The sequence below is a fragment of the Homarus americanus genome, unplaced genomic scaffold, assembly GCF_018991925.1.
Source record: "Homarus americanus isolate GMGI-L3 unplaced genomic scaffold, GMGI_Hamer_2.0 scaffold25483, whole genome shotgun sequence".
NCBI lineage: Eukaryota > Metazoa > Arthropoda > Malacostraca > Decapoda > Nephropidae > Homarus > Homarus americanus.
This window is the reverse complement of record NW_024726235.1, coordinates 391304-463392: the sequence shown is the minus strand read 5'-3', so window position 1 is coordinate 463392 and position 72089 is coordinate 391304. Positions and strand designations below refer to the sequence as shown.

At 42.1% G+C, this 72089-nt stretch overlaps 2 protein-coding genes across 6 annotated transcripts; both read left to right on the top strand.

Annotated features, from left to right (window-relative positions):
- Window positions 1-22244: 22244 nt before the first annotated feature.
- On the top strand, window positions 22245-31787 carry LOC121865518 (protein peste-like). Its single transcript, XM_042365036.1, has 12 exons — window positions 22245-22563; window positions 25297-25460; window positions 26355-26512; window positions 27671-27815; window positions 28418-28542; window positions 28894-29035; window positions 29524-29593; window positions 29884-30025; window positions 30176-30324; window positions 30820-30971; window positions 31278-31369; window positions 31547-31787. Exons 1-12 carry the CDS (start codon window positions 22521-22523, stop codon window positions 31740-31742), a joined length of 1578 nt encoding a protein of 525 aa, XP_042220970.1. The 5' UTR covers window positions 22245-22520; the 3' UTR covers window positions 31743-31787.
- Window positions 31788-34637: 2850 nt separating this feature from the next.
- Window positions 34638-61867, top strand: LOC121865393 (protein croquemort-like). Of its 5 annotated transcripts, none has more exons than XM_042364738.1 (12): window positions 34638-35310; window positions 39743-40034; window positions 43872-44029; window positions 46312-46456; window positions 46856-46981; window positions 47442-47567; window positions 49913-49982; window positions 50590-50731; window positions 52744-52892; window positions 53441-53589; window positions 57410-57507; window positions 61250-61867. In XM_042364738.1, the coding sequence occupies exons 2-12, from the start codon at window positions 39825-39827 to the stop codon at window positions 61488-61490; spliced, it is 1614 nt and encodes a 537-aa protein (XP_042220672.1). In that variant the 5' UTR covers window positions 34638-35310; window positions 39743-39824; the 3' UTR covers window positions 61491-61867. The 5 variants fall into 5 exon arrangements, with proteins under 5 accessions (XP_042220672.1, XP_042220673.1, XP_042220675.1 ...); XM_042364739.1 differs by having other exon boundaries at window positions 39736-40034; XM_042364741.1 differs by lacking the exon at window positions 34638-35310 and adding an exon at window positions 36731-36753.
- The last annotated feature ends 10222 nt before the right edge of the window (window positions 61868-72089 follow it).

The following is a 72089-nucleotide window of genomic DNA, read 5'->3' as shown; positions in this document are numbered from 1 at the left end:
TTGGAGAGAGGGGGGAGCACTGTTGAAGAGAGAGGGGAACAGTGTTGGAGAGAGGAAGCAGCACTGCAGAGAGGAACGTGAGTGTTGGAGGGTGGAGCACTGCGGAGAGAACAGTGTTGGGGAGGGAGAGCACTGCTGGAGAGAGGAAACAGTGTTGGAGGAGCACTGCTGGAGAACAGTGTTGGAGAGGGAGTAGCAGTGCAGGACGGGGAACAGTGTTGCTTGGAAGAGGGAGGAGCACTGCTGGAGAGACAGTGTTGGAGAGGAAGGAGCACTGCTGGAGAGGAGAAGAACAGTGTTAGAGGTAGTGAAAGAAAAGAGACGGAAAAATAATAAAGAAAAGAAAAGACGTAAAAGAAAGAAGATAGTGAAGGATGATAAGTGAAGAGAGATAATAAAGCTGAAAGAAAAGGGCAAAGAATAACTAAACAATAGTATGAGTAAAAGAAAGAACACAGATTAATTGCATACTGTCGAACCTCCAACTCCTCAGTCTATCTCTCTCTCTCTCTCTCTCTCTCTCTCTCTCTCTCTCTCTCTCTCTCTCTCTCTCTCTCTCCTTCCACCATCCCCACCACCCTCCTCCTTCCACTATTCCACCCACATCTTTCCTTTCTTTACTCCTCTCCACTCTACTTTTGCCTATTCCTCCATTCTCACTCCCTGACTCACTTCCTCACTCACCCTCCCTCCTTCCTCATTCACTCCTCCCCCTCCTCCCCCCCCTTCCACCCTCCTCTAACCAGCCTCCCCCTCCCTCCATCTCTGGCAATCTGGTGAGGGCGGCGGTTGAATCCTTCTTTAGGAAAGGTATTGTATCGTTCTCCCCAGAGCTCGACGTTTGCTTCTTTTGTTCCCCTTGCCGATCCGATCAAGTGGAGGGGGGGGGGTGGAGGAGAGCGAGGGGGGGAGGGGGGTATTGAAGTGATGGTGGAGTGGAGTAAGGTGGAGGAGGGAGAGAAGAAGGGAAATAGGGTAGTAGTGGATGATGGAGCAAGTGGAGAAGAGAAAGATAAAGTGAAGGAATCGGATATAAGGATGAAAGAGAGAAAGAGAGAGAGAGAGAGAGAGAGGGGCGTTGGGGGGTTGAGGGGAGGTGGGTGGTAGAAGGAGTAAGACGAGGAGAGGAATAAGGGGAGTGGGCGGTCAAGGTGAAGGTAGAAAGTGGGTGGAGGAGAGGATAGTGGGTGGGCTGGTAGAGTGGGGAGACGAGGGTGGGGTGAGTGAGGTGAGTGATGAGAGTTGGTGGAGATGAAGAAATTGAGGAGAAAGAGGTAAGGTGAGGAGGAGAGTAAAGTGAGGAGGGTGAAGTGAAGAGAGACAAGAACTACCCAAATCCTCGTTTCATTTCTGTCTGTCTGTCTGGAGTGTGAGCGAATGTGAAGCTGGATGAGAAATATAGACATTAGAAGACTGAGTAAATTCCTGGAAGGCTGGACAGGAAATTTGGAAACTGGAAGGCTGAATAAGTTCCTGAAATCTGGAAGGCTGGACAGGAAATCTGGAAACTGGAAGGCTGAATAAGTTCCTGAAGGCTGGGAGGGAAATCTGGAAAGTGGAAGGTTGGATAAATTCCTGGAAGGCTGGAAGAGAAATCTGGAAACTGGAAGGCTGGGTAAATTCCTGGAAGTCTGGATGAGTGTAATGATAATGAGACGTGAGGAAGCAAGTGGAGTCTACCGGCTGGCTTATGCAACACCCTCAGGCCTTACCAGCAGAGGTAACTCGGGAGACAAACATGTGTGTGTGTGTGTGTGTGTGTGTGTGTGTGTGTGTGTGTGTGTGTGTGTGTGTGTGTGTGTGTGTGTGTGTGTGTGTGTGTGTGTGTGTGTGTGTGTGTGTGTGTGTGGGTGTGTGTGTGTGTGTGTGTGTGTGTGTGTGTGTGTGTGTGTGTGTGTGTGTGTGGGTGTGTGTGTGTGTGTGTGTGTGTGTGTGTGTGTGTGTGTGTGTGTGTGTGTGTGTGTGTGTGTGTGTGTGTGGTGTGTGGGTGTGTGGGTGTGTGTGTGTGTGTGTGTGTGTGTGTGTTTCCTGTTATTGTTTTGTTTGTTTCTCTTTTTTGTTTTAGAATTTACTCGATTTTTATCTTGTTTTCATGTCTTTTTTTAACTTATGTTGGGTTAAGTTGGAGTGCTTAGGATAGGTTAAATTACGTTAAGTTAATTTAGATGTTCATAGGTTACGTTAAAAAATGGGTTAGGAGGGGCGACGTCAAGGATTGATTAGGTTAGGCTAAGCTAGGTCAAGATTACGATTAAGGTTGGTTAGCCTTCCCTCTTCCCTCACTCTCCCCCCTCTTCCGTCCTCCTTCCCTTTCCCCATCCCCTCCTTCCTCCCTCCTTCCCCTCCCCTTCCCTCTTCCTCCTCCCCCCTCTTTCATCCTCCTTCCTTTTCCCCTCCCCCTTCCTCCCTCCTCACCCCTACCCTGCCCTCCTCTCTTCACCCCCCTGTGCTCGATGACCACGCTGATGCAACAATGAATAACAATAAGAAATACAATAATCAATATATAGAGAAATTGGTTAAGTCATATAGAAAAGAATGATCCATTGACAATAGTTAAAAGTCTTCGTGTTTCAAGTGCGTCGCGTCGTGTTGCTGCTAGACGCGTCGGAGAGAACTTTCGTCGTATTGTATTTTCTTTCCATAATGTATCGTGTTTCTTATATTATCGTTCTTGGGTTTAATTACGTTTGGTTTACGTCTATCGAGTTATGTTGATGAGTAATGTCCGTCGGAGGATGAGGCTATGCGGTGGTCTATGAGGTTACGTCAGCAGCTTATGGTTGACACGTCTTCTTTACACACACACACACACACACACACACACACACACACACACACACACACCTGTCAAGTTACCCAAATGTTGATATTCAAAGTATTCTTATAGTCATATTATATATAATTATTGGTTACGCTGCATATGTCTCAGTGTTACAGAGGAGAGCGAGAGAGGTGCAACATCGTTCCTGGGGACGGGGAGGCCCTGACGAGTGGTGGGGGAGGGTGGAAGGAGGCGGAGGGAAGGAGGGGTGAGGAACAACGCCAGGAGCAGAGGTCGTCTCCCTCATCACATTACTAGATAAAATAAAGTCAGAGAGTAACGCCGGAGAAAGCGACGGCCGGGAGATGAAAGGGGCGGGTGTTTTTAGTGTGCCATAATAATGCTTCTATAAAAGCATTTTACATGTGGCGCTGCTGGCTGCCGGGTCATCATTGACAGCGGCCCGCCCTCCACCGCTCCTCACCCCTCCTCTCCAAAATTGAAGCCTGCTCCAAGCTTCTTCTTTGTCTAGAGGACCTGCGTAAGTATACTTGTATTTTTTGCCCAAATTGGAAGAGAGGGGGAAGATACGCCCGCTGAAGCACGTCATTTTCACTCTTATGCGTTTTGGACGGAAATGCGATCATGTGGGAGGTGTTTGTGTTTCTCGCTCTTGACTAAGGGAGGTCGTCTTTCAAAAGTTTGGTTCAAACTAAGGGTGTGCTTCTTTTACGTTTCATTGTCACGGACGAATACCCTTGATGACGGATTTGGGGAGGGATTTTTGTCATCAAATATTCCACTTTTATCAGCAGCTTTACGCAACTAAAAGCTCCCGCGTTTTTGTTTAAGTTTATTAACGCTGTGATTCTTGATTTATCTCATTCCTTCTGTCTGTCTGTTGTCTCAGCGTCGTATATATTTCTCAGAAGCGGACGATAAATTTTATATGTGAATGATACTTTTTGGGAAAATACAGTAATTCTCTCAACGTCGGGAGTTACATAGCGAGTAAAAGAGGAAAGATTCTCACAATATCTTAGACGTGAGAGTCGTTATAGGCTCAACAAGGAAGACAAAACAAGTCCTGAAGATTCTGTAGTTTCTCACACTTTAAATTCTTATAAGATTTAGAATAAGTGTGTTGAAGAACTGGGATTAAGCAACGTTGGTCAGGCCGGGCGTCGAGGGGCCAAGGAAGAAAATCATTTGGTGAGTGAGTGAGTGAGTGAGGATCAGCATTCTTAGAGCTGTTGACGCAATTGGAAGTGAGATTGCATTGGAGGGTTTAATCGACTAGACGTGTGTGTTAACATTACAGATAAGAAGTCAAAAAGGAGAATGTTGCATGAACCTCCCTTCCTTCCCTCCTCCCTCCTTTCCTCCTCCTTCACCCCTCCTACCTTCTTTCCTTCTCCATCCCTCCTTCCTTCTTCCCTACTCCTCCCTTCCTCCCTCCTTCCCTCCCTTTCCTCACCTCTCCCTATCCCTTTCTTACGACGATTTCCTCCCTTTCCTCTTCTCCCTCCTCACCCCTCTCACCTTCCTCTTCCCTCTCCTCCTCCTACTCTTCCAATTCTCCCTTCCGTTACTCTTACACTACTACCTCACCCTCGCTCCCCTCTTCTCCCCCCCCCCCCGTTATCATCTGTGTCGTGGCGGCGTTCAAGACTCCTTAAAAAAATTGGTGCGAAAATTTGTTGGGATCCGGAAAACAAATGAACAGCGATTATAGTTTGGTAACAGAGTAGGGAGTCTCTCTCTCTCTCTCTCTCTCTCTCTCAGTCAGTCAGTCAGTAAGCGAATAAGTGAGTGCGTGAGTGAATGAATCAGTGAGTCAAGTAAGTGATTGAGTGACCGACTGAATCAGAATCAAGTCAATGAGTGAATCAATGAATCAGTCAAGTAGGTGAGTGGTCCTAGACACCCCATCACCACACACACTTAGCATACATATCGAGACACACATTAACATACATATTACACAACAAGTCCCTTCCTCCCTCTGTTGAATCTGTAGAGTAAGGAGGATATGAAGTAATATACGCACCTCATATACGCATCTGTTATACGCACTTCTTATGCGCACCTTCTCGGTAACATCTTGTATATCAGTGAACGATAGAAATAATTCGAAGACGTGGTTGTTGAAATTACCTTCGTGTGTACAGTACGTTAAGAAGAAGAAGAAGAAGAATCCACCAACACGAACCACAAACAAGAAACACTTTCCCTCCCTCCCAACATGACGTAACACCCTAGTGGCCACCACAACACCTACACACCAACACCCCTTCCTATAACTCTCTCATTAATTCCCATATTATCTCGAACTCAAAAAAATAAAAAAAAACTTTAAGCGAATATCTCCTTCTAAAACGCACCGCTAAATAGGATGTAGTGGTTAGATAATCAGTAAATCAGCTTGGCAAGAGAGAGAGAGGGGGAGGGGAGGGGAGGGGAGCGGTACAGCCATTCATGTTCCAGGAGTCACCATCATCACCCCTGAATACATGTCCACGAGGAAAATCTTTTATACAGCGTTCTAAAAAAAAGCAAAAGAGAAGTAGGATTATACTTCGTTAATCTGATGTAAAGCTATTTAGGAACAAGAAGGTTAGTTTGTGTGTGGGTGTGGAGGGTAAAGGTGGGTGTGGGGGTGTGTATGTGTTGGAGGTGCTTCAAGGTGTTGCGTGTGGGGTAGGCAGGTGGCAGGGGTAGGGGGCAGGGGTAGGGGGATATGTTAGGTCGAGTCATTAATTTCTCTTCTTTCTCTCTATTTGTCTTCTTTTTCCTCCTCTCTACTTACCCTCTTCTTCTTCTCTACTCATCCTCCTCCTCTTTACTCTTCCTCTTCCTGCCCTCAAATCACCCTTTTCTTCCTCCTCTCTACTCCTAAAAATTAACTAGTTATTATTTAAATGAATCACGATATCATGTAGTGTTCAAATAATAGCAAAAACCTTTAGATTAAACATTAGAAAAAAATAGGAAAAAATTGCATTGAATTTGTCTATATGGCGAGGCGACTTACCCGACCCTGCCTGACGGTCAATCTTGGTGTGTGTTGTGGGTGGGTAGGTGAGCCACTATCGACTGGTCCCTCCTGGTTTCCCCGAACACTCAACCTATGTCTAGAGTCGTGAGAGAGGGGCCCCCCAGGTCTTCCCTCTCTCTTTATGGGAAGGATGACATAAAGAGTCGATGTTTCAGAGTTGTATCAGATGGTCTATTAATGAGTTTGTCAATAAATACAACAAACGAGACCCTTTTTATAACGATATCTTAAAGAACTTGTAAAAAAAAAAACTTGTATTATAGTTAGATATATCGAGACACATATTAACATACACATATTATAAGAATTCTTCCCATCTGCTGAATTTATAGAGTAATAAGGAGGATAGGAAGTAATATACGCATCTCTTATTCGCACCTGTTCAGCACACCTGTTTTACGCCCCTATGATAATGTAGCGTAATTAACTAAACCATAACAATCCATTTATTGCTTCTCTTGTGATCGAAAAATCTTAAATTATCCATCCGTGTGCGTGTGTGTGTGTGTGTGTGTGTGTGTGTGTGTGTGTGTGTGTGTGTGTGTGTGTGTGTGTGTGTGTGTGTGTGTGTGTGTGTGTGTGTGTGTCATCACCCTATCACTTCACTTCGTCTTTCCACTTCACCTATAACATCCTGTCGTTCCATTTATTCCTCCCACTTCACCTATCTCACCTTATCTCTCCTCCTCACCCTACCACTCCACCCTAACACTTCACTTTAATCTACCACTTCACCTCACTCTACACTTACACTTCACCCTAACACTTCACCTCACCCTAAACGCTTCACCTTAACCTAACACTTCACCTTAACCTACCACTTCACCTCACCCTACTACTCCACTTCACCTCTCTTCCTCACCCTACCATTTCATCTATACTTCACCCTACTACTCCGCTAATCTCATCCTAGCACTCCAACTCACCCTACCATTCTACCTACCTTGCGCTCTCACTCCACCTCTCTCATCTTACCACTCCCCCTCACCCTGGCACTCCACCTCACCCTAACACTGACTCTGCCTCACCCTGGCTCACCCTCAGGTAGGCGGTACAGTGCCCTCCCCCCCATGGTAAACTTTGACAATACCATCATTCTGTGTAAAACGCATATGAGGACACAAAATGCCTTCACTTCAGTTCACTTCTTTTTATCGTCATCTATTTTGCTTTTAATTGCCTTTCTGATTCCCCATTTGTAAGAAGGTACTCGAGCCCGGGTCTCCATAGCAACCAGGCTTGCGGACTCTGCGGTGCCAGCCCTAGACTCCCATTGGTCGATATCCAACATAAATTCACCCTCCGACCAATCACGGGAGGGAGGGCCTCCACGGCGCGGACCATCTTGCCTTCTGATTGGGCGAGGGTGATGACGTAGTGGTAGCGAGGGTGACGGGGTGTGCAAGGCGCGCCTGAGTGACCGGGGATGGTGGAGTGTGCTTGACTCAGAAGTGGGCCAGGAGACGCCCGGGAAGCTTCTGATTCTACAACTTCATTATTCCACCTCCTCAGCGCAGGTTTATTTAAAATCGAAAACGTCCTCTCTCCTCTTCAGCGCTGAGACGCCCCACTCCAACTAACAAGGTTTTCTGAAAGATTATTAATGGAATATGTCAAATGATAAGTGACCCTTATCCCCGGGTCCATTTGCTGATAATAGACCGCGTAATGCCGGGAATCCTGTTATCAAATGACTACTTTAGACATTGGCTTTTTGGCGCATCTATCTGTCGTCTCATAATGCCTGGCCAGACGTTTATTCCGCCAGCCGTTCCCTCCTCGGTTATTTTATCTCTCGGGCAATTTTCTCCGTTGAAACCAGACATTTTTTTCATTCTTTTTTTTATTCTTTTTTTTTTTTTTTACCCTTCTCTTATTTGTCTCTTTTTCTCAGGGTCCGCGTGAGGGAGGTTGTTGGAGCAGGTTGTTAGTGGCCTGGCCTCGGTGAGTCCTATACGAGGCGTCATTAGAGCTCAAGATCCACGGCCAGCTGCCTCTCCCGTCCTTTCCTCTCCTTCCTCTTCCTCCCCTCTCCTTCCTCCCTCTTCCTGTCCTCCTCCTCTCCTTCCTTGTCTCTCCCCGTCCTCTAACTCCTTCCTCTCCCTCTCCTTCCCCTCCTCTTCCTGTCCTCTCCTCTCTTCCTTGTCTCTCCCGTCCTCTTCAACTCCTTCCTCTCCCTCTCCTTCCTCCTCTTCCTGTCCTCCTCCTCTCCTTCCTTGTCCTCTCCCCGTCCTCCAACTCCTTCCTCCTCCTCCTCCTCCTCCTCCTCCTCCTCTCCTCCCCTGCTGTTGTGGGTCCCTACAGACTCAGTTGTCGCGACCAGAGGAACCTTGGGGGCAGCTGTAGGGTGTTGTGGGGGCGGTTGTTAGGGGTTGTGGGGAGGGGGTATGATATGGGGGTTGTAAGGCAATAGTGGGGGTTGTATGGTGTAGTGTAGTAGGGTTGTAGGATGTTGTAAGGGCTAATTCATCCTTAATATCTGTAAACACACGACTTTTGAAGCAATGTTTATCTCTTTGTTTACCTTAATTATTTACATTTGTTTACATAGACGAGTATAAGTAACAAGACCATTAAGGGTGCTTGTTACACGTAGTCCAACTTAACCTAGCCATACCATTGCCTAACCATAACCTAACCAAGCCAAACCAAACTAAACCAAATCCAACCAACCTAACTAACCTAACCTAACCTAACCTTGGTAATATTCACACACCGCATAATGCTATATATTTCTCTCCCTCTCCCCACCGTCAAGTGCCTTATTAAAAGAGTATATTAATTTTTCCCCTTTATTCCTTCTCTCAAGACGAAAAACGCAAACAGGTTGAGAGAAGGAAACCAACAGAAAGGGTGGGGGTCCTAACCTAACCTAACCTAACCTAACCAAAATTCCACTGAAATCCACTAACAGACAGAATACACTCACATACGGACAGGAAGTATACACGTATAAAATGACAGATACAGAGGGACGCGCAGACAGAGGTGTGCGGGGGGAGAGGAGGAAGAAGAGGAAGAAGGAAGAGAGTGAAGGAAGGAGAGGAAGAAGGAAGAGAGTGGAGGAAGGAGATGGAGGAAGGAGAGGGGAGTGGGGAGTAGGGGGTGTGTGTGTGTGTGTGCTTTTATGTATGTATATGTGGGCTTCTATGTATATGTGTCTGCGTGTGTGTGTGTGTGTGTGTGTGTGTGTGTGTGGTGTGTGTTGTGTGTGTTTGTGTGTGTGTGTGTTTGTGTGTGTGTGTGTGTGTGTGTACAATCGATGTGTACGTCAATAAATGTACACTAAACGAACACACATAAACATTCAAATCTCAAAAAAACAAATTTATCAGTAATAAACACAAACTCTCTCATGTAAACATTCTAAAACACTGAAGATAAACATAAAACAAAATCACTCCGAGGCGCATTGTTTTGGTACATCTGTCATAGGCAATGAAGCCCTCTGAGCGGTGTTTGGTAAGACTGGTCACTGAAGCACTTAAAACTAATAAGACTTAACTAACCTAACCTACCTCTAACGTAACCTAACCTAACCTAAACTAAACGCTAATCAAACGTATTTTATCTAAGGTAGAATCCCAATCTCGTTACCTTACGTTATCTTTGTACGTTTCCCTTATCTGAACATTTTCACTTACGACAGCAGATTTCCCCACATCGTAAGAACCTCTGTGAGTTTCTACAGACATGGCGTTCTAAGTATTATATATATATATATTTTTTTTTTCTTTTACCGCAATTCAAACACTTTATAATCTTGTACTGCAATATATTTGATCCCTGACATCAAAGTTTAGTTAATTAGTTGATTTGAAAGGGTCTCTCTCTCTTTTTCTCTCTCTCTCTCTCTCTCTCTGCGTCTTAAGGAGAGGTCTAGGAGTAGCAGTACCTCGAGCAGACACACACACACACACACACACATAGATGGCAAGATCTTTAATGAGAGAAGTAGCACTGGTAGACCAAGGGGAACACAAGGTAAAGTATCGCCAAGGGAAGTAACAGTAGGAATAGCAACCTTAATAGCGTATAATACCTTAATAGCAGTGTTAATAGCAGTGTTAATAGCAGTGTTAATAGCAGTGTTAATAGCAGTGTTAACGGCAATAAACAACAGGTTTATTACCATTTATTAACAGCGACATTAACAACCCTTACATCAGCACCATTAACAGTACCGTTAACAGTGCCGTTAACAGCAACTATAACAGCAATATTAACAGTAGTATTAAGAAGGGAAACATTAACAGTGACGCAGCATTAACATCAATGGCAGCATTAACAGTGGCAGCATTAACGACAGTAGCAGCATTAACAACATTATTATCACCATCATTAACACCAGTGGCAGCATTAACAACAGCTTTAACAACAGCATTAACAACAGCATTAACAACAGTGGCAGCAGCATTAACAGTCAACAGCAGCGGTTATAAGCAGGTGATTTTCGCAAGCCATTGAAAAGCGGTTCAGGTGAAGAGAGAGGCGATCAAAAATTCATATATCAGATGAGAGGCTTCAGAGTCTTAGCGCCAGCCTAGGTCCTCCACCCCACTTCATCATGAGGCTCAACAAACACATGTGCAACACCCCTCTCAACATGTGCAATACAGGTGTTCTGGGGGGAGACGTAAACATAGCAAGGGTAACGCTGCAGGTGTTTACGTGTTCTGTAGTAGGGGGGTGTCTCAATGCGTGTGGTGGATAGTGATTGTTTGGGTGATGTAAATTTGTATACAACATTGTCGGGCAGGTGGTTAGGAATCGTGTATTTACCTATTCACCGAGAGTCAATTAATCAGTTACTCACTCACTTACTAGTAAAGGCCTGTTCCTTCCTGCACCAACTGGTAAGGGAGGGCGGGTAGAAAGGAGTTGGAGGTAGGGCTTGTTGGGAGGGAGGTGTGGGGGTGGGGTGGGGGTGGGGGTCGGGGGTGGGGGTGGGGGTGGGTTGGTTGGAGTGTGTGGAGATAGATAATTGGAAAGGATTGGAGATGGAGAAGAGGAGGAGGGAAGAAGGAAAGTAAGGGAGGAAGGAGTCAGAGGGTTGGGTGGTGAGGCAACACTGAGGAGAGAGGGAGGGGTCGAACGGTGCAGCCTGGGGAGCTGTCAGGCCGAGGAAATGAGAGAAACTGAGAGGAGGAAGCGAAAGTGAGAGGAGAAGGAAGGAGGGAACAAAAAAATGAGAGGACAGTGAGCAGGAGGGGGATAGTGTAGGGTGAGATCTAGCGAGAATCTGGTAAAGGAGAGGAAGAGGAGGAGGAAGAAGAAGAACAGGACGAGGAAGAGGAATACTTGAAGGTCGTAAAAGATAGGTAAAGGAGAGGGTAGAAATGGGGAAGACCTGATGATTGAAAGGCTGGGAAGGTGGGAGGCGGGAAATCCTAGACCACCATAGAGTCAGAAAAGGCTGGTGAAGGAAGGGTGAATTAGGACCTCGTCTCCCTGGCAACACACAGATAGAAGTCGATCATGAGGAACAAACGAGGAGGTGGTGTAAGCTCAAAAGTAAAGGAGGAGAGTGAGAGAGATGGAGAGAAGAAGGGAAGGGAAGAGCTTGAAGGCCGTCAACCTGTGGCAGAAGGAGAGAGGGAGAGTAGAAAGAGAGGGGAAAGAGAGAGATGACTTCCAGAGCAAGAGATGAGGGACTGGGGAGGGAACGAGGGGAGAGTTGGGGAGAAGCTGGGCGGTGATGGGGTGAGGGAGAGGAGGGAGAGGGGAAGGAGGGAGGGAGGGGAGAGAGGAAGGAGGGGAGGGAGGAGGAGAGAGAGGGGAGGGAGAAAAAATATTCAGTGATCAGATAGGGCAAGAGCGCCTGAGGAACTAAGACTGAAGAACTCTTGTGCTCTTCATCACGCTGTTGAGATCCCCGACCCGACAAGCTGGATGGATACTCGGCATCCACCTCACTACTGGGGCCTAAACTTACTTATGGCGCCATGTTTGACTTTGTAACAGTACTACCACGGCAAGTTTTGGGCTCACCAGTGCTACTGGAAACAAAACACACTTACCGGTGATGTTTGACACCCTAAAAGTGCTGGTAATAAGAGATGTGTGGAATTACTGGACCAAGGATGTGAGTTTGGGGATGTGTTTGACATTGTTATAGTGTTTGTACTGGAGGTTTACTTCGTGGAATGTTTAGGTTTTCAACATTACTTTAGCTGGAGATTAATACTTTGTCTGAGGTTTACTAGAGATCAATGTTTACTGAAGATTTACTTAGCGGGATGTTTAGGTTTTCAATATTATTTTGACTAGAAATTGACTTTATAATCACACTACGATGAGAAACACTGGAATACCTGCATAGAAAACTTCACGAATATACAGGAAATCAATTTATCGTGTATGGTGGAGTTGATAATATACCCTATACCTGTAAACTTTCTCACTGGGGCTGTTTCTTAATCAGTAACATCAGTAAGTGAATACATTAAAAATCGTGAATTCGTATACTTAGCGATATTCTAAAGAGAGATAGTAACTTACCAGCGATAAACACGACACAACGATAAGATTTAACTAGATAATTATAGAATGGATAGTAATATATTTTTTAGAACACTTGAAAAACCTTATCAAGACATTTTGTAAGACACTTCAAATTCATTATTAAGACATATTGAAAGACATCTGTAAGACATCTTGATATACACCTGTAAGACACTTGTAAGACACTTGTACTCTTTTTGTAACAAGTTAATAGTGAGCATTAAATATACAGGTTGTGATTTCTGTTTGTGGAGGAGGAAGGTGATGATTTAAAGGGGTGGTGGTGAGAATCTTAGCAAGACCTACCACTCTCTATGGCAGGTTTAGAGAGTCAATATTTACCTCTCTCTCTCTCTCTCTCTCTCTCTCTCTCTCTCTCTCTCTCTTTCTCTCTCTCTCTCTCTCTCTCTCTCTCACCTCCCCTCCTCCCCAGGCCCACCTCCTCCTGCCTCCCCAGGCCTCCCCCTCAGCCTCCCCAAACCCCCTCCTCCCCAGCCGGTCCCCTCCTCCCCAGTCCCTCCTCCTCCCAGTCCCCCCTCCTCCCAGTCCTCCTCCTCCCAGTCCCTCCTCCTCCCCAGTCCCTCCTCCTCCCCAGTCCCTCCTCCTCCCCAGCCCCCTATGCCTATTTAAGAACCAAATCCTCACTAACTTTAGGGATCATCGCTGGAACAAATATTATGACACAGTGGTAAAATACAGTACACCTGGAGGGGGGTGTGTGTGTGTGTGTGTATCCCGCAGGTGTAGTCTGTATCGGGTCATGGGTTAATTAACATGTTGATATCACCTGTTGGGTTTAATTCAGTTGATATTTGGTTAGGTTAGGTTGGTTAGGTTTGGTTAGGTTGAATTACATTAAGTCAAGTTAAGTTTGTATGGATTGATTTAATTTATTTCAGGGTTAAATTAGGTTAAGTTTGGTTAATGTTAATTTAAGTTGTGTTAGATTATGTTGATTTACGTTGGGTTAGGTTAAGTTAAGTCAGGATTATTCAAAGTGAGAATATTTCTAACCTAATCATTCACACACCACGTACCCACAACCTCTACACACACGTCAACAAAGATCTCTCACAACAATAACAACTAAACAAATGACAATCGGGGATAAAGCATTCGAGTATCATGATAAAAAAAATCGTAAAAATAAATAAATAGATACTTTATATAATTACAATAAAAATAAGATTAATATAAATAAATAAGAAGAAAATTATATAAATGAAGAGATAGATACAGTAAGAGTAATATATAATAAATGACAATAAATTTATGTAGTGTTTGTTTTTCTCCCCGTCTGTGCTCTAACCTAACCTAACCTAACCTAACCTAACCTAACCTAACCTAACCTAACCTAACCTAACCTAACCTAACCTAACCAAATATCAGAACAGTAGGACAGGGAGGATTAAATTTTTACCATGCAATTCCGGCTCCCATGATTGGTCATGAAATATGTAGACAAGAGGAGGAGAAGTCGAAACAACCGGTACCGCCCACCACAAATACTGAGACGAATTCCACCACATCTGCCACCACTACCACCACACCTGCCGCCACTACCACACGCTAGTCACACCACCAAACTGCCACATTAACCCTCCCACAGTAGCAGTTCACAGCCCCACCACAGAGCCCCACCACCAGCCCCCACAGCCCCCACCACAGAGCCGAGCCACACAGTGTTGACTTATGATCTGCCTACAACCACAGCCCAGGGAGGAGCAGCTGTTTAGTATGGCGGCTCAGCTGACTGGTGGGCGGATCAGCTATAAGTGGAGTGGCCGCCCCTCTACCCACCCGCACGCCCATAATACGCCCGCAATCAAAACAATCCTCCTCCTCCTCCTCCTCCTCCTCCTCCTCCTCTTTTTCCTCTTCTTATCCTGTTTTCCTCTTCTTTTTTCTTCCTTTCTTCTTCTTCTTCCTCCTCTTGCTCCTCCTGCTTTCTTTCTCTTCCTTCCTCCTCCTCCTCCTCCTCCTCCTCCTCCTCCTCCTCCTCCTCCTCCTCCTCCTCCCCTCGTCTCCTCGTCCTCCTCCTCCTCCTCCTCGTCCTCCTCCACCCTCCTCCTCCTCCTCCCTCCTCCTCCTCCTCCTACCTCCCCTCGTCCTCCTCCTCGTCCTCCTCCTACCTCCTCCTCCTCCTCCTCCTCCTCACTGTATCTCCCCTGACTCGTTAGCTAGACAGACACCCACACGCTCTACATACAGTTGGTGGTCCACTACTGCTGGCTGTACCTACAAGACGTCATGTGGACCTGAACAACTTTTCTCAGACCTATATATTAATAATTTCTTAAAACACTTTGGCTGTTTTTTGTATTGATATGGTTAGTGTTATATATATGTATGTATGTATGTAGGTATGTATGTATGTATGTATGTATGTATGGCTGGATGGATGGATGGATGGATGGATGGATGTATATATTATACAACTCACTACTTTCACTCATACCACAACCACGACCTTACCAAACCAACCACAGCTACTAGTTCCGTCCAACCACAATTATTACCACCACCATTCCTACCACCACCACCACCACCATTCCCACCACCACCACCACCATTCCTACCACCACCACCACCATTCCTACACCTACCACCATTCCCACAAGTCACACCAGCACCAATTGGCGACAGGCAGGGGTCGCCAGGGGGGTGGCCTCACTCAGCCCACTGTTTACGGATTTCTCGCAAGGTTTCATACTCAATTAACGACTGTCAAGAAAATGCGGCGAATAAAAGACAAACTGACCCTCTGCCCCTCCCGGAGTGACCGGTGGTCAATATGGTGCAGACCCAGACCTCCCGCGCCCCGCCACACACGCCGTCCTCCTGCCTCCCGCGCCCTCCCACACACACACGCCACCTTCCGTCTTCTTCCGCCGCGTCAAAAAGGCCATTCTTCTCTGCCTCTTTCGTGGTTTATTATGGCACGATAGACTTAAACGCGTGTGGTCATTAGAGGTGATGTTGGCCTCTTTGTCTCCCGGGGTTAGGGTTGAAGATGGTCTGTTCTAGCGAGTGGGAGGCCCCATGGCGAAAGTTATTGTTGAACCATTATACGACCAATTGAAGATGTGCATCCACCACGCCGCTGCAAAGTGACCTGTGGTCGAGGTTTTGGCCGAGGGCGACCTGCCGCCTCGCTGAGGGGAGAGATGGAGGGTCAGCTCCTCCCCTCGTTATGGTCACGGCCTCCACTGACTGAGGGGACACCAGCCAGCTCCCATTGATCATTACCACAGCGGGCACTGGGGGTGTTACACTGCCCTCCCCTCCCCTCCCATCCCCTCCACCTCCCTTCATTTCCCTTTCCTTTACACTCTCCCTTCTCCTCCCCTTCCCCTCACATAACCTCTCTCCCCCCTTCCCTCACTCCCCTCTTCTCCCTCTGGCTTATCATCCTTTTTCTTCCCCTTCCCCATTCCTTCCCTCTCTTATCTTTCCTACCACTATGAGATATACTTATTACCACCATGCTATTGTACTATTCCAGATGATACTAATTGTTACATAATACTTCCTTGAGATAAATGTATAGTATATATCAGGTGCAGCTCAGGTTCTCAACTGGCTCAGCCATGTTAATATTGTTATTATTATCCACTCTGTATCTGTGTTTTTCTGGCTAAATAAACTGTTTCAATTCAATTCAATTCAATTTAATTCCTTCCTCCTCCTCCTCCCCTCCCCTCCCCTCCTCCTCCCCTCCCCTCCTTCCCTCCCTCCCCTCCTCCCTTCTCTCCCTCCCCCAAAAAGTAATCTCTAGACACAATTGGTTTTGAGGAGTCTGACAGTTTCCCTCAACCTGTGCCGGGAGGTGAGTGAGGGAGATGAAGAGAGTGAGTGAGAGAGAGACTAAAGGAGGAAAAAAGAGAAAGGTGAGTGAGAGGAAAGAAAGAGAAGAAAGAGGAGAACAGGTCAACCTGGTGTGATCTCATAACCATAGTAGAATAAAATTTTACGCTCCCTTAAACTAGAGGAGAGAACCCATTGTTGTGGGTTGTGGGTTATGGGTTGTATGGGTCGTGGGGTTATGGTGGGTTGTAAGGTTATGAGTTATGGGTTGTGAGTTACAGCGGTTGTTGGGGTCGTGGGTTGAGAGTGAAGTGAGGGAGAGTGAGGAGAGAGCAACACCCACTCAGTCGTAACACAAGAGCTGGTCGCGTAATAATGAGGAGGAGGAGGAGGAGGAGGAGGAGGTTAGGGGCTTCTTCTTCTTCTTCTTCTTCTTCTTCTTTAATCCCCATATTTTATCTCTTACACATTCTTCCTTTTCCTTCTATCTTCCTCTAGTCCATCTCCTCCTTCCCTCTCCCGAGAATGCCCCTCCCCATAGTGCCCCCCCCCATCCCCCATAGTCCCTCCCCATAGTGCCCCCTCCCCATAGTGCCCCTCCCCCATAGTGCCCCCTCCCCCTCCCCCCCCCCCCCCCATAGTGCCCCTCCCCCATAGTCCCCTCCCCATAGTGCCCCTCCCCATAGCCCTCCCCCATAGTGCCCCCTCCCCCATAGTCCCCCTCCCCATAGTCCCCTCCCCATAGTCCCCTCCCCCATAGTGCCCCCTCCCCCATAGTCCCCCCCCCCTCATCGTGTCGTCCACTGGCCAGCATTGATTGGCTCACAACATTTACATACACGTACATTTGCATGACTGACGATGACGTGTTGGAAGCCGACGCCTGCTGACGTGACCACTACTGGCGGTGATGGCTGAGGGGAAGGGGGAGGAGGGAACCTCGTGGGAGGGGAAAGGACAAGGGGAAAGGCCTAGGGGGAGGGGGAAGTATTAGGTGAGGGGAAAGTACTTGGGGAAAGGATAGGACTAGGGGAGAGAGAGAGCCTTCATCCCACTCACTTCCATCCATGCATCTCCGCCCACTCACTCACCCACCTACTGTATAACTCCATCCATCCAACCCATCCACCCTGTACCCTCTAAAATCCACTATCCATCGACACGCACAACACACCCCAAACACCTACTCATCCATCTACATCATCCAACACCCCCTCTCATCCATCTATCCCCCTCACCCACCCATCCATCTACACCCACTAACACCCACCTCCATCATCTCCGTCCACCAAGACTACACAGGACAGCAGAACACCTCTTAAGTAAACGCTAAACTCGGGTCCACACAAATAAGCCTCCTCCAGGTTATCAAGGAGACAAAGCGTGTTACCTGGAGCAACCTTACTGCCGTTAATTAAGAGCAAGAACGAGAACAAAGTTAATGAGCTAGGGCAGGTGTCGTGTGTTGTGTGTGGGGGACTGTGTGTACGTGTAGTGTGTTGTGGGGGGGGACTGTGTGTACGTGTAGTATGTTGTGTGTGGGCGACTGTGTGTACGTGTAGTGTGTTGTGTGTGGGCGACTGTGTGTACGTCTAGTGTGTTATGTGGGGGACTGTGTGTACGTCTCGTGTGTTGTGTGGGGGACTGTGTGTACGTGTAGTGTGTTGTGGGGATTGTGTTGTGTATGTGTGTGTATGTGGGTGGACTGTGTGTTCGTGTAGTGTGTTGTGGGACTGTGTGTGTACGTGTGTGTGTTGTGGGGGAATGTGTGTGTGTAGTGTGTAGTGTTGTGTGTGTTGGTGTAGTGTGTAGCGTGCTAGTGTAGTGTGTTTGTTCGGGGGCGAGTTTTACGGGGGTGAGTTTGTATGGGGCGAGCGTGTAAGGGCGAGTGTGTACGGGGCGAGTTTGTATGGGACCCTGTCTGGTCTCCGAGATATGCTAGAGACTGTCAGTTGATTGAAAACGTCCAATGGAGGGCCACCACACTGGTGCCTGCACTACGGGACCTCAGATACCCCGAGCGATTAAAACGCCTGCAGTTGCCTAGCTTGTACTATAGACGGGCAAGGGGTCACTTAATAGAAGTCTATAAACATCTCAGAAGACATTACTCAGTCGAGTGCTCATACCTGGAGCTGGCGGATGTCCGCCCCACTAGAGGTCACTGGTTAAGGTTGAAGAAGTCACAAGTTCACAAAAATTGTTAGGGCCAACTTTTTCGGAGTGAGAGCTGTGAACTGTTGCAATAACCTGCCAGAGTTCAGTATTGTGACGGCGTCGAGTGTGAGGTCATTCAAGATTAGACTTGGCCAACACTGGCGCAGGTACAGATACATTCTGCAACCAATAGATGTCCAGTATTTGCCAAAAGTGTGTAACAGAGAGCCAGTACATGCCTAGTTCTTGCCAACAACATGTGTAACAGAGAGTCAGTACATGCTCATTACTTGCCAACACAAGGGCGGATCCAGGAGGGTCCTGGGGGTCTGGACCCCCTTTTCACGAGAAAATTCCAATACTTTTTCTTTAATGCAATATTCTACTCAGGCGTTTTTGTATGCTAAAAATAGCTTCAAAATGCCCATGATCTTGGTCGGATTTCAAAAAAGCATTCAGGGGCTTACAGCGCTCCCACACACACACACACCAAAAAAAAAAACAGTTGGGTGGGCTCGCTGTGCTCGCCATGTTCCCCCACCCACAACTTCTTGGACCCCCCTTTTGATATTCCTGAATCCGACCCTGCAACAGTGTATAACAAATACGTAACCGACCACTCAATTGGCAAACAGACCGTTCAGTGAGGAAGAGGATAACGTAAAAAATAAAGTAAGGAATTGTGTCAAGCAGGAGCGTGGGCCGTCCAGACATAAAACCACGCTACGATCGCTTTACATGGTTGTTTCGTGGTATCAGTAAGTTTATAAATCAATAATAAACCAATAATGACCCTAAAAGCTTCTTATCTCCACTTGCATTAACAGTATATGTGTGTAAACGTGTAATATGGAAGGTACAGTAAATTATAATAGTTGACCCTTCACAAACTGTTATCGTTTTCTCTGGTTTTATTTTTACAAAGGTCGAAAATTGCAGGTCCTCGTTCCAGAAATTATTAAATGAAAATTACAAGAATATTGACCTTAACCTTTGACCTTTATGGTAAATTACGCTGACATTTGGTGCAATGAGAATCTTCCTTAACTACATACGTTCACGTAACACCAGGTAGGAGACAAAATTGCACCGAGACTCTACCTTAACTTGATACGCTCATCGGAGACAAAATTAACCTACCGTAACCCCAGCTCCCCCCATTTAGGCATTATAGGTGAAATAAGCGGGGTTTCCTAATCTTCATGAGATCCCAAAATAATCCAAACTCTCGTTATCATACCTTAATTATCATACCTTACCACTTACGATAATGAATTGTAAGCATCAGCTTCTCATTATCTGTGTACCGTCACCTCAGGTACATTAGCGTCAGAGTGCGACCATCACCTCATTCGTCCAACGTAGCTCGAGTTTTATACTGATTTACAGGGAGAAGAGTCTGTTTCAATGTACAAATAATCGCAATATATAAACACTGAAGTAAGCACAATCCAGCACTGAGTCATATCTGATATTCCAGTTTATATGATTGTCAGTGTTAAATATTTTTCTTCCATATATACGAATACTTGTATGTAGATAAAAGTAGTATTGTTAATGTGTCCTAGAGAGTATTGCAAACATTATTGACAGAAAGTGAATATAATTGTGAGTATAATTGATAGTATAGATGAACAGAATTCTCAACGTCTGCAGTTCTTATTCGTTCCCCGTTGTCAACAGAGTTTTAATACACCATAAAGTTACGAAAGTGTGTCCTACATAAGAGCTATTAATGCGTTATCTTGAGGAGGGTAGTGGGGTGTCGACACTGACCAGCCAACACAACCCTCAAGTGTTGAGATCTGCGTAGTATCTTATCTGATGGCTGGCACTTTACCTGTGATCATTAGGGTTCATAACTCATACACCCTGATACTAGACATGGAATGATTAAGATTGATAATAGAGATAATTAGCATTGAAGAATCCAGTAAACGATGTGACTCCAAAACTCAAGTTGGTGAAGTTAGGTTAAGTTTAATTAAGTTAGGTTTGTTACTCTTTAGGTAAAATAAACTTGGGGTGTCAAATATCCTTTTTTTTTAGCTTATAGATACTTCCATTTTTATTCAGTCTGTATAATATAATTCAGCTGGATCATGAGACCAGATGGTGATATCACACGTCACTGCAAAAACTTGTTGACAAGTTAAGATAATATTGGAACCACCACACACATACGAGTTAAGGTCACCACTGGCGGCCCACAAGTCCTTTCCCTGTTACGATGCTGGTAAATAATAGACCAATCAGTAAATGGAATAGCCAATAAATCAATCAGTCAGAGCCAATTAGTCTTTCAATTCGCCAGCCAGTCAGTCAATCAGAGCTAATAATTTTTAATCAGTCATAAACTCACACAAAACATTTAGTAAAATTATCCTTAATGTTTTTTTTTTGCAATATAATACATCTAATAATACATTTACTGTATATCTATATATTTAGTTATTACACTTTAGAGATATTATGCTCTCATTTTACTTATCATGCTTTTATATTTTCACGATAACTATCACACTTTTAGAACCTTACAATCATTTATCATTCCTTGAAATACTTACGACATATTGTTAGTTACCATAATTTAAAATACTTAGTGTTATCTCTACGAAGTTCGTATCAGAGACTAATAAATACCTTGGAACACCAGCTAGAGTAGTCAATTAGTAACCTGTAGTAGAGGAGTAATAAAACAGCTTAAAGGTATTAGAGACAGTTGCCATTAAATAAGAGGGAATCCCACGAGCTTCAAGACCCGTTAGGAAGCTGTCACAATTTATCGAGAGCTGAATCAGTGCTCAGAGAAAGAGAGATACGGACAGACAGTAAAGTACGATAAACATTCATACCTAGACACTAAAATGAGTTTTAAAGATAACAGTAAACCTAGCGACGAGTGCTGACCGAAGGTATCTAGAGATAACAGAATTGTGGGTCAAGAGTATATCAGTGGTGAGCTATGGAAGAAATGACTGGGCCTTCTTGATAATATAATTTGTGGTCAAATATTTGATGATGAGGACAGTGGAAGCCCATGAACCAGTGTTCTTCATTGGTCTGTCGTTCACTGCTCTTCGTCCTGTAGGGGAGGACCGTGTGGACTGGAAGCAGTGTTCCTGTGAATCGATGAACAGTAAAAGAGGGATGAATGCAAGGCGTGTCACTCATTATCTGGACTTCTTAACACCTGGAACATCAGCAAAGTATAATTATTATCTTAAATGTGTATCCGTCATTGGGTGTTATCAAAGCCTTTTATTGTGCTGTATAGAGTGACCAAAACAGAGAGAAAAACCGTAATTTTCTAACTCTTTGACTTCTATCATAACTAGAGTTGCATTCATAAAAAGAAAGACTCAAGCACCATGCCAGAGCCAAGGTTAAAATAAAGCATATCTTGTACACCTGCAGTATTTTCCCCGCCTTTGTTGCTGGGTACCTCATTGGGAATAGCCATCAGCGCCAAGGTCAAACACACATACCACATACAGAGACACTGATAAACCGGAGACACAGCATTACATAATATCACACTGTATGTACATCACACTGGACAAACATCTATGACTGAGGCTTCGTCGTGTGGTATGTTTTAATCACACGCAATAAAACAGTTCGTTGTTAGAGTTGGGAGCACACAAGTGTATTAGCACATCACTACTTGCCAAATTACCATCACCAGTTCGATCCATTATCATTGCTAGCCGCGTTTGGTCACTCGATTCAGGTTTCGTGATTTTGTAGTCTACCTGTACCTCCTGTAAGCATTTTAACGAATTTCAAATTACAGCTGAACCTTTAAGAATCAAAGAGCAACCCTGGAAGCTGAGTTACACTAAGAAGGTCGTTATATGCGTATTTGATAATGTTCGGTTAATGTTTGGACGAATATTGTGAACTGGTAACACTAACCAAACTATTGACCTTACTATAAAATATTGTTGTGAGTATTGCGTGGTATCAGTTATAGCGTAACTGTCGCTGGGCGCGGACAGCCGGCCGTGACAGTCCGAGGGAATAACTTACTATAAGTGACACGTAACTGGCTGTAGTTTTTGTAAAGGATTCATTTTCTAATCACATGGAGCAGAAAAAACGTCCATGCAATTAAAGAAATTAAGAAAACATTAAACGATCAAAAATTAGCTTAACACATTTATAGCCCACCGACCAGCCACCTGGAGGCGGTCACAGCCAGTTGACCACTCGCATCTCAGCTCTACCATGACGTCGTATGGACGCGATAACTATGGCTTCTCCTATGAAGGTAAACAAATGGATTGATTCTTTTTGTAGTCTTGCCACGACGTATAGTTCATGTTCTTGATACCTGGTGTCATTATACACTACTACTACTACTACTGCTACTGCTGATATAGATTGTGAGGGCACTTGTTTCACACACCTCTACACCACCCTCATCTTACTTACTTCTCTTAGTTCTTATTCTTACTCAGTTCTGTCACCTATTCTTTTGGTAGCATGGTCATTCTTTTGGTAGCATGGTCGAGGGTCTAGGCACATGGGTATGGTAATTCTGGTATCAAGTCACTTGGACGAAAATAAAGGTAAAATACTGTGGGATAAATGAATACACCTAAAGTACTCTAAAAACAAATTTATTAATATGAAATCAAAGGGAAAGATATATTATTAATCATATAACTACCAGGCTCAACTCCTGGGCTTATTGCAGACTCAGTACTTTCTTCTTTACTAATTTACTTATTTTCTTATTTCTTACTCAACAGTAATTACTCAGATCTTACATTCTTACTGCACACAACCTTACTGGTGTTACATTACATGGCATAATAGGACCAGTTCCTTGGCCCTACTCACAATACATAGTACATGGCACTCATTGTAGATTACTTTACTCAACATCCTCGTTAATAATTAAATCAGCAGATACCTGGGGTCCACTACCCAACATGGGATAATTATTTCCAACTAATTATCCCTAACATACATCTTACAACACTCTCTGTTGACATATACTTCCAGGGAGTAACCCAGGGTAGAACACTGGGGCTCACGACCGTTGTTGTGGTCGGTAGTAGCCAGGCACATGGCGAGTCTGGGGTCTGGCCCAACGAGGCAGTGAAGCACATTAATCGGGCCGCATCGGTGCCATCGTTTCATATATAATCCCTGCTGGGTTTCTACTACATCTGGGGCCGTTGTTGAACGATGCAAGAATCACAATGGGATCTGGAGACACATTGGAGCAGCGTCAGGGGGCGCTCTCCTTGCGAGATGCACGGGTATAAATACCCCTGAGTTGCCAGTGATCGCTACTCACGCAATGACAATAATCACAAACAAACTAACTGTTACTCATTCAAAGATGACCCTCAGTTGACAAAGGTCTGGCGAATTACTTGAGATGATTTACACAGACTAATTCAAGATTGAGCTTCCCAGGAGAAAATGGAATAACAACGCATTGATAACTGTCTTCACAAAGGCTGGACTCTGGGAGGGAAACACAAGTGTAGCGTCTATGGGGAAAAACACGTCTTCTCAGGGGTCGCTAACTCACTCATGTTTTGCGGTCGTGGAGTTTAATAAAAATCATTAGTTAAATAGATCAGCGGTCAACGTGACCATGACAAGATTACCCAGTTAAATACTTTTACTACTTCTACTACTAGTACTTTTTTCTTTTATTTTTTTTTATAAACGTAGCCTCCAGCCTCCCCCAATAGCCACACCTTCGCCGCCATTTTATTACCTTAAAATTAACTATCCTAATACATAAGTAGCTATCCTAGCTGTGTTGAGATAGTTGAGCCGCATATCTATGCAGCATTCAGTGACTGTTGCCTCAAAGTCGATATCTGCAACTATTGTCGGCTTTGGGGCCGATGCTCTCGTTCCCCTGAGCAGAGCAAAGCAGGCCTAAACAGAGAGAAGGACAGTCGACATCTCAACCAGGCTGTAACATAACTTCTGAACTGCTGTTTCCGTTCAGGTAACACCTCCGCGATTACTACAACTGCGACTGATATAGATTACCCGGTTAAATACTTTTACTACTTATAATAATAATAATAATAATAATAATAATAATAATAATAACAATAACAATAACAATAATAATAACAATAATAATAATAATAATAATAATAATAGTAATAATAATAATAAACTACCTGACAGATAATTGTGTCCATCTACCATTAACCCTGAGACTATAAGCTCAAGGACAAGCATGGTCGGACCTGGTGTTATAACAAAACATTACTCTAAGACCTTGTACAGTATTACAGACAAGTGTAGTGAAGATAATGGAGATAAAGGTAAAACTCTCAATCTTTATTTTTTCTTTTTAGTTAAATTTTCCATCCAAAATATTGAAGTAAATATCAACAATGGGCCACAGGCAAATGACCCGAGCTGTCTGTATTGGAGGTAGTTGTGAGGAATGAATAAAAACATAAATTTACTTGTTTCTAATTTTTAGTTCCAAATAAAAATTAAAATAAAAATAAACACTTCTGAGAAATTGTCCGATGTATGTTAACAGGAATCTCTCTCTCTCTCTCTCTCTCTCTCTCTCTCTCTCTCTCTCTCTCTCTCTCTCTCTTGCTAGGCTCCCGTGGCTCTCAGACTTAAAACTTGAGTTCCTTAGACTTTAACCTGATAAGAGATAAACAACTTCAGTCATTACAGTTTGCTGATGCAAAGATGAGTTACGTAAAAGGCTACTGGCCTCCTGTATCAGACATAGAGTCTAGTAGTGGCTTCACTTAGTAAGGGAAGAGTATGGTACAATACTGAGGGATCTCTCTCTCTCTCTCTCTCTCTCTCTCTCTCTCTCTCTCACACACACACATACACACACGCTTCGCTTTTGTGTGTGAGTGTGTGGTTCCTGTGTATACCCGTAAGTAAATCAGTAAATCAGTATCTAATTAAGGTAGAAATAAAAGTTTCATAAGTAAGATTTAATTAAGTAGAGTCATCACTAGAATGTTAACTTCGTCTTCGTCAGGAGGAAGCGGAGTGGTCGAGGAGGACACACCCAGCCCGGCCTACAAAAAGAGATGGTCGTGCTGCCGGGTGACTCTTCTGATGCTAGGAGTGCTATCAGCCTCGCTTGGGACCGCTATGCTTTCAGGGGGCTACAATGCTATGTTCAACGCCATCCTCAAGTCGGTAGGCCATTCCAGCTGCGTCTGTCTGTCTGTCTGTCTGTCTGTTAAATTAAAAAGTTTTCTGTGTGTTTATTGCGCTATCTGTCAACTTCACTCTTACAACGTCACAGGCTACTCTTGGTAACTACAGTAGGTTTTCAGTCACAAAATCCAACAGCCTAACTACAAATTATCATCAACGAGATAAGATGGTGAGAATCATCTTGGTACTCGACGCAAGAAACGGTGGTTGATATAGTAATACTGTTATCGCTAATTTTGTTTTTATATTGAGGTGCTACAGTCGGTCAAACAAAAATAAAAATACCTTTAAGGTCATAAAAGACTTGAATAATTTACTTTAGTATTTTAAGTAACAGCAGCAAACTATTCAAAATTAGAATGAAACGACCGACCTGCACTATGTATGGTGTATACCTTCACTGTGTGTATGTTGAATATATGTAAACTTGTATAACTATGTTACTAAATAAAGATCCATCTATTTGTCTAGTACTAGTTAGTCCCGAAAATTACAATAGCCTTTGGTGTAAACTTATATTTTACGTTTTCTCTAATATCAGAGAAATGAATTTATGGGTAACTATTGTATAAGAGCTTCTTTTCTCTACACGTGTTTCCAGCTAGAATGTTCACAATTACCTTTGATATGGTATATAATAATACTTGCTAATGGAATGAGACATGACGATACTCTGTTAGGCAATTATTAAAATCGCACATTAGATATATTAAGTCACTCATATCAGTTACTATAATCCCTGTCTCACCGAGGTCACGAGACTTGTCACAATCTACACTTGGGCAGATATTATGATTACTGTAATTTTCTGTCATAAATAACTCTCAAAATACACTTCTGTCAAACCAATAACTGCTCTTGTCCTCCCGGTAGCAAATGGAGATTCAACCTGGATCCACGTCGTATGATATATGGCACTACACCCCCGTGCCACTCTACCTCCGCTTCTATTTCTACAACTTCACCAACCCTGACGAGTTCAGTAAAGGAGGGAAGGCCGTCCTGGACGAGGTCGGGCCTTACTGCTATAGGTGAGCTAAAGATTAAATTGTATCATTACAGGAAGCGATCTCATTTTTTGCCTTTACAGATTTCACGATTTTTTTTTTTTTTTTTTTATACTGCAGCCAAAACTGCCCTTTGGGATCGGTCCGCATTTTTCCGGAGAAATAATTAAACAAACAAGGAAAAATTAAAGCAAAGTTATCAGAAATTCACCCATTGGCTGTTACAGGATTGTGGATCTCATGCTGACGTCAGTTTTTAGTGAAATATGAATTGACTTACGTAGATAAAGCAAACTTCAGATGACTACAAAAGATCATGATGTTTACCCTGCACATTGAGATTACGTCACTGTAATACATCCTAAAAAGGTGATAGACATATCCATTCACTCCAAAATGTTCAGATATGTTCAATGAAATTTGTTCCCAGCCTGAAGAACTTGGTTTATGAAGACCGTCTGAGAGATGAAGATACTGACAGTGTTCTCATCCTACGTGGAGACATGATGGAGAAGATGAAGAGAATTAAAGAATTATAAATTGAAGGCTAGAGTTTCAAGCTGTACAGGACACGACCATGGGACAAGCTGTACAGGACACGACCATGGGACAAGCTGTACAAAACACGACCATGGGACAAACTGAACAAAACAACACTTCACTACACATTATGGACGTGTGGAGCAGCAAGTCGCTAGATCTCCCAACGTGGTGACCTTCAGAACATGACTGCATAAACACAGAGCAAAAACAAGTTGTCATGCTCGATTTTAAAGCTTTGATTACATATTGCTACGTCACTACCTATCACAGTTTCTAGATTCCAATTAAGTTATGCAAACGGATGAAAATTTGGACAGACAGACGTAAACTTTTCTTCCATAGTAAATAAGTTATCTAGCAATACCATAATTTTTCCCTACTTTTTTTAACCATATCGTCAATGCTGAATGAATACAGCACATGATACGTATAAATTCAATAGTCTTATCTTTCTAAATCCAAGATCCATCGATGCCCTCGGCGCTCTCATCCCTAACACCTGTAGTGGAAAACCCACATTCCTAAAAAAAAAATCGAATCTAGAAATGTGATCCCTTTAAAACAGCTAGTGCTCTTGTGGGTACTAAACAGACTTTGTTATGTGACACTTGTAATAGAAACCTCGACTCCTCCCGCCAGAGAGTACCACGAGAAGCAGAACCTGACCTTCCACCCCAACAACACGGTCACGTTCTTCCAGCAGCGGTGGTGGCTGTGGGACCAAGGGTGTTCCGGTAATCTTTCTCTCGACGATATTATCACCAGCTTAAACACCGTTCCCATTGTGAGTATCTTCTGTGGTGATGATTGATGGTGATGACGTCCTATGTGATGATGACTGATGGCGATGACTTTCTGTGTGGTGATTACTGATGACTTCTATGGTGATGAATGATGCCTGTTGGTGATGGCTTCCTGTGTGGTGATAACTTCCTGTGTGGTGATGATTCTTCCTATGGTGATGACGTCCTGTGTGGTGATATTTCCCCAAATGTTGTCCTCATCGTGATGACAGAGAGACAGACAAACAGACAGACTGAGAGACAGAAACATAGAATAAAAGTATGAGAGGAAAGAAAGGAGAAATAACAAAGAAGAGAGAAGGTAGAAAACCAGAGAAAGAGAAAAAATAAAGAGTAAAATGGAGAGAGAAAGCTAGAGAGAGAGAGAGACTGTGTGTGTGTGTGTGTATGTGTGCGCGTCTGAGATAGAGAGAGAGAGAGAGAGAGAGAGAGAGAGAGAGAGAGAGAGAGAGTGTGTGTGTGTGTGTGTGTGTGTGTGTGTGTGTGTGTGTGTGTGTGTGTGTGTGTGTGTGTGTGTGTGTGTGAGTCTGAGAGAGAGATAGAGAGAGAGAGAGATCTAACACTCCATTTTTCTCTCACACAGTCGGCAGCGTGGAGTGTGAGAAACAAACCATTAATGCTGACAGGTCTTAACAGCATCTTGGTCTCACAGAAGGAAAACTCTTCGCCAGAGCCACAGTACATGAGACGCTTTTCGATGGATACCAGGTAAAACACTCTCTCTCTCTTCTCCTCCTCCTTAACTTTTCCCTTCCTCTCGACCTGTTCCTTTGATAACATCCTGACAGGCTCTCTTGATTGCCTCCTTCTCTTCCGTTTCCTCTTCCCCTTCCTCCTCCTCTTTGTACCACCTTTCAGACCCCTCTCACCTTGCCTTCTCTCACCTTATTGCTTGTGCATACCATTCTTCTGTGTGTGTGTGTGTGTGTGTGTGTGTGTGTGTGTGTGTGTGTGTGTGTGTGTGTGTGTGTGTGTGTGTGTGTGTGTGCCTTTCTTTGGTTCATATTATTATAGGAGGAGTAACAATGTGTCTCAGCTCAAAGGTCTTTCTCAACTCAGCGTCTATGTGTGTGTATGTTTATGTCTTTCCCAGGATCCTCTGCTGGACTGGATGCAGAATAACATAGTAAACATCACCAATATCTCTAACATTCTACCTCCTGGCCTTACAAACTACGACAAGTTTGGCTGGTTCTACAATGTAAGTATGATGATTTTATAGCTGTGATGGGATGAAGTCGAGGTATTCTAGCTTTGAGGACATTAAGTTAAGATTTTCTATGAATTAAGGACTCAAGTTCCTTTAATAACAGAACCTAACATCAAGATTTTTTTATTATTATCATTATAAAATAGTTTCCTATTATCTAAAGGTGCACATCCCTTTGTTGTATTTTGATTGGCTTTGTTTTGATTTGTTTATTTCACTGATAAGTTTATTACCTCAGTTGTATTGTTTATTTACACCCCTAAAAAATAATAGACTTCATGCTAAACATTTTTTATGCTGCTTTTAACGCTATTCGACCAAGATTAATTCAATAGATATATTTTTACGATAGTTACCATTCCTTTGAGGCATCTTGGGCCAATTATTCAATATATATTAATTTATTTTTTTTAGGTTACTGTACGTGTAAACTGACTTAAGAGTGTGTTGTAATAGAGTGAATTGTTTCTCATCTTCAGCGTAATCTTTCTCTCACATACGATGGCCTCTTCAACATGTTTACCGGGGAGGATACACTTGACCACGTAGGTGAGACTGGACCTTCCATCACTAGCGTCCCTCCATGTCGATAAATTCTACATATTATCGTAAAATTAATGATATACATAGAATAGATCCATTGTCTACATTGCCTACACTGTCTATCCCGTATCTTTTTACTGTGTGGTTGATTTATGAAGAAAGTGAGAAGCATTGCATGAGGAAGTTGGTTACAGGTTGTAGTATTTTCACCGGAAACGGACTTCACCAACACTCCTACAAAGACCATTTTTATCAAGAGTATCGTGTTAACGTTTTGTTCCGTCATCCACCAACAGGACTGATTGATTTGTGGGACAATGGGCGTAACACCACCTTTTTCGACTACCCATGTAACAAAGTGACGGGGTCGGCGGGAGAGATCTGGCCTCCTGGCTTAAAGAAGGACTTTATCGAGTTCTACAGTTCTGATCTATGCATGTAAGTCCTGGCTCATACACCGCGACGGGGGGAGGGGAAGCTAAAGGGAGGGGGAGCTAAAGGGAGGGAGAACTACCATCAAATTCTGTGGACAGAACCAGTCACACTGATCCTTCTACAGATTTTAATATTGGTGGTGGTCTTCTTCAGGAGCGTGAAGCTGTTCTACAAGGGGGAGGTGACTGACGTCAACGGCCTGCCGGGATACCGCTACTGGGGCACCAACTACACCTTCGCTAATGGCAGTGTGGTCGAGGGCAACGAGTGTTACTGTGTCAAAGGCACTTGTGCCCCTACAGGTAATCTGTACACACACACACACACACACACACACACACACATACATTCATTACTGTGCATCTAATCTTCCCTCACCAAGCAATTAACCCCTCACTCTCCCCTCACCAGGCACCTCACACCCCTCACTCTCCCCTCACCAGGCACCTCACACCCCTCACTCTCCCCTCACCAGGCTGGCACTCTCCCCTCACCAGGCACCCCACTCTCACCAGGCACCTCACACCCACTCTGGGCACCTTCTCCTCACCAGGCACCTCACACCCTACCTCACCAGGCACCCCACACACCCCACCTCCCCTCACCAGGCACCCACACCCCTCACCAGGCACCACACCCTCACCTCCCTCACCAGGCACCCCACACCCCTCACCAGGCACCTCACACACCCCTCACCAGGCACCCTCACCAGGCACCTCACACCCCTCACTCTCCCCTCACCAGGCACCTCACACCCCTCACCAGGCACCTCACACCCCTCACTCTCCCCTCACCAGGCCTCCTGAACGCCGAGTCGTGTCGTATGGGTTCTCCAGCATTTATCTCCTTCCCTCACTTCTACGCTGCCGACCCCTTCCTGCTGGACGGTGTGACGGGCGTCTCCCCTCCTGAAGCAGATAAACACGCCTTCACCATGGACCTCATACCGGTAGGAACCTCTTGGCCTCATACTGATAGAAACCTCTTGGCCTCATACTGATAGTAACCTCTTGGTCTCATACTGGTAGGAACCTCTTGACCTCATACTGAAGTAACCTCTTGGCCTCATACCGGTAGGAACCTCTTGACCTCAGAAAGGAACAACAGTCATTAACCATTCGAATACTATCAGAAATATACCAAGATATAAATAAAAATAATTCCCTGATCACCGCTAGAAAAAGTATTGCACGATTCACCATAACTGGACTTATTCTGTATATATTAAAATGTGGGGTTTTTTCCGTCGTCACAGGAGCTTGGTACACCGATGTGGGTATCGGCAAGGATGCAGATCAACATGTATGTTAGACCTTACCCAGGCAAATTTAAATTGGGAAAAATAACGTAAGTATGACTAAAAACCTTTGTCATTCATTCAGTTAAGTTGATATATGTCCGAGCCAGTGGTTGGGTGAGTGAATCGGTGACTAAGCGATCTCTGTGTGCGTGTGTGAGTAATCAATACAAACAAGTGTGATAATTATACCGATTATCTCTCTTTCTCTCTCCCTCTCTCTCCAGTATTCTCAAGGACGTGCCCAAGGTATACCTACCGCTCTTATGGTTCGAGGAGGTAGCCGGCGTACCTGAGGATATGGCCAGCCAGCTCTCCTTACTGCTCTTCATCATGAAAACACCGACCATGACCATCATCTTCTCCATCATGTTGGCGCTCGGAGTCCTCACCATCCTCCTCGCCATCTTTGCCCGCTGCTGAGACACCACAATCCTGAAGAAGTATCAATATACGTTTAGCTGCATACTGAACTTTTAATTAAGACCGTGGTAAAAGTGACTCGTGATTTAGGAAAATATTTTTTAGATGAATGAATGAAGCTATCACAGTCTTGAATTAGCTGGTAAAGATATCCCATGACTTAAGTCCACGTGTGTTTTTAGTTTAAGGAATGTTGATTTAGCTTTCACTTGTGCTGTAACAGACGAAGATTCAGCTAATCAATCTGTAACATTGAGTTTTGATTTAATATGGGTCTTGGTTTAGCTGAGGGGTATACCATAGGGGTCTTGGTTTAGCTGAGGGGTATACCATAGGGGTCTTGGTTTAGCTGAGGGGTATACCATAGGGGTCTTGGTTTAGCTGAGGGGTATACCATAGGGGTCTTGGTTTAGCTGAGGGGTATACCCATAGGGGTCTTGGTTTAGCTGAGGGTATACCATAAGGGTCTTGGTTTAGCTGAGGGGGGTATACCATAGGGTCTTGGTTTAGCCATGGGGGTCAGAGGGTATACCATAGGGTCTTGGTTTAGGGTATACCATAGGGGTCCATGGGGTCTTGGTTTAGCTGAGGGTATGGGGTCTTGGTTTAGCTGGTATACCATAGGGGTCTTGGTTTAGCTGAGGGGTATACCATAGGGGTCTTGGTTTAGCTATCAGCTGTTTTGTGTGTGTGTGTGTGTGTGATGCTTCAATGGTCATACATAAGGGGCCATACTTCAGGGGCCATACTTCAGGAGTAACACTTCAAGGGCCACGCTTCAAGGACCATACTTCGGGGGCCATACTACAGAAGCCATACTTCAGGGGCCATACTTCAAGAGTCATATTTCAGGGGCAATAGTTCAGGAGTCACACTTCAGGGGCCATATTTCATGGGGGGATGGGCCATACTTAGGGGTCTTACTTCAGGGGCCATACTTCAGGGGCCTTACTTCAGGGGCCATACTTCAAGGGCCTTACTTCAGTAGCCATACTTCAGAACCATACTTCAGGGCCATATTTCATGGGCCTTACTTCAGGGGCCATACTTCAGGAACCATACTTCAGGGCCATATTTCAGGGGCCATATTTCTAGGGCCATACTTCAGGTGATCAAATCTTATCGTAGGAAGATAAACTACACAACATCCGTATAGACGCTGACGTTTAACCATGTGAACTAAGATAAAAGTGACAGGTTTACGCTCTCAAGTTCTCTAATAAAGTGAAGTAAAACGTATATAAATTAATTTTATTTAAAGCCAGAATTGCTACCATGAGGAGAGAAGAGGGGGGGGGATCTGTTCTTTGTTATGACCTAAGTGTCTAGTTTTTAGTACAGAAGGAAAGCAGAGAACCACACAAAATCAGCAATGTTTGGGAGGGCCACACTGGACAACACCCTCTTCAACCCCCCCCCCCTCTCTCTCTCTCTCTCTCTCTCTCTTTAAAATGATTCAGTACTTAAAATATAGACACGCATTTTTCTTGTCATGTACCAGAAAAGAATGGCCTTGAAGAGAGCGGACATACACTGAGAAAGAGAGAGAGAGAGGTGACGTTATACAGGATGTGTGACGTCTCTAGAGAGTGTTGACAACTCGACGAAGTTACAACTGCCAACGCGAATGCAGTATCACTCAATTCTATAAAGTATTCCATTATCGATATTATTCCTATCAAGTCTTATTATGGACATTATTGAAAGTTTTATGTTAATTTTAGTTGTTGTTTTTTAATTGTAGAACATAAATGGTTTGTTTTTGTTTTAAACTCGTTGCCAGGCGTATGATTCGTAGGCGCTAGTGTCATGTTTCTATATGCAACAACAACATGACAGGATATATAAAAATACCTCCAGGTGCTGGTTCGGGAGGCATAACCTTTTCACCGACACAACAACAGAAAACCAAAGCTTTTCACCACCACTCCTTGGGGATACTGCCCTTCATGTCGTAATCGAGTGACACCTTAAACTGTTACACGACGAAATTTTGTTTTACTGTATCACATCAATTATCCCAAATCCCATACACGTATTAATCTCACCACCACAAGCCTTCCATCCAGAAAATCCTCTCTCAACTATGTCACAGTTACACCTCCTGCTGCCTGCACTTTGCCAACCACTTAGGCCGCTACTGTTCTTTATCTCACTTCCCTCACAACAATGATCTTCTCTTAGTGACTCTGGTGGATTATATTATCTGGCTGCTCTAGAGATCTGAACACAAAATAAAAATCGATAAGATTTTGCATCAAGCTGTTGTTTCCCTTTACTTTCAGGATCCCTTTCTTGCCACGCAGCTGCAGTGTCCACGCAGCTATCAATAATTCACGTTCTCTGTTCTTGTTGTCACCCTCTTCCTTCTAAATGTCAAGAAACCTTTAATACTGGGACATCAATCATAATAATCTCTCCCCTCACTCTCCTCGCCACTATTATACACTTCATACGTCACACAATTGCACAACTGTGAACCACTGTTGCTAATACGTATCATTAATACTTTATATGTTATCTTCAGTAAATATTTATATATATATATATATATATATATATATATATATATATATATATATATATATATATATATATATATATATATATATATATATATATATATATATATATATATATATATGCTTGTACTGTAGGAGTCTTCATTAAATAAATTTAAATAAAAACTTATCAACCTCAAAACATTATTGGCTGGAAAATATCAAGTACTACCCATTACTTGTAAGCAAGATCATTTTCATCCTCTTGTCAGTCCCAAATTTAACCCATCACATATATACGACACTCCTCTCCCGGCCTCACTCAACACAGGTAAATACACTATCTGCGATGGTAGTGGAGGTGGGGGATGGGGCCACCGCCCAGTCCCTGGGAGGACTGGTGTTCTAGGCTGGGTGCAGCTACACTCGGGTGCTCAGTCAGCGGCTCAGTGTCGCCGGAACTTTCCACAGTGCACACCAGTGTTACCACTTAAGCGCTCGTGGTTGGCGGCACGAGGAGCGACGTGACGTGTGTTATTGTGCCTTGTGACTATCTTTGAGAGCACTTATTCGTACAAGGAATATTAACAGCAAGTCGATGTTGTCTATACTTGGACCACCAGAGCAGGACTGCGCTGGGTGAATCACTGGCCTCACGATAACGTCACGCACTATCTCATGAGTTAAATAAACATATCGCCCAAGTCTATGTATTGTTGGAGCATCGTCTTGGACACAGTGTTGCCAGAGCACGTGACAGCAGAATAGAGGCAGTAGTAATAACGGGAGGATCGGAATTACTGCCTTTACATGCAAACCAAACAAGAAGCATACACTAGACTACTACCTCAACTACAGAGTATCCCTCCACTGACTACTGACTCAGATGTTGCCAGGCGTGAGGGGGGTGATCAAGTCAACAGAGTGGTGAGTGGCTGGTGACTAATAGACGTGAGGGCGGTGAATAACTCGGACCTCAAGACGCCGCACTCCTCATTTCAAGATACAAGTCTGCTCCAGCTGCCTCTGATCAGGTTCAGCACGAGGTCACCACAGGAGTCTCCCAGGTCAGTAGCTTATCACCTAGTAGTCGAACCACACGGGAGAAAGGTTATAACTTTAAGCTGGTAATCCAGTCGGAAAGATGTTGCACCTGAAACTGTACTGACGCATGATTGTAATGGATCAATTGCAATGACGTCACGTAGCCAGCCACTAACTATAACTTCCTTTATTGGCGAATTAAAGCGGCAGTGCGGCATTGTTAACACGTGTCTCGACTTTTAAGAAACAAGGACAGGAGAGGAAGATCGATTTCCCTTGCATCATGTGGTGCAACCAGTGAGTTAATACCCGTTGGTGGTAAAACAGGCAAGAGGATGCCAGTTTCGTGGTGTCCTGGCAGCGTGTTGGTGAATTAATTGCGTCATTTGATAAGTGTTTCCGTTTATAATGTCTTTCCACTTTTACCTTTGTTATACTATAATGATAAGGCCCTTCCCTAATGACTCGGAACGGAAGCCCACATTCCGCTCTTCTTTATATACTGATGTACTAAATATTCTTCTCTACTAATGTTATTTGTGTTTATTCTGGGCACAGACAAGAGGCCTCTAGTCTCAGAGGTTAGCATATAACTATGGAGACGAGACCACCTGTTCTGGTAAATTGTTCCATTCGTCTACAAAGCTTATCAAGATGTTGCTCTTTCTCAGCCACTTCTGGGCGCGTCTCCAACAGCTTAAGCCTTTGACCTCTCGTTGTACATATGTGTAGCCTCACGCTGGGTCAGCCTTCATGATAATTATGTTCCTTGTACCAACTTGACCGCCGCCATCTTTTACTCACATACTCTCGGTCACACTGTTATGACTTTGGTCACTTCATTTGAACATTGAAAACAGAGGGCACTCTGCCGAGGGGGGCAGGGGGGAGTATTTGTACCAGTATTTATTAACTCGTGTCGTATTACTGTTATATAATGTGTTCCATAATGCTCCAGTAAATGCGTCCTATGATTAGCTGTCTGGTCTTACAAAATATCAACCAATTTTCTCCTTGTGCCTGTCTGAGTCCACTGAGTTTGTTAATAATTTGCGCCTTTGTTTGTCACAGACGCAAGTACGAGGTGTACATACCAAGCACTCAGCTTCCCATCCTTCTCTACCACTGCGAAAACAGTTGAATTTTTCTTTAAGTTCTACAGTGAATCGATGGCGGATTAAAGGGGGGCAAGGGCCCCACACAAAAGTGGCCCCATACAAAGCAAGGTTGTGGGCAATCTGGCTACAAAGAAAATTTGATATATTCTACAAATAATTTACTAAATAAAGTAAATGAATTATACATCCACTTGCGAATTCGTTATAAAAAAATAATAATTGTACTTGAACGCGTGCGGGACCTGTGGGTGGTGGAGACAGTAGACTCACGTTCCACCAGAACGCTTCACCGCTCCTTACGGATCACGAGGGTGTGCCTCAGTTGATGTTCTGTGTGTTTTCATGCAGGTAGGATACAAGGTTTCGTTATTCGAGCATTGTTTTGATAAATATGACTGAGTTAGACTGGTTGTTGCCATTAGTCTAGTCTTACCCTCCCACTTACTCCCCGAGAATAGTGTAAACTGATCACACTCAACACGGCTCTATATTTAGCTTCCTAGTTGGGAACCCTGGACTGGTACATATCATAGTTGTAGGCATAGCACGTACACACTGAGTCTCTGTATGACCATTGAGTAATAAGTTAATAATTATATTACAGGAAATAGACGACAACTATACCGGTGTTTGCTTAGTGTTAGCTCCGGCCACCCTGTTTTGTACTGACGTAACGGATCGATCACTTATACTGTACTCATGATAAATTACATGTTAAGCTAAAGGAAATAATTCGTGAGATTGGTTGAAATAGCAGTCTAGGAACCCTTTTGTTCTGCTGAGTAGGTAATATAAATAATAAGCAAAATTACTTCTTAAATCAAATTATATTACCGTTTGTGATATATGTCTTCAGTTGAGGGTGTTGTGTCTATATCCTGCCGAGAAATCTGACCGCCGGGGTACACAGAAAAAAATATTACTTGTAATAATATATTTACAAATCAAGAAGTGTTACATACGGGATTGCTCAGGGTCGGGATTACTGAAGTGAACTCATTAATTTATGACAAGAGTCTCATAATAATTCTGTGCCATAATGGACGTTCTGTTTGGTTTGTTGGTCAAATCAGGCCATAGGCTCATTCTTGTATCTCCAACCAAGAGGAAAACTGAACACACGAACCTTTGAGAATCTTCCTGAGCGCTTTGACGTAAAGATGACTGGCATATATTGTAGACGTCCTAAGATTCCAACACTGAACCAATGAGAAGACGTCTTGATGTAGGTTTAAGACTACACGCCTGTCACTACAGCCACCCCAAGACTACACACCTGTCACTACAGCCACCCCAAGACTACACACCTGTCAGTACAACCACCCCAAGACTACACACCTGTCAGTACAACCACCCCAAGACTACACACCTGTCAGTACAACACCAATACTACACACCTGTCAGTACAACACCAAGACTACACACCTGTCAGTACAACACCAAGGCTACACACCTGTCAGTATAACACCAATACTACACACCTGTCAGTACAACACCAGGACTACACACCTGTCAGTACAACACAAAGACTACACACCTGTCAGTCCCCAACACTACAGCATTATAAACCAGCCCCAACAAGGTCATTATTGCTCGGTCTTGTTTACTTTGTCAATTTAAGCAGGAACTCTTGTTGTTGTTGTTGTGGTGGTGGTGGTGAAGAGGCGGGTGAGCACTTGAATATTTATATTACCTGATGATAACGATGATAACATAGATAGATTATCATTTATCAACCTCTAGACATCTTAATGACTCTCTCTCTCTCTCATATGGCTTCCCCGATGGGTTTAGTTGGATGGGTTCACTAACACCACACAGAACTAACGAACATATACTTGGACAGCTTTTCTTCGTTCATTCTGTCACCTAACGTGGGATAAACGAACGTAGCTAATGAAGATATAACTGAGATACTATTTGATGTGTTTATGTATCTTAAGTCGTTTAGTAAGGTGCATTCTAATATCTTCAGCTGCGGGGAACATTCATTTTAAGGCTCACACCGAGTTCGTCCAGGCAGGAAAGGACTCAAACCCAGGTACATGTAATAGCGTTACGGTGGTTAATCTTCAGGTGATGTAAGTTGGGGTGGAGATTCTAGAGGGGGTTCGACAATTTCCTTCATTATCGAAGTCACAACTAAGTCACCCATAAACTTCAAGGCTACAGGGAAGCCCACAATGGACAAGTCCCAACCGAATGACTTCCCACTATAATACAGAAGTCTCTCTCTGTGTGATCTGTACTCAGGCGTCGGCAGACACTCCTATTTTAACTGACCTTTTTTTTTACCTAAACACTTAACGTTAGGTTATTTCTGTTACCTTCTCCACCTCACCAGTAATAAGTCTGTTTGATCATGCTCGCTGTTACCACTGCTGGTGGACACACTCCCACCCTCATCAAACTGTACCAAGAAACAGCTACAGTGTTGCTATCAACAGGGCTTTGCTTTCCCTTACGCCCTCTCTTGAGACGCTTGGGGCAGTTACGTCTAACGATCTTTCTAGAACCTTGTACCTGCAGCTGCATAATTTATTGAAACGAGCACAATACAGTACAGTTTTACACGTTTACATTACTAAAGCAAAGGAGGCGCTGCTGAGTGCCCCTTCCCATAGTGCCACTCCTTGGTATGTCATGTGCGTCCTCTAAATCCACTTCTTTGTTATTTGTCATGAAGCGAGAGAGAGAGAGACAGCTATATTTTTGACGATGGTAAATGATGGATATTGACATTAATGAATGAAAGCAAAAGAATAGTATTACTATTATATACAGGTATGTGTCCTAAAGTGACTCGTGTTGATCTACAGTTAATCAATAAAGTAACTTAAGTAATGGTTAAAAGTAACTGTGTTTTATCATTAAAATAGATATTCCTTTATAATGTCTTGTACAGCGTTCTTGTGATACCGAACATACAAAGCATACTTAATCATATTTATATGATATTCAATTCCCTATACACTTGACCTTTCCAACACCCCTGCGCCCCATATGTTGTGGTGTAGGGAGTAACTATAATGATAATTAGTTGCCATGTACAATATTTATGCACGTTAAATTCACAAACCTCCACTCCTCTCTTCCTGCTACACTACAGTAGTACAGGTACAGTCACCCAAAAAAGTCATGTCGCGAACCATGAACCCCGAGATTCAAACTCTTGAATCCGAAGCATTTATGGACAGAATAATGTATCGGTGTCTACGGCTTCGGGTTCACGAGTCTGAATCGTGGTTCGCGACAGGACTCTTTTGGGTGACTGTACAGTGTCAGAGACCAACAAAGCTCCAGTACAAACTACAGACTCACAGAGTTCAGTTTCCAGTGGTGGACGACAGGACAGTGGTGTAGCCCAAAGTCTGTGACCTGTATCAAGTGCCTCAAGACTCAATTAACTGTAGTCACTGATGGAGGAACCAACAGAGGACGTAGTGGTGGAACCTGAGGGAGGACGATTGAAGAAGATAAGGGATGCCGTGAAGGAGAATTTGGCTAAGCTGCGATGGCTGACTGGCTGCCAGATCGCTGTCATGGTGATGGCGTTGGTGGTGTTGATTTTATGTGTGGCCATGTTGGCGGGGTGCTACCAAGCCACCCTGCAGTCCATTTTACATTCCGTAAGTAACTCACCCAAAGTTATCTTAGGTTAATATTTGTTTTAACACATGACCTGGACCTCAGGATGTCAATAGGGTCATCTTATGGTAAAAGTTATGTAGAATTTAATTCTAGATTTTATGTTTTCTACGGTATTTGTTAAGAAGTGGCTTAACTAAGGTCGATCAGGCAAAGGGAATACAATTATAAACTAATTAAACTGGTCAAAGTTTGCCAGAGTATTTTGCCAAAATTGTCCCTTTGCTTCTAAGATCTGTTAACATAAAAAATATTACTGCTGCACACCCAAGAGATATCTTGTGACTCCAGTTAAAGAATCACTGCACAGTACACCTTGTCACATAACAGGTCGAACAGTTCAACACCTATGGCTTTAACGTTATATCTCATCCTTTGACATTCCCTCGTAATGAATTGGCGCTGTAACAAAATAGTTTGACAGAGGAGATACTTGCAAAATTATTGACGAAGCACTAAGGATATTGACAATGAAAATAAAAGATTGGATAGTTTTACACATATATTTGACAATTTACATAAGCTTTGGACGGCAGATACAGTAGTGCATGAATATATACGATATATACAGAAACTCAACAATTAATTAATTCGGCAGACGGGTCATTAGCAATTATGATTTCAGTCCTAGATGTCCTCTCGTGCAATATACCTCAAGTATGTCTGGGAGTGCTGGTAGTTTGCAGAACAAGAGGTTGCATCAATACTGGGGACTGCTCTCCTCAGTACCTGTTGGAGAAGTCTCTCGATACATCCTACAGGTGACCCCATGTCGACGTGCAGCACGTGCATCGCAGCGATCAGCTATGTTGTTCAGTTGTCGTTTCACAGTGGCTTTCAGTACTGAGAAGCAATTCTTAATAGGATTTAGGAAAGATAAATGTGGAAGAAGCTTCTTGATGACACGATCCTCAAATGCCTGTTCAATTCCTGCATGACGTGGTGCATTATCCATTAAAATTACAGCAGCCTCAGGACCTAGCACAGAATCCAGCAAGGTCATGAAGTTTTTTAATACTTCCTTGGTCACAGAAGTAACATGAATTTCATAATAAAATAGGCCTGCCAGATTGGAGATAGCTGCTATCAATGTTACGTTACTGCCACGCTGTCTTGCAACGATCCTGTTGACGCGTGGTCCCCGTGGAGCCCGGCCGTAGGTCCTACACGTATACAGGTTATAGCCGGTTTCATCTACGTACACACGATGTTGATGAATGCCATCCTCATACATGTGCTGAGCCAACGCTACACGAACGGCTTTCACGTCCTCTGAATTGCGGTTAGCCGGTACATTGTGTACCTGTTTCAGGATTATAAGCTCGCCATCCAAAGCTCTAGAAACAGTCATGTTGCATACATGTCGTCCGCCTCCTCCATGTCGGCCCCGTCTTTCTCCTGTCTCCACAAACGCGAATTATTTCATAAGCTGTGGTTCTTGGAATTCGTAGCTCGGCAGCAGTGTCCATAAAATCCTCTCCAGCTTTATATCGAGTAATTATTGTATCACGATCTTTGTCGGACTCTGACACCCGGCGATATCGTCTGCGAAGCATAGCAGGGTGCTTCCGAAGTGTGCCAGACCCAGTGCCGGATTTAGACCTGTGGAGGCCCATGGGCAGCCTCTTTGTAGAGGCCCCCCTCATTTAATCGACAGACACATGACAACCGATGTGCAGATACTACACGACCCAACCCCCTCTGACCGACTGTCAACAAACACAGCGCCCTGATGGCATTCGTAATGGAAGTGATAATGAAAAAAATATTTTATTTTTTTTTTTTAATCACAATTTCGTTATTCCATGTAGTTCATTTTTAATCAATATATGTTTGTGATATTCTAAATATATTATTAGCAACACAAACAATAGCATTCATTAAAAATATACGGTTCATAGGAAAACCAGGTATTCATGAATTTCAAGGAGTAGCTAGCCTAATTTCTATCACGCTTCTTGCTGAACATAGTTTTACTTGATGGAATAGATAAACATGAATTTTAAAGAATGAAAATAAAAATAATCCAAATGAATAAACAAATAAATAAAATATTGTAATATGTGGAGGCCCCCAGATTGTGGAGGCCCCTGGGCAGCTGCCCACTTTGCCCACTCCTGAATCCGGCCCTGGCCAGACCTACTATGTATCTGTACTCCTCGAGTGGGTCACCCACTGTGGGTGTCTCGGGGCTGATACCGTTCTACAGATAGCACACCAAGTCACCTCGTATTCATTGTTTCACTGAATCTCCGGTACATACGACTGTTTCGATTGATGTTTCATGGTTTCGGGTGGTCAACCCCTCTGTGTAATGACCGTCCCCTGTGTAAAATGCACCAAGAGGTATGATATATATGTTCTTTGTCAATTTATTATCTGTTTGTCAAAATCTTATGGTGGTATGTCATTCTCCAATTGTTTCATTCTCAAACTATATGCAGACTGTCGGTTTATTGTTCACGTCTGTCAATTTCATAACCTTTGTCTTTCATTTCTTTTAGCATGAACGAACAGTTATTTTAGACTGTCATTCGATATGTGTTCTGTCATTCGGTTATGAAATATGTCATATACCTGTAGGTATATAACAATGTCTCAACGTATATGTGAAAAGGTGTACTATGCTATGACTAATTTTTGTGAAAACTGCATGCAAGTTCTTGCCTCTGTTACCTCTACTGTTGTGACGGGCCGAGTTTTCTCTTTTTATAATTTACCATCCAGATATTATTTTCTGTTATTATTCTTCCATTCTTTATTTATAGATACACTTTACATTCTTATACAAGTAATTCTCTTCTCAGTTATGTATTTTCTTTATATTAAACTTTCATGATGTATATATTTAATAATTCCTATGCTGTGTCGTTAGTTCCGCAATGTACATACATGTCTTATCTTTCTTTTCTTGTACTTTTCAAGTCTTTCATTTCTTCCATGTATATTATATTTACTCAGTTTCAATGTTCTTACCTTCCTGAAGTATACTCTGTTTTACGTCTGTTCTTATACATGGGTTAGTCTGGGAACCATGTTATTCTCAGGGCACTTATTATACTTACAAGTAGGCTGCCACCACCAGACTTTTGAGTTAGAAGATAACATAACCCATGGAAAGTTTTTGGGTAGTGTGATAGATGTATAGGCACGTGAGTAAGTATTATTTTCTGGGAACCAATGTTTAGAAGGAGTAGAGTGGTGATACTCGTAGATTACTAATTCAATATTTATTAACACAGTGAGTGGAGAAGATGCATCTTAGATTCACTCAGGCTAAACTGAACCGCAATTAACTTATTAAGTCATCAAACACTTCAAGAACTTATTACCTCATTAAACACCTCCAAATACTTATTACTTCATTAGACAATTGTGGTATTATTACCTTGACAAATGAGATTCCGTAACTATTATTCACAAGATATCACTGAACCCTCAGTTCTTACTTTAACAAGTAACAAATTACCCCTTCAATTCTTGGTTAGAACATTATACTCTCAGGTTATTCTTTCATGGTCACTACCGACGAATACATAACACACTGGACAACTCCACAACTATAGTAACATACAATACCTCCTGTTAGTTTGCAAGGAACAACCTGGTACCTTTAACTCAAAATAAAAGCAGTTACATGTTTTGTGGGCTATTGAGCGTAATATGAATCATTTGATGTTGGCGCTAACTGACGTGTATGACCGTGGTCGTTACACTGTCTCCATATGGCCTTAAAATAAAAATATTAAAAAAAAGAAAGTGTACAGGGTATTTTATTACTACATTCGAAAAGTTTATTAACTTCAATTTCTCCCCAGCAATTGGAGATTCGTGAGGGATCCCAGTCTTACAAAGTATGGAAGGAAACCCAAGACCCACTACTACTGAAGCTGTACCTCTTCAACCTGACCAACCCCAAGCAATTTCAGCTGGGTCACAAGCCTGTCCTCCAGGAGTGTGGGCCCTTTGTGTGGAGGTGGGTGATAGTGATGTGTAGAAGAAAGAAGTATTAGTAGTACAGAATACAGTTAACCCTCACTTTACGCGGTCCCACATTCCGCGTTTCCACGTTTACGCGGTGCCCTGCCGGAACCCAGGATGCTCACATTCCGCGGTGCGTGTACCCCTTTACGCGGAGAGCGGCTGGCGAGCCGCGCCATTTTTGGATCCAAACCTCCCGCCATCCGCCATGTTGTGTAAGCGGCGCGAACATGGTGCGCACAAGGTCGCCCAGTCATCAAAACATTACCAGTTCTTCACCCGCCACCCACCACAGCCGGCCCAAGTCAGTGATAGTGATAATTATGGTGAGGATATGGACTTGTATGGACTTTGGGGAGTTTGACAAAGAGGCCCTGCAAGTCTCTGTGGTGGATAGTGATACAATTGATACAAGTGACACAGGTGAGGGCCAATAATCTGCCCTCTGCCTCGGAACCAACCGCCCATCCCCGTGTGCCCAGCCATTTTTTCTACTAATGTAAGTGTTAAAAAACCTAATATTATTGATATTTCTCATAATTATTAATTGTGTGTGCATACCATCATAAAGTTAAGATAATATTTTTACTACAACATAGTTGTGTGTCGTCAAAAAGTGGAGTTTGGGGATCGGCCCGGACTCCATTTCAATTAATCCCATATGTTATGTTATTCACTTTACGCGTTTCTCACTTTACGCGGGACCCTCCGGGTTACATTAACCGCGTAAAGTGAGGGTTAACTGTACAGTATGTTGGTAATTTTAGGGTAGGTAATGTTATGTCTTGTTGTAAAAGAGAGGTGTATAGGTACAAGTGTCCCTCGAGTTATAGAAGGGGTGACATTTCTGAGAGGTTGTTCGTATCTCTAGAACTATTATTCCCTTTGACATCCATTATGTAGTTGGAGATGTGTTTTTGCAGAAAGAAAAATTTCCTTGAATCGTCATCACCGTTTTACACCATTTTTTTCACACGAGGTGGACCTGTGGTCAGAACATAATAGAATCCATTGCATTAAGAATTTTTACATTACAATGGCGAGTTTTTTGTTGGGTGAACCTAACCTAACTTGACTTGACCTGACAAAAACAAAATACAGTATTATAGAAAGCAGTAATGTACTATTATGTTCCATTCAACAAGCAAAAGACCCAATGGCTACAAGCCAACTTCCGGTGAATGGTAATTGGGGCAAAAATTAGTACTATATAGTAGCATGGAGGTGAAGATACTTTGGCCATGAGACATCCAGAAAATTATCGTCGTCCTTACTTGGAGCTGGCGGACACTCGCCTTACAAGGGGTCACAGCTCAAGATTGAAGAAGCCACAAATCCAGAAAACTGTGAGGGCAAACTTTTTCGGATTGAGAGTTGTGAACTCTTGGAACAATCTACCAGGAAGTGTTGTGACGGCTCCGAGTGTGAGCTCTTTCAAGACAAGACTTGACCAACACTGGAGCAGCTTCAGGTATATTCAGGAGCCGGTGCATGTACTTGCCAACAGTGCATAACAGAGACGTGACCGATCGCCCAATCGGCTAACGAGCCGATCAGTGGTGAAGAGGATAAAAGTAAAGTAAAATTACAAGAACTTATGTGGAAAAAAATTATGAAATTGAACAACACCTTCTGGTGGTAGCGGTGTTCTCATACTTTATCGATTTGGTTGTAGTCGACCACTAACAAAATAAATTTTTTGAGTGTATTTTGTGTTTTTAGCAAATCTGGCCTTCATTTCAGTCACAAATAAGCCGTTATGGAGATATGAACCACCCCCAAATATAAATAAATAAATTACCAACAATAATGGTTGTTCAAAGTGGGCAGGGCTTTGAAGTAGAGGGAAAATGTGAGGTAAAAATACCAAACAAACATTTGAAAACCTGACCTAACCTGTAAAAATTCTAAAACTATAAAAAGCTTAAATACCTTATTGATGTTTTCAGTGTTTAGCATATGATGATGGTGTTCAGATTAGGAGGGACCCATAAACTCGACAGTGATTCATAACATTTTACAGGTTAAGTGAGGTTTTCGAAGGTTTGTTTAGTTTTGAGATTGGGTAGGGAACAGGTTTAGTAAAGTTAAGAGTGTGGAGAAGATGGTCAACGTTATGGTAAAAGGGTTAGAGTAAAAGCACTAATACAGTATACATAATCCTTGTCAAATTAAATAAGTAAAAATTTGTTTTGACAGCATCCCGTTTATCAGTCATAAAAACAGTTCGTTGACTGTACTGTATTACTAATTGCACGTGTTGTTTGTCCGGACCAGGGAGTACCACAAGAAGCAGAACCTGACCTTCCACCCCAACAACACAGTCACATACCAGCAGCAGCGATGGTGGATATGGGACCAGGAGCTCTCAGGCAATAACACTCAAGATGATGTTATTGTCAGCGTCAACACTATTCCTGTGGTGAGCTGGGGAAGGGGAAATAGGGCTCTATGCTTTTGAATACTGTATGATTATGTTCACTCTGGACAAATGGGTCTGTCCTGTACAGTGTATCCATTATTTTTTTTTCTATCTTAAAATTTTTTTCCAAAATTTTACAAAGGATCAGATGAAAAGTTTGAAGGGTTAATCAGTGCAGCTACCTGTTGTGACATGATTTGTGCTGCTCCCTGTGACAAACCTCCTGCAATGAAACTGGGAAAACTAGTTACTCTTATAACAAATAATAATAATTTTGCAATATTGTGCAGTAAAGCACCTGTACAGTAGTTCTACAATTAATAAATGAAAAAAAATATTTAGATTGCTTAGTTTACTTTTTCTTTAATGTTACACTTTGCCTCTTACCCCTTTGAACAGTCAGCAGCGTGGGCATTGCGGGACTCCAGCCTCGCCCAAATAATTTTAAACGTAATGTTTAACGAAGTTGGGGAGAAGCTCTTTGTCACCTCCACTGTCAGTGAAATTATGTTCACTGGAGTCAAGGTGAGTTAACTGAAGCAGCATGGCCAGCTGAGAGGGGTGGGATAGGTAATAGTGTGGGCAGGAGGATCACCTGAGAAATAGGTAGATAGGAGTGGGTGAGCTTGAGGCTGGTAAGAGGGTTGGGAAGGAGATTTGGAATAGCATGGAAAAGAAGCTTGTGAGTGAGATGGAAAAGACACTGAAGAGAGGGATGGGAAAGATGCTACAGTAGTGAAAGGGATGTATAGAAGGATAGTAGGGATAGAAAGGATTCCTGTGAGAGGGAATGGGCATTTTGCTAATGAGTAGGATATTAGAGATTGGTAGCTTACTGTTGAGGGATACAAGAGAAACTTGTGGGAGGGATGGAGGAAGGAGGAGGCTGATGCAGGTAATGGAAGTTTGGAATCGAAGGAGAAGGCTACTGCCTATATATATCGGTGGTATAGTCCACAAATTCAAAGATGCACTTTTTCCACAGGATCCAGTACTAGAATGGATTCAAGAGAATGTTGTTGCAAAGAATGGCAGCTATCACACCCTGTTGCCATTTTTTGGTCCCAACTCTGCCGTCATCAAATATGACAAATTTGCTTGGTTCTACCAGGTAGGTGGCTGCTGGTGGCTTTCAAGTTAAATGTCTTTTATTGATAGAAACTAGAAACCTATACCAGAACCCCACTCCTGGTCTATCTATTTCCCATCATACACAGAATTTTAAATATTGTTTATATGCCATTATTCCAAAGATATAACAAGTAAAGTTTTTTATTTGCTTCTCATACAGTTGCCTAAATGTGTTCCTACACCCCCTGTGATAACCCATGTCTCCAAACAGCTTCATTGCAAAGTAGTATCACTATTTATGAATGAAAGGGTATTGGTCGTGTAACAATGGATGTGATTGGTGAATAGATTTTTTATAGATCATATAGGTTGGCCTTTTGGAGTCACGGGTTACCACGAGATGTAGGAATATTTGAAATACAACTTGACTTATACAGTACTGTCAGTTCTCTGTGATGCTTGGAGATGCTTTGCGACGTGTTTTGCTTTTTGCCTGCCTGGTCGCCAAACACATCGGACTGTATAAATTTATCCACAAGTTGTTGTTAAAACTGATCTGAAATTTGTCATTTAATGTATGATGGTCTTATTTTGTGGATTGTGGTTCTGGAATCAAAACATGTCTTATTGTTAGATCATCTAACCCCAAAAGTTAGTGAGGCACTGCACTGATAGTTAGAATGGAGATGCCCAAGTGAGCTTCCTGGATTATGCTCAGGGCCCAAATGAGACAGGCTATATGTACAGGTGTTACCTTTAGAGAAGGATTTGGTCTGTAAAGGTGGACTTTGTACAGGACTCGGAGGCATAATTGTTCCACATAGTATGACCTTACCAGTGCTGGATTTAGGCCTAAGACTTTGGCTTAAGTAATTTATTCCACTTTACAGGCCAGAAAATCCAATCTAAAAATTCTTATATTTATAAAGTATCATTGGAAACCTTATTAATTAGTTCTACAATTTGCCCATATAAAATGAAATGCAGAACTGTACAGTATTACACAAAAGTCGTGTACAGTATTTGACTTTAAGATACGTGTTAATTGGTGCTGAGGTAGTGTGTGCGGTAGTGCACATGAGGTGATGTTGATGACGACAGGAACGTTTCACAGATGTAAACATTAACTGTTATCAGTAACTCTGATTTTTTGCCAAGATATAATAATAACAATCAGTGCAGGACAGAGACATGACCGATTGCCCAAGCGGCTAACAAGCCGATCAGTGGCAAGAAGATAAGAGTAAAAAAAGTAAAAAATATGATGTCCAGATGTGCTGTTTATCATCTGTGCAGCAGGAATAGGTTCATCACCTCATGAAAGACAGGATACTGCCACAAGATTAGAGGGGGAGGTCAATTAAGAGGTAACAGGTCAACTCTCATCCAAATAATTCGTTCTGATCAAATTGCACCCAACAATTATGAAGTCAACCGGCACATCACTCGACCAATTCCTGTACAGACAAGTCACTTAAATTCTGTCGAAGATTTCTTCTTGATTCCACACCAGTCATAAAGAGATTGTTTTTGTTCAAAACCGTGTGCATTGGCTGTTGTTGCAGTGAGCTTAGGGTGCACTTAAAAAATCTGAAATGCTTGGGACCAGAGCCATTTCAGGTAACTGGAATTTTGGTTAACTGAAGATCTTTATAAAAACCTCTAATATTCACTAAGCACCAAATAAAATATTGTGTAGGCAATTCAATTTTTTGAGGGGGTGGGGGATTTTTAAGTTTTGGGATAATTGATATTGGGATTTTTTAAAGTGCAACCTGTAGTCTCCTTTAGGCTGGAGGATGCAAAGCTCTATTGCAATCTTGCCGACTACTTTCTCCACTGAGATTTTTTAATATTTTACTCTGCTCTTAGAACTACTGCAGCTGCGGTATATTATTTCTACATTGAGGATTGGATCATTGACTGGGGCTCTAAAATCAAGGGTAGGGTCAGTGCTTACCATAATGGGAAATTCAGAATGATGACAACTTTACAAGGGTTAACAACATTGCATTGTGTTGGGAATTGTTGTTCTCAGAAGGGTTTAGGAGTGCCTCAGTGATTGCAGACTTCTTCATACTTTACTTTTATCATCTTTGCCACAGAATTGGTAATTTACATGTTTCCAAACATTCAAAAACAAAATTGTATTACCTACATTTTCCTGCAATATTGTATACTACAGGTAGTACAAAAGTTAAAAAAAAAAATTAATAAAGTTTTCAAAGCCTTCCATTTAGTATAACTTTTTTAATCAAAGTATTTGACAACTAATGTGAATGTTTTAGTAGCTTGTACAGTATTAAGAAGTGTCCAACAATGAAATGTACTGTAACTCTACATAACATGTGTAGATGGAAGATGATAATGTGATTGTTCTTTCAGCGTAATATGTCCATGGATTATGATGGGTTGTTCAACATGAAGACTGGTGTAGACACTCTGGAAAACTTAGGTAAGAGAGAATAATCGCTAGTTTGTTATATTTATTTACAAACATCTTAACTATATTGACCTTTTTTTCGTTCTTTTTTTCGACTACCTGTACAGGTATTGGTATTTGACTTTTTGATAGCTTTACATGTTTTTATTTTAAATTATAAAATTTTTAGTGAACTTTGCCCATATCCAAAGCAGTAACATCGCATTGCTGGTGTGTGTGTGTGTGTGTGTGTTTGTTTTTTTGGGTTTTTTTTATATACATTGGGATTAGCCCACTCAGGCACAGGTCACTGACAAACATCGGAGCCTGGGAGGCGAAAATGTAATAATAATAATAATAATAATAATGATAATAATAATGGTAATAATAATGATAATAATAATAATAAAGAACCATAATGAAATGCAAGAATTAAAAAATAAATAAAAAGTGAGAAAAAATATATGTATAGTATTGTGAAATTAGTACAGTAACTTCATTTTTGCTATCCATAACTGAAATTTCATAGAATGAGCTTCTGTTAAATGGGGGATTCCTGTATGGGGTATTTGTGTACAAGGAACTTTTCAAGGGCTGTACAGATTTCAACTTTTGTATGGATAATATTAGATTTTTTCAGGAATCATTGACTGGTGGAACCAGGAAAGGGAGACACCTTTCTTCTCACCCCCCTGCAACCATGTAACTGGGTCAGCTGGTGAGCTCTTCCCACCCCATCCGGGCAAGGACCACATCATCTTCTACAGTTCTGATCTTTGCATGTAGGTGTGTGGTGGTTTGACATGGGAGGATTTGTCTTTTCCTGTGGCTTGTAGGTGTATGTGTGTGTGTGGTAGCATATAATAATAATAATAATTAATGGTTTATTGAAAAAGTTCAGCAGCCCAAAGGCTGAAAATATACAGTGGACAGAAATCAGTTATTACATACATTGACATGGGGGGGGGGAGGTAACAAAAGCTTTCATTAGAGAAAGGTAAAGGAACATATATTGAACATATTAATTTTTGTTTACAGTGGAGGTCACATTGGCCACATGCACTGAGGTGTTGAACAACAAACATGTAGCGTAATAACTCCCTCACAGATGGTGTTATCAGGGACTTCACTGGCAATATTTTACAATATACAATGGCCCCACCTGTCATAAAGCAAACCTCACACACTAGTGCTCAAAAGACACCAAACCAGTGGACGTCTGCCCCTAGTCTTGATAGTCTTGTACAGTAATCCCGTGTTTTTCGCGGGAATTACTTTCCTGAAACCCCCGCGAATACTCTTTTAGGAATCACTGTACCTGTGGCCACCAAACAGCTCAGGCAGGTCATGCACTTAACCACGCCCTGCTCTCCACTCACAGCCCAGTGGTCACACTGATGCACTGTACCGGCATTTACTAACATCATTATTTGAAACTAATCATATTGCAGTATAATAATGGAAAAACAGAAACACAGTTATATACAAAAAAATTATTTACAAGTAAATAAAAAATTCTATATTTCGCCGAGGTCGGCAACAGCCGTATTGCCAGCCTCTTCCCTGCTGTCCCGGCGTCTGCCCGCCCTCACTCAGTCACGCCAGCCAGCCAGCCAGTCCTCTTCCACCCACATTTCTCCACGTGAAGACTTGTATTCTGACAAAAGACACTAATGAATTGTCAGTCTTCACCACATCTCGAGCCATAGCTCATACCACCTCTGAGCTTGTCCATTAAATCTGTTTTTTCCGTTAAGGTCATCACTATTCTTGATTTCTTGGTCACTTTAGAGTCTTTGCTAATAATATTTGCCTTTGATGGGGCTGTCTTATGTCCCGGAACCATGTGGAATGCACGTGGGAGGACAAACAAAAGAGGTAATCACAGTAACGGTCACAGTACGGTCGGCACGTGTGGACTGAGGCTTCTTGGAGCAGCGGGTGTCTGAGGCAGGAAGGGCGGCGTCTGTTTGTCGCACCACACAGGAATATAAAAAATGGCCCGAAATTTAAATTTTTGTTTTTAAAGGAAATTTTACATATACCTGTATATATAATTTTTTAGTAAAAAAAACGCAAATGGTCAAAACCGTGATAAAAAAAACACGGAATTACTGTACTGTATTTATTTTTTTAGGAATTACAAGAGGTCCCCGACTTATGAACACCTGCCGATACGAACAGGGTTAAACTTGAAATTTACAGTACTACTGTATTTTATTTACCTGATGACCCTCTTTTTTTTTAGGGGACTTAGGTTAGGAAATAGTGGGATTTTAAACATTGTTTAGTAATTCATGTAAGTCCACAATGTAAACGTGAACAAGATGAATCTCAATAAAACCACACAGGTAAAGGGTAACACTGGAACACCTTAACTTCTATATAAGCCTCTCTCAGTCCCTGTAAATTCAGTTGCCTTTTCCTGTGTGGTTTTATCGAGACTGTTTTGTAAGTACGGTATGCATATAGCATATGTTAAGACTTACGAACATCCTTGGGAACGGAACCCATTCATAACCCGGGTACCCCCTGTATTAAATTTTGGGATTTGAGTTTAATTTTTTTTCCCAGGAAAATCGACATAAAAGTACAAAGTGAAAATTCCAAAATTAAAAGTAAGAAATGACTCCATGTCAGGAGGATTTATAGATTCTTGTATAAAATTTGATTTTGGTGAATTAATTTGTTAGATTTGATAACTTCCACATAGTTGATTGTGTTCACTTGTGCTATTGAGGTAGTATTTTAGGTTTCTCTTCACTTCCTCCTATACAAATAACTTTCCCTACAGGAGTATGAAGCTGTTCTACAAGGAAGATATCACAGATGTTGCCAAACTTCAGGGTTACCGTTTCTGGGGCAGCAACCACACCTTTGCCAATGGAAGTGTTGTTTCCGGCAATGAATGTTATTGTGTCAAACACACTTGTGCCCCCACAGGTGAGTGAGATGCTTGCACCTACTTCCCCAAATGAAAGACACACACACGTGCCCCTAATAATATGATAATTTACACCTGTGACCCCTTGGGTAAATGAATTCATTTTAATCTTTGTAAATTGAACAATTTTGCCTCTTTTCTTTTCATGTAATTGTAGTGTGGAGTTAATTCATCAATCACTTATGACATTTAAAAAAATTTTGTTTTGTTTTTCTTCGTGAAAAAATGATATTTCTGGTATTTTTAACATTTTCTCAAGAAATTATGTTAAATTTTGACAGATTCTGTACGGTAACTCGTGCACATATCTTGGACCTATTGTGATTCCATTCCCAACTGATGACACGCACACCTACAGTATATCCTTACTATTGAAACATTCACCTGTAACATACATCCATAAATGTTCTCACAGGTAATATATATAATAATTAATGCCACACAGATTAAAACACAGATTGCTTTTTTTAATACTCATAAAGATTAACAGGTTATGCCATAAACTATAAATAAGAGCAGTATGTATATCTTTTGGGGGTCTTTCCAGGTCTTGTGAATGCAGAGTCATGTCGTATGGGTGCTCCAGCCTTCGTATCCTTTCCGCACTTCCTTAATGCTGACCCATTCTTGCTGGATGGTGTCAGTGGGCTGGACCCCCAAGAAGGCAAACATTCCTTTATCATTGATATTGTACCGGTAAGGATACAAATTCTTAAGAAATATTTGTATGCAAGTTTACTAGACAGTTAGTGAAACAGTAAGTGTAAAGGGGGTATTATTTTTAATGTAGTTTATTTGTTGGTGGATAGGAGGACAAAATCTGTAGTAAAAAACAGAGAGATTTGAGAAACATAATATGGGAGTTACAGGGGTTTAGGTTTAGGCATGTTTGGTTTTTTTAATTAAGCACAAAATCTTCAGTTCTGGGTTAAGAATTCTGTGAACTCTTAAGAGAGAATCAGAATCAGCCCACAGGGACTCATTCTCTGTGAAAATAAGCTGTTTAGTAAAAACAGGGATACAGGTCATTCCTTGATCCCTGAATTTTTTTTATCTACTGGAATTGTCAAGTAGATGGAAAATCAATTTCAATCGCAAAGTTTTAGCTAGAATTCTCTTTTCCACCTACAATACTGGGAACCTTTGAGTTGCCCCATTTATTCCTTCCTAACCTTACTGGTGGCCACTTGCCCACCATTTAATAACCGTCGCCAATTGGCACAAGCAAATGCCACAGCAAACAATCAAACACAAACAACATCTCGGACTGTACAAATTTGAGGTCCCTTGGCTTTGTTTGTAATAAAACACGGATAAGTTTTTAATAAATACAGTATATTAGGGAAGAGTTAATATAGTACACCTGACCCTTGCTGTATACTATGGTTATGTTCTGCAAAAACCTCGCATAACTCAAATCGCATTAAGTGAATTTTTCATCTTATGGGGAAAATGGGGATGTGTTTCACAACCATTTCTGGAGCTCCCCCAACTTTAATTCTGGTATCACCTTCCAAAAACAAAGAATGATGACCCAAAGTTGCTTGTCCTTCCTGACTCTTTATAGTTGCTGAGATATCAGGAAGCTTAGAGACATTTTCATAAAATATTTTGAATAAGGAATCCACAGATTCAGATGTAGTAGAAAACAAAGAAGACTTAGATCTTACCAATGTTATCCATGGCCTGTTGGGGTCATCCTTACACTCAATGTTATCCAGCAGCTGCATGGCAGTCGACAGCAGCCTGTTTCCACTCATGGTAACCAACACTTTTGCCCCAGATGGAAGTGGTTGCCAAGATGTGGACAGCATGAAGTCAGTCCTAACAGTTTCTTCCTGTTCAAGAGACTGAATACTATGATTAGACCCAGCCTCATCGTCCTGAATTTTTCCAATGGAATATATACATACAGCATCAGAATTCTCTCTTAGGAAGAGGTTGTGGGAAGAGAGAATTCTTTGTAGTCTACATTCCATTGAAACCCACAAAAAAGGCATGGATAATTTACCAAAAATATGGTAAAACACAGCAAATTCAGGATGTCCTCAGCCAGAGGGGTTGGAAAACTGGATGGTAAAATGGAATTTGAGTATCACCGATGAAACAGTTTAGTGAGCAAAATTAATAGGTATGACATAATAAAACTTATGTTGTGTAAAGTTCACTCACAGTAATTAATAATTACTGTGAGTGAACTGGTGGATAATTATTTGCTCATCACTACTGTAAGGAGGCGTATCATATATCCCAACGGGATGAAGAAACTGCACTAGTTGAGACTGTGTGTGAGAAGGACCTAGGTGTGTATGTTGACAATGAGCTGAAGTTCTCGGGCCATTGTGAGAAGAAGGTAAATCAGGCAAATAAATTATTGGGTCTTATAAGAAGGTCGTTCAGATATCTAGACGGTCCGTCCCTTGTAACGATCTTCAGGAGTGAAGTGCTTCCCCATCTAGTCCCCGAGATATGCTAGGGACTGTCAGTTGGTTGAAAATGTTCAAAGGAGGGCCACCAGACTGGTGCCTGCACTTCAGCACCTCAGCTACCCTGAGAGATTGGAGTGCCTGAACTTGCCTAGCTTATACTACAGACGGGCAAGGGGGGACCTAGTTGAGGTGTATAAGCATCTCAGGGGGCACTACTCAGTTGAGTGTCCTTACTTGAAGCTGGCGGACGCTCACCCCACAAGGGGTCACAGCTCAAGATTGAAGAAGCCGCAAGACAGAAAACCGTGAGGGCAAATTTTTTTGGAGTGAGGATTGTAAACTCTTGGAACAATCTACCAGAGAGTGTTGTGATGGCACTGAGTGTGAGCTCTTTCAAGACAAGACTTGACCAACACTGGAGCGGGTTCAGGTACATTCAGGAGCCGGTGCATGCCCAGTATTTGCCAACAGTGCGTGACAGAGACGTGACCGATCGCCCGGGCGGCTAGTGAGCCGATCTTTTGGTGAAGAAGATAAATGAAAAGGAAAAGTAATCAGAGACGTGACCGATCGCCCAAGCGGCTAACAAGCCGATCAGTGGCGAAGAGGATAAAAGTAAAAGTAAAAGTATTACCTGGCAAGCCAGGTTGCTTATCAACAAATTTTAGGGGAACTTTACAGCTTTTACATAAAAATTTACTGAAACATTATGTAAAACAAATTAAACGTGCATCTAACACCAACACTTTTGGTTACATGTGACAGTATGCATTCATTATCTGTGTAATGCCAGAGTCTGCTATCCCCTCGTCCACTTCAGAAAATATAGATTTTGTATATTGTACACTTCAATTGTTAGTTCAGCTGGTTAACACCAACTCCAGCAGTGACACAGTTTAATTCTTTGTTGTCAAAGTGCAGAATTTTTCAATTTATTGGTTTCTTGTAAATTGGATCACATTTTTCCCATAGACTCCCATTATTAGATCTCGGATACAGTCTTACAACGAGAAAACATCTTAAAATGCTAAAGTACATATTTAAATGACAAATTATTTAAAATTATTATATACTAACCAATAATAAACATCAAAGAGTGAATTTCATGTACTGGAGGACTCGGAAATGATGCAGTGTGAGACTGTGAGGCCCAGGCTTGACAAAGGCTTTTAATTTCATAATGATGCACCAACAGTAAGTCTACCACAATTTCCGTACAGCAAATGCATTTTAAGATGTTTTGTTTTCACTGGATTTAATTTTTTATTTGGTTTTATCTGAATAAGAAATGCTAAACTTATTCATTAAACATTTTATTCTTTCCATAGACATCACATCAGACTTTGGGATAATAGACACATTATCGTTCCCATAGTTGAAATATTCTGACAGCATCTTGCCACTGTCTTTTATGTCTAGCTTAGTTAACAACTCTAAATATACATAATGCAAAATTGTATATTTTTTTAGTTTGTTTTTACAAACAGACCAAGCCCAGTACAGTAATCCCTGAGATGTCTGTCTCAATACCTTGGTATCCTCCAATGCTGTGAAAACCAAAACTCGTAACATTGGATTTACTGTACAGTACATAAATCAACACATAGGGCAAAAAATATATAGCTCCATATGTAAACTGGATCTTCATAATTGCCTGTACTGTACTTAGAAAAATAAAGTCTTATGGTGCAATAAAGATACTGTTACTACAGAATGTCTTGAATAACCATAGGATAACAAGAGGTTAGTCTGACACAACTTTGATTTTTAATGAAATCAGAGAACCTTTGTTATTGATGCTTTAAAAAAAATGAAGGGAAGTTTTACCTACAGATGAATTATAAATGTTGTTTTAAATTGTCCTTGATAAGTATTTCATATATACAGAGTATGCTCTAAGTGGACCATAACATATCAGGATCATGAATCTAAGAGAAAACAGTACGGTAATTGTAAATATCAAGGCTCCCTTTTTTTTTTTTTTTTTTTTTTTACTGAACCCTAACCTTATTGTCTATTTCCAATCATTTGCCCATATTACAAGCAAAAACCTAAGTAAGTAATGGATGTGTCTGTGTGTGTGACAGGAACTCGGGGTGCCCATGAAGGTGGCAGCCAGGCTACAGATCAACTTACGTGTACTACCTTACCCACAGCATGGTAAATTTCATATAGATGAGATTGAGTAAGTCCTCTTTTGTTCAATATTTTATTATTTAACATCCTATAGCACTTTAAATTTGTTGTAGCTAATAAGTGAACTAGGCATAAATTAGTTGTATAGTATTATACTGCCAGATTCTGGGGTCACTAATTCTAAGGGGATAACTTACTTTTACAGGGGTATTCTTAATTTTAAGGTCGCTGCCACCAGACCCCCTCTAGACAGTATGTAGCTCGTTAGGTAGCGGGCAGAGTGAACTAGGCATTGGGTTGGGTTTTTCATTGATCAAATCGATAAGGGAAAGAAAGGCGAAACAATAACATGTCTTAACTAATTTATTCCTTCTAAAACATATTGCATTCCGTCCAAATACCAGAAGAGTTGGCCTTCCTCCGAAGAACAACTATGATTTTAGTTACACTGCTCAACAACAGACGTCTTACATTAATTGCGTGTCATCCACATACTTATTGCTCATAACAATCAGTGATCTCCTTACCTCGGTCATCCCTTCTTACAATAACACTCAACACATCAGACTGCTCCACCTGTTTGGAATATAGCGCCTTAGATTATTATACATTATAGCACCATCTCACCTCCTTGTAATACCATCTCACCACACCCTGGTTACACTCCACACCTGCAAGTATGGGACTCCTTGTGATTTCTAGGTACACATATCAGGCACCTCGTTCGCACACCGCCCTCGGTGAGTATAACGAGTGCTCCACCAGTAGTCATACCAGTACTGTTTCTACTCCTGGTAGTATCGGTTGCTCCAAATGACGACCGCGAATCTTCTCGACATATTAGTAGGGGGGTGATAGGCAGGGAACCCACAGGTTCACAGTGGATGGGCATAATGGCGTCCCCGCTCTTCACATGGGAGTAATGGCCGACGTACAGAAAGGCGCTCAGACCGCATGGGACCTGTTTCGGTGAGAAGACGGAGGATACTGAGAAATAATGCCTGGTGGGCCGTTATCACCCACTCTAACACATTACTACTTCACTTTATACATCAGGCAAAGTTTTAAGCTGTAATAACTGCTATATAAGCCTTTTTAGGGTTGGATGTAGCCCGATGGAAGACACTGACCTGTTTCGGTGAGAAGACGGAGGATACTGAGGGCAGTGTCCTGCCGCCTCTCATCGTGTAGGCCTACAGTTTCCAATTTTTAATTTTCACTTTGATTTCCCATGGTTCTCACATGAACACTTTCCTGTTTATTGTGACCTTATGCCTTATAAATACATATCTTAATCCTACATTACATACTAGTACAGCACAGGTTTGACAGTTCCTGGGGAAATTAATTGGGCTATATCATTAACTCAAACCTGCAGTCCGGGTACAAAGGATGCTACCCTGAAACAAAAGCCGAATGTTCATAGAGTGGGTATATCCACTTCACATAAAACTGTAATTAGGGATCCTCCTCTCACACATTGCACACAGACATAAGATTCTATTTTCACTGTACTTGTCGTGGGTATACATCACACGAGATAACAAGGTGTATTAAGTTCACACCGATGCATACAAGATATTTCCTTTCAAGTATAGGTTCTTGGTCACTTCCAACACCTCACATAGTTCTGGTACATTTATCCTTTTTCCAGATCATTGTTCTCATGTATTTTCATCTGATATCTGCAGAAGTTATGTTCACTAAACATTCACAGACGTAAATAGTATGACCTTCAAACCACGATCTACACTTAGCCCGGATAGTACACTAGCTCGGATCAATTGGACTCTCACAACCATCCTATAGATACAGTGGGGTATGCTATAACGAACGGATCCTACTACGAATATTCCTATAACGAACGGTTTTACCTATAAAATTGAGAATGCTATAACGAACGAAACTCCTACAACGAACATTATTAAAAAAAAAAATTTCTAATTGTTTTTTTATTACAAATATTAATGATATTCTTTATTTCAGGGGTTTAGATGCATATTTATGCACTTTTTTACAATTTTTACAATTTTATATTATATTTTTCAGTGTTAAGTGGTTGTATTTGGGGGCCTGGAACGGATTAATCCTATAACGAACGAATGCTATAACGAACAATGTTCTAGAACCAGTTAGATTCGTTATAGCATACCCCACTGTACCTTGAGTTATCCTTAATGCTACGAGTACATACAATTAATATTATATACCCGTAGTTGGGTGCAATTCATCAAATAATTCCTTAATATTCATTAGTTGAGTTATTCCTTATCAATGTTTCCCCTTTTCTGAGATTCTACAAGCGCAGTGGATTTGAATGTTATGTAGCGTAATATGAATTAAAGGGGGTTTTTAGGAATGACAATGATGTGTGCAGTACAGTATTATTAATCAAACTATATCATCTTGTACTTGTTAATATGAACAAAATTTGCAATTTTTTCACAAATTTAATTATGCAAAAATTCATAACTTCATATTCTGATGATAATCATTATTTTGAGAAAAGCATTAGTGCTGGTCCACCGAAAGTTGTTAAACAGTACAGTACTCTGAAATACAGTAGTGCAGTGTCAGGAATTTTGTTTTTTGTGTAGTACTCTGGCTATCTATAAATCTGAAGAACCTGAAAATTAAGTTTTCTTGAAAATTTTCAATATTTGTGGAAGTTTACATCTGTTGGATAAATGCGCTCATTCAATCTATCAGTTTTTTGTGATGTACACTGTACTTTACTGACCATAGAATGTTAAATGATAGGAGAAACAAAACCCTTTTTATAGAATATATACATTAATGATATGTATATGTTTGTTTAATAGCACCAGTGACTTTCCAGTTACTAGAAGAAATGTAAACTTTATATATAAATGGTTGCCTGTGTCATTCATGTAATATGTGGAGGTTCCTGACCTTTTATCTTTTCTTTTTTAGAACAAAGCATTGGAAAAGGAATAGTATCTTGGAAATTTTGATTAATCACTTAATTTTACAATTCTACAACCATACAGTAGCTTCATTTTATTTACCTGAAATAAAGAAAAAATGCATTAATTACATTCTGATCAGTAAGGTACGAGGTAGGGGCACTGAGACCCTTGATGCCAGAGTACATTTGAGTATGGATTTTAAGAAATTATTTGACTTGTGTGCAGAATCATAGGTTACTGTGTTGTAATTAATAGCAAGGTAATCCCAGTGGGAAAAAGATTCTCAACTTGGGAAACACTACAATGCACTTAGATCTGAAGCTGGCACCAACACCCCTTACTGTACCATGTCACTAGTGTCCTCTAAAACAGTCATCCATATCACAAATCTCATAAGTGAAATACACATAGAATACATTTGAAGATCCAGTTAAGGTTATAAATGTGGCATGATTCTGGGTGCGATCAGCAACCAAGGAAATTACTAGCATGCACTTATAATGCTGGGGGCATTGTGCAGTTGTGTACGTACTGAAGATAATCAATACTGTACAGGTTGTTTGGGCATGTGGAGAGAGTGGAGGAGACTTGTTGGGTCAATAGATGCAAGAGTTTAAATGTGGAGGGGAGGAGAGCTAGGAGTAGGCCTAGAATGACATCGGGAGAGGTTATGAGTAATTACCTCAGAGATGAGAACCTAATAAGAGAAGTTGCACAAGACCATGTAGCTTGGAGAGCTGCAATCATGTAATCATAGCTAACACAAGCAAGCAATATACATGTAATGAAAATATTGCAGACTTATTATTATATTGCAGACTTATTATTTTTAAATATTTTCTAATTATTTTTCTTTTGTAGCATACTGAAATCGGTTCCTGATGTGTACCTACCAATGTTGTGGTTTGAAATTCTGGCAGATATCACACAAGATCAAGCAGGTCAGCTGAACACCCTTGTTTATATCCTTCAGTCACCCATCCTCAACACAATCATCTGGTGTGTTCTGCTCTCTCTTGCACTACTGACACTGGTACTGGTGTTAGTTGTCCACTACTGGCGAAACCGAAATCGGTACAACATGGTGAACTCCACACAGTAATGCCTATCACTTTATATTGGCTATGCCAAGAGAGAGATTTTATACTACCTGAGTGAACTTTAAAGAACATCCACTATTATCATAGTTCTCCAGTGCTAATATTACAAACACTGAAATAGCCATGTTTATTACTCAAGAATAATGTTTCTAATATGTTGAGCCCCTTGTTATCTAAGACATGATCTGAAGTTTATAATGTGAGTTTTGGTTGAAGAAACTCTGTGGCCTCATAAGTTACATAAGTTAGAGGAAACTAAACTACTGTATCTGAAAACTTCATGATATGGTCAGAAGAAAGCCATTTGATAAAGCTAGACTACTTTGTCACCAAACTTGTTGTCTGTGCAGTTTGTAATTTTTTTTATTGAAAGCATCATCAAAGTATTACTTTTTATAATGATGATCTAACTTGTGTACAGTACAGTATTATTTTTTTAACACATTTCCCTATTACCAGCCTGCAATGTAGAAGGAAAGGATTTACAATGAGAGATTTATTCTTTATACAGGTTGTACCTCTCTAGTCCGGCAACCTCGGGACCTGACCGGTGCCGGACCATGGAAATTCACCCTTTTCTTGGATAGATAGTGACTTGTGCTTATGCCTGGAAGCACTAGCACCACTTTCTCTGCGTCATGGTCTCTTTGAAGACATATTGAAGGGTTAAATGTCGTATAGTAGCTTCTCAAATTTCGCGAGTTTTTAATTCTTAACGTATTTTATTGGAACACACAAAAAAATAAATAAATAAAAATTTTGACGGCGGAAACTTGAATTTCGACGGGTTTGAATGGCCCGCCAACGTGCAGACGACGTGCATAATCGTGTAAACAGCGACATTTCTCTTATGTACAAAAGATTCATTATTGTTTATGACTGAATGTCTTTTTTATTGAATTAATGTTTGTGTGTGCAAAATGAGCAATAAAATTCATTAACAATACGTAGAATATTAAAACACACGAGGAAATGACACAGCATTGTTTTCGTTGATTACAAAACCAGTGACTGACTGGTTCTACATATAAAACTGAAGAATATAAGACCTTGGTTGTAGCTGTAGTAAAATTAATATGGTTGTTTTAAGTAATGTTATTTAATGTTAACAAATGGAACAATAGAAGTAGCTAACGATAATGGTAAAGAAAAAAGAGAGATCGCATATGTAAGTGTGCATGCGCACACGTGAAAACATATCGTCATTACTTTACATAAGAACATGAAAGCAACACTTATTTACTGTTCATATATATTTTAATTAATGTTTCTGAATTTGTTTTTATTGAATTAATGTACGTGTGTGCAAAATTAACAATACAATTTATTAATAATACGTGGGATATTAGAGGAGACGAGACGGCTGCCGGCATTGTTTATGTTAAAGCTTACGAAACCAGTGACTGATTGGTTCTACATATAAAACTGAAGAAAATAAGACCCTGATTGTAGCTGCAGTAAAATTAATGTAAAAAATGAATATGGTTGCTTGAAGTACCTGTAATGTTATTTAATGTTAATAAATGGAACAATATAAGTAGCTAACCATTAATGGTAAAAAAAAAGTGAGACTGCTCGTATGTAAGTGCGCACATGTGAAAATATATCGTCATTACTCTACATAAGAATATGAAAGCAACACTTATTTACTGCTCATATATATTGAAGGGTTAAATGTTGTACTCTGTATAGACAAGCAGAGAGAGAGAGAGAGAGCAACCGAACTGCCGGATGTAAACAAACCTTAATTTCCCGCGGCTTTTTTTTTTAAGGGGATTAGCCCACCCGGGAATAGGTCACTGACCCACATTAGGGCCTGAGGGGCAAAAATTTAATACTCCTGTAATAATAATAATTCAGATAAGTAAAAAAAAAAGAAAAAAAAAGAAGCTGCCTATCTACCTATTGGACAAACTAAAATCGTTCCGGACCACGGGAGTTTCCGGACCACAGAATGCCGGACTAGAGAGGTACAACCTGTACTATTACATTTTCACCCCCTAGGCCCCGATGTGGGTCAGTGACCTGTGCCCGGGTGGGCTGTTACCCAAAACCAAAACAAAAACAAAAACAAAAAATAAAATTGCTCCACAAAAAAACATTCTGTTTTCAGAGCTTTTCGGTTTTTGGAATTTCGGATAAAGGGTTGTCAACCTGTATATATATATATATATATATATATATATATATATATATATATATATATATATATATATATATATATATATATATATATATATATATATATATATATATGTGTGTGTGTGTGTGTGTGTGTGTTTACGTGTGCGTGTTCGCATACAGGGTGGTGTAATGCGTCTAGTGTGGCAGCATTACAATAATAATAATAATAATAATAATAATAATAATAATAATAATAATAATAATAAACGGTTTATTGAAAAAGTTGGACACAAATGACTTACTACATATATTGGTGGTTTAACAAAAGCCTTTATTAGAGAAAGGTGAAGGAACATACAGTGAACATACAGATTAATGTTTACACACGTATTACACGTATTACTTCTTTCCTGGGCGGGCGGGTCGTGTTGCGTCTCTGTAACAAAGCGTGTTCGGCATTCGGGCCTTCGATGTAGAGCGGCAGAAATTGGACAGTGATTACATAAATTCGTCAAGATCGTCTCAGTGATGTGAAAGTGTAAATCGATGTAGGACTTTTAATGCTAGACACGATTGTATTTTTGAAAACTAAATTTCCACCGAGTTGGAGGTACAGCCAGGGTCACAGGCCTATAACCACACAATCACTGCCACATGACAAAGCTTTTATTTTATTTTATTTTTCTAGGGTGTTGTGGTCACGGCTGTGATAAAGGCCAACCAGGGAGTGTAGTACTGTGCCTTCAGTTGAATCAGTTCATAGTTGTCATCAGTGAATGCAGAAGAGACTATAAATAACTTAAAGTGAATACATATTGGCAATCGAGCTGGTAAGGACAACTGCCAGCCTATTCGTGTCATAGGTGCCACAGAGACTTTAAATTTTATTTTGTTTGTGTGCTTTCTCAAGGACTGAATCTGTGTTTATAATACACCACTCACAGGGAGATACAGTGTACACAGTGATAGTTCATAGTGTCATCAGTGACCGCTGAAGTTGTAAATAACTTAAAGTGAGCGCTCACTAGCAAGCAAGCTGGAAAGGCACCGTGCCAGCTGAAACCAAGTCGTGTCATAGGTGCCACAGAGACTTTAAATTTTATGTTGATTGTGTGCTTTCTCAAGGACTGAAACTGTGCCTACAATACACCATTCACAGGGAGATACAGTGTACGCAGTCGCAGACGACAACTCTATAGGCAACAGAGAGTAGCTAAGTACTTTTTCTTTCTTTATTTTTTTGACATAGGTGTAGATTTATACACAGTCTGCCCCCCCCCCCCACAACAACAACAACCATGAGTTTGATATGTGATTACTGCAGGGAGACGTCGGATATGGAGGATACAGGCCTAACTAATGCAACGTTTAGGAAGTTACTAACTGCCGTAAAGCATGATGGCTGTTGCTGGTATTGCTCTGGCTGCATAGTCAAGGTGAATGAAGCGATTGCAATCCATAAGGGAACGAGTTCTCTAGGGACGAAAATAGATGAAGCAGGAGCCCTGCTGGTTGACAAACTGGAGCAAGTTGGGAAAGAGATCCTTGCTAAGACTGAGGAAGTAGCTAATAGAATGGAGGTGGTTGCTAAGAGGAGTTATGCTGACGTATTAGGAGGGCCACGGGGGGGGGCGGAGAGTAATGCAGAATCAGTACAGGTTCTACAGCAGATTGGGACTCTGAAAAAGTGTGTCGAAGAAATGAAAATTAACGCACCTACTGTTAGGGGAGAGGAGGAACACCAGGAACGGCTCCAGCGCAGGAACAATGTAATAGTTTTTGGAGTCCCAGAGAGCCAGGCAGAGGGAACTGTGAGTAAGGAAACACACGACAAGGTGCTGTTTCAAAATATTTGCACAGAGGTTCTGAAGATTCCAGCAACCCCTCAGGATGTGAGGAGACTGGGACAAAAGCAGGGGGCTAAGCCTCGCCCCCTCAGGATCACACTAGGGAGTGAGGAGGAGAAATGGCAAGTTATTCGGCAGGCAAAAAACTTAGCAAGGAGCGAGGCATTTCGGGATGTATTTATTCACCCAGACCGCACGGTAATGCAGAGGGAACAGCACAAGAAGCTCCTGCAGGACTTGAAGCAGAAGAGGGAGGAGTCGAGGAGGAACGGGGACAGGTGTACATGGGTTATACTCAGGGGGAGGGTAGTGGAAACAAGTGTGCCGACACAGGGCCAGGGGGCAGCAGTGCACCCTCCACCCACTCAACCCCCCACCCGGGAGGCGGCACCAGCTCAGCCTACCGGACAGGAGGGAACGAGCGCCGTGTAAACAATGACATTTTTAACCACACCCTGCAAAATACAGTGTACTTAGCAAATGCTGCAGCTTCTGAGAATGTGGGTGGAGCGGGTTTATTACTAAGAGCAGAGACGTTACCGAGAACAAATTCTGGCTTGAATGTCATGTACACTAATACTGACACGTTCCTTGATAAGAGAGAGGAGTTTGAAACACTACTAAGAGTACACCAACCAGATATTGTAGGAGTTGTAGAACTGTTGTACAAGAACAGGAGAATCAACCCAGAGGAATGTGAGTTCAGTATTGCTGGATATGACTCATTTACGAACCTAACTCAAGAATCCTGCAGGAGGGGTGTGGTTATCTACGCTAGGCAAGACCTTAGAGCCAGCCAGGCGAGGGTACAGGGAGAGGATGTTTTTGAAGAGTCCAAGTGGTGTAAAATTAAATTAAAGGGAGGGGACTTACTTATCGTCGGGTGTATCTACAGATCCCCAAACTGTGGCCCACTAAATCAAAGGAACTTAAGAACCTTAATAAACAATGCGGCGATGCTCAACCCCAGCCACCTCCTTATCATGGGGACTTTAACTATGGCGACATCGACTGGAGAAACGAGTCCACCCCGAATGACTTGAATAATCCTGCTACTCTTTTTGTAGAAACTCTGAGAGATAATTTTCTGTTCCAACATGTGAGAGACCCGACACATTACAGAGGGGAACAAACACCCAAGCCACTTGACCTCATCATAACAAACGAGGAGGGTATGGTGGCCAAACTGGAACACCTTGCCCCAGTTGGCACCAGTCACCATACAGTGTTGTCATTCAGATTTAACTGTTACCTAGTTCAAGATAAGGCCAGGCCAAGGTGCAAATATTACAAGGGAAATTACAATGAGGGAAGAGATGAGGGGTATCAACTGGCCTGACTTATTAAGGTACAAGAACGCAGACACTACGCTGAATATCATAACTAGTAAAATGACCCATTTGATCGATAAATATATACCCAAGACCAAACCCAGTGCTTCTAGGAATACGAGGGGATCCCTACACATGAACCATGCGGCGGTCGACAAAATTAAGAAGAAAACCCAGAAATTCAAGACGTGGGTTGGGTCAAACGATGAGCAAGACAGGAGGATGTATGCAAGAGCCAGAAACCAAGCAAAGATAGAGTGTAGGAGGGCTGAAAAGGAGTTCCAGAGGCTGGTTGCACGCGAGGTCAAGTCAAACCCAAAGGCGTTTTACCGCTATGCAAAGTCGAAATTGAAAACGCGAGTAGGAGTATCAGACCTGAGGCTTGAAGATGGTAGTTACGCAGATTCTGACCAGGATAAAGCTGAGGCATTGAACAGCTTCTTTTCCTCAGTGTTCACAAGAGAGGATGCAACTAACCTTCCTGCGTTTGAGGACAGACGGTTCGACACAGCACTGACCCACATTGTGTTCACAGAAGAGGGTATTAGAAATAAACTGTCCAGGCTAAAGGTCCATAAGAGTCCTGGACCTGACATGGTGCATCCTAGAGTGCTAAGAGAGCTGTGCAACGAGCTTACAGAGCCCCTGAAGATTCTGTTTTGTAAATGCCTGGATGAACAAATGGTCCCCAGTGAATGGAAAGTGGCTTATGTGAGTCCTATCTTCAAGAAGGGCGATAGTCACTCCACGAACAACTATAGACCGGTGAGCCTGACCAGCATAATATGTAAAGTACTTGAGAGTATTATCAGAGATGCCGCGATGGAACATCTACTACGAAACAACCTTGTAAAAGATTGCCAACACGGTTTTATGCCGGGGCGCTCTTGCTTGACACAATTGCTCAAGGTATTGGATATTTGGACCCATATTCTAGAACGGGGTGGTAATATCGACAATATTTACCTAGATTTTGCCAAGGCTTTTGACAGTGTACCCCACGAAAGGCTGAAAATCAAACTGGAAGGGTACGGAATTCGGGGAAATGTCCTAGCGTGGATAGAAGACTTTCTACATGACCGCAAGCAATGTGTGGTGATTAATGGCACGAAATCGTCATCTGTACCTGTAACAAGTGGGGTACCGCAGGGTAGTGTATTGGGCCCGCTGTTGTTTGTTTGTTTCATAAACGATATGCCTGACGTTGTACACTCCTCCATACAAATGTTTGCCGATGATGGCAAGTTATTTCGGGAAATTAAGAACCAAGCGGACTGTGAAGAGCTGCAGAAGGACCTCTGTGGGCTCCAGGAATGGTCGAAGGAATGGCTGCTGAGATTCAATGTCACGAAGTGTAAGAGGATGCACCTGGGGCGTACCAACGGTAAGGAGGCGTGTCATATGTCCCAACGGGATGAAGAAACTGTACTAGTTGAGACTGTGTGTGAGAAGGACCTAGGTGTGTATGTTGACAATGAGCTGAAGTTCTCGGGCCATTGTGAGAAGAAGGTAAATCAGGCAAATAAATTATTGGGTCTTATAAGAAGGTCGTTCAGATATCTAGACGGTCCGTCCCTCGTGACGATCTTCAGGAGTGAAGTGCTTCCCCATCTGGAGTACTGTCACCCCATCTGGTCCCCGAGATATGCTAGGGACTGTCAGTTGGTTGAAAATGTTCAAAGGAGGGCCACCAAACTGGTGCCTGCACTTCGGCACCTCAGCTACCCTGAGAGATTGGAGCGCCTGAACTTGCCTAGCTTATACTACAGACGGGCAAGGGGGACCTAGTTGAGGTTTATAAGCATCTCAGGGGGCACTACTCAGTTGAGTGTCCTTACTTGGAGCTGGCGGACGCTCGCCCCACAAGGGGTCACAGCTCAAGATTGAAGAAGCCGCAAGTCCAGAAAACCGTGAGGGCAAACTTTTTCGGAGTGAGGGTTGTAAACTCTTGGAACAATCTACCAGAGAGTGTTGTGACGGCACCGAGTGTGAGCTCTATCAAGAGAAGACTTGACCAACACTGGAGCGGGTTCAGGTACATTCAGGAGCCGGTGCATGCCCAGTATTTGCCAACAGTGCGTGACAGAGACGTGACCGATCGCCCGGGCGGCTAGCGAGCCGATCTTTTGGTGAAGAATATAAATGAAAAGAGACGTGACCGATCGCCCAAGCGGCTAACAAGCCGATCAGTGGCGAAGAGGATAAAAGTAAAAGTAAACTCCCTCACCGCGTGTCAGACTACAACCGACCCCTACAACAATCTTCATTTGTTGTGGAGACACTAGTGTTATACCCTGGGGCACTCCTTACAGTTATATGGGCCAAAGTATTATTGTTGTATATGATTGGGGATAATTAGCCGAAATCTAGTTATCCCATGTTGAGTAGTGAACCCATAAAAATGTATAGTATCAGTAATAACATGTTATGTGTTGTGAGTGCATCCTCCATATGTACTACCAACAGTTCTTGTGAAGGTACCATATGTAAGCTTGTCATGTGGTGTGTTCTTTTAAATGTACAACCAGTAATGATGTAAAAAGCATAAGTATCTAATTGGAATTGCAGATGAGTAAAGCCAAGGGGTTGACCCTTGTAGTTGTAGGTTATTGACATCTTTAACAAAATTGAATTTCATATTAATGACCCATTTTTAGAGTATGTTAGGGGTATAATTTTTCCTCAGTATCTACCTTTAATCTTGTCCAATAGCTTGATACCAGATTTACAGAACCCATGTTCCCTAACCCTTGCCATGCTACCAAAGGTCAGAGGTTATGAAATAATTAGATAGAACAAGTGGAAATAAAAAAAAGAAAGTATGAAATAAGAATATAAGGGTAAGAAAAGGAAAGAAAAACAAATAGAAAAGAACAAACCCCGCCCTTATACCACCACCCCCACCATTCAGCCCCCTTCACCCTCCAACCACCACCCCCACCATCACCTGGCAGGGCCCCTGAGAGTGCCACTGCCCCTGCAAGGGATCCTCGGGGCGCTACCTCCTTTGAGAGGGCGCTGCTGTCTCTGGGAAGGCCCCTGGAGGCACCACTGCCCTTGGTAGGGACCTTGGGGGCACCACCACCCCTGGCAGGACCCCTGGGGTGCCACTGCCTCTGGCAGGGCCCTGGGGGACTTGCTGCCCCTAAGCAGCATCCCTGGGAGAGTCATTGCACCTGGGCAAGCCCCTGGGGATGCCACCGTCATTGGGAGGGCCCCTGGCAGTCATTGGGGATGTCACCTTCCCTGGAAAGGCCCCTGATTGTGCCACTACCCCTGGGGGTGCCACCTCACCTGAGACGTCCTCTGGGGGCACCACCGTTTCTGGCAGGGCCTCTAGGAATGCCGCTACAACTGGATGGGACCCTGGGAACGCTGCTGTCCCTGGGGCCACTATTGCACCTAGGCGGGCCCCTGAGGGCACCACTGTCCTTGAGAGGGCTGCTGGGGGCGCCACCACCTGAGAGCAACCTTGCAGGTGCCATCACCTGAGAAGGCCCCTGGGGGTACCACTGTCCTTAGTAGGGCCCCTGGGGCTGTCACTGCCCCTGATAGGGCCCCTGGAGGTGCCACTGCCCTTGTCAGGGCCTCTGGGGGTGCCAACGCCCGTTTGTGCCACCGCCCAAGGCAGGGTCCCTGGAGGCGTCACTGTCCTTGGGAGGATCGCTTGAGGGCGCCACCGCCCTGGGGATGCCACCACTCCTGGCAGGGCCCCTGGGGGGCACTACTTCCTCTAGGAGGGCCCCTTGGGATACTTTAAACTTCACAGTAAAGCAACACAATTTACATTTTTTAAATTTATTTGTGCTAAACTGAATAGACATCAAAAAATAATAAACCTTCCCTTTACAAATAACATAAATATTATACTGTATATGGATAATAAAGTATGAAAGTGGTAGAATGGGACAAGTTTAGAATAATAGTAACAAAGTGCGACTCATGCATTTATGATGTGGTTATAAAGAATTTGTATTGATATCAATGTAACCCAAAATGTAGTCTGACGGTAATTTCACTTCTACTTTTAACAAGTTACTTACTACTGAGACCTTCATTTAACAGTGTGATTTAAAAAATTCTGGATGCAGCTCCTATAATTGTTTTATTATATAATTTCCTAGTACCTGTACTGTATCTGGAGAAAAATTATGATCTGTTCAGGAAAAGAAAAAACATCACATGTATTGCAATTCAGTATCATTTCAAGTACAGTATACTGTATCATATAAAGTACAGTACTGTATCATATAAAGTACAGTACTGTATATTAAAGTCATTGTATTCCGTCCATTATTTTCCTTGCCCTTATACCACTACTAAAAGATTATTATATAATTTAAAACAATAATCACACTACATATACTTTGCTTATAGCAAACTGAAATAGGCTTTTAAAGTTAAAGTCAACTACTGTACTGTATAATACTTCCTGCACACATAAAGATATAAGAAATATAACAGCAAAGGCCCTTCCTCAGTGGCATCTTCATAAAAAAAAAAGAATAATTCTAGCATTGAAATGCCAAAGTCATACAAGGAGAAATTTTTATTATATGAATTAATAAAAAATATATTTTGTTATACCTAGTTTAAATATATCATAATGACTTTTTCCCAATCTCAGCACACATTTATTCCCAGCAATTTGACAGGAAATAGTTGTCAAACCTTCAAGTGTTGAAAACTTCAGATATTCAACATTTTTACTCAAAGATTCTGTATCATAATATGGTTACCACATAAGTGAACATTCTCCTTCACTTATAAATATGAATTGTTGTTTTTCTGATAAGATTCATAATAATTCATGTTACATTTGTTTAGGTTTGAAAAGCAGTTTTTTTTTTTTAGGGGGTGGGGGGTTAATATTAAAGCATTACAATGCAGTAGGATATACAGTATTGTGGTATTTTCAAGAAATAATTAGTGATCTTTCCATGAAGACTTACAAAATACTTAACACTTTAACAATCATATAAATCCAAATAATGTTACAAAGTTTATAAATCTGAGAACTGGTAGTCTGTCAAAGATGTCTCCTATCCACAGTCAAAATAATAAATATGACATACAGTATAATCAAAAAGCATGAAGGAAGAACCCACTGAGGAAAATCCACAATCTGCCAACTTATTAAAGTGTTAGCCCTTATTCAAGCCTTTGGGTAACGGGTAGTGTTTTACTAACAATACAATATACATACTGAAATAAAAGTTTCTGTCCTGTCATGTACAGACTTGACAAACTGTTTAATTTTTCTTTTTACCAATACAAAGTAAATTTTGTACAGTGTCTA

Coding starts and splice junctions, on each gene's coding strand:
- LOC121865518 (XM_042365036.1), top strand. CDS start 22,521: ATGACGTCGTATGGACGCGATAACTATGGCTTCTCCTATGAAG. Junction 22,564..25,296: donor CTATGGCTTCTCCTATGAAG/GTAAACAAATGG, acceptor CGTCTTCGTCAG/GAGGAAGCGGAGTGGTCGAG. Junction 31,370..31,546: donor TTTAAATTGGGAAAAATAAC/GTAAGTATGACT, acceptor CTCTCTCTCCAG/TATTCTCAAGGACGTGCCCA.
- LOC121865393 (XM_042364738.1), top strand. CDS start 39,825: ATGGAGGAACCAACAGAGGACGTAGTGGTGGAACCTGAGGGAGGACGA. Junction 46,457..46,855: donor GCGTCAACACTATTCCTGTG/GTGAGCTGGGGA, acceptor CCCTTTGAACAG/TCAGCAGCGTGGGCATTGCG. Junction 49,983..50,589: donor AGACACTCTGGAAAACTTAG/GTAAGAGAGAAT, acceptor AGATTTTTTCAG/GAATCATTGACTGGTGGAAC.